The 72,089-nt window shown below is 44.3% G+C and overlaps 1 protein-coding gene across 1 annotated transcript; it reads right to left on the bottom strand.

The window, feature by feature from the left end:
• Positions 1-27,553: 27,553 nt before the first annotated feature.
• On the bottom strand, positions 27,554-67,199 carry ST14 (ST14 transmembrane serine protease matriptase). The gene is made up of 19 exons (XM_048513347.1): positions 66,614-67,199; positions 50,652-50,811; positions 49,380-49,507; positions 47,628-47,698; positions 46,623-46,783; positions 44,118-44,153; positions 43,440-43,677; positions 41,527-41,666; positions 40,954-41,051; positions 39,844-39,953; positions 38,616-38,746; positions 37,522-37,626; positions 36,362-36,469; positions 35,952-36,065; positions 34,973-35,095; positions 33,508-33,694; positions 32,607-32,881; positions 31,905-32,041; positions 27,554-30,643 (listed from the first exon to the last, which is right to left on the bottom strand). Exons 1-19 carry the CDS (start codon positions 66,722-66,724, stop codon positions 30,488-30,490), a joined length of 2,589 nt encoding a protein of 862 aa, XP_048369304.1. The 5' UTR covers positions 66,725-67,199; the 3' UTR covers positions 27,554-30,487.
• Between the last annotated feature and the right edge of the window lie 4,890 nt (positions 67,200-72,089).

Here is a 72,089-nt window from a genome sequence, read left to right as displayed (position 1 = left end):
TGTGGAGTTTAATGTAGAAAAAGAATCAGGGTCCTTGTGGAAGAACAAGATGCCAATTTGCCAAGCGCACTGTGTTTTAAAAGGGGTGCCATGGTGTTTGAGTGAAGCAGAGGCCTCGCAAAATGGGACTTGGGATCCTCCTGGAAGTACAGATGCAGACCACAGAGATCCGATGCTCTGAAGGGAACACCAGCTTTGGAGGATGGACTCTGTGGAAGTCCTGGAGTGGCACCGCTTTTGAGTTCCCTCCACTATAGAAACTCTGAACCTCCTGAGGCATCGCCTCCAAATCTCCAGAATGTTCCGAACTGGCATTGACAGCCCTAGTCAAACATGGCGCTTGGCTTAAGCTCGTAAGTCATTCTGTCACTCGAAAGGAGATGGAGGTGCCAAGTCTCTAGATTAATGGTTCAGTTGAAAAACCTATGCTTTACGTCCTGAAAGTCCCAGATAGACCCCATGACATAAGGCAGTGATGGCGAACCTATGGCACGGGTGCCAGAGGTGGCACTCAGAGCCCTTTCTGTGGGCACGCGTGCACAGAGATCATCATGTGGAGGTGGGATGGAAAATCACCCCCCCACACACACACACACACACACATCTAGGCTAGCCTGGGCACGATCCTTTACCTGGGAGTAAGCCCGGTTGATGGTAATGGGGCTTGCTTCTGAGTAAACCCTCCTAGGGTCGTGATTCACCCATTCAAAGCGTTGCATGGTTGCTTGCTTCACCAAGCTTACTCCCGAGTAATGTGCGCCTTGGAGCCAACCGTTTTTTCTAAACTAAAACCTCAGTATTTAGATTAAATTGCAGTGTTGGCACTTTGCGATAAATAAGTGGGTTTTGGGTTGCAATTTGGGCACTCGGTCTCAAAAAGGTTCGCCATCACTGACATAAGGGAACTCAGGTAGAAGGAGGTGGAAGAAACTCATAAAGCTTCTGAACAGTCCCAGGTCTTATCTCGATGGTTTGGTGGACTCTGAATAAGGCAGTTGTATATACAACATGCTTCTCCCAACAATCCTTGTACCAGTAGATCAACTGCAGTGAATGCCAAGAGATTCTTTATCTATGTGAGCTGGTCTTCACTCATTTTATTATCATAAACCGGAGCAATTATCTTAATAAAATCCACGATTACAGCATTAAAGCTTTACTGAGGCTTAACAGCTGCGTTGGATCTGCTGGATTATACATCGGCTATTTCTCAGTGAACGGTCTTTATTTCATCAGCTGATATTTATTTAACATATAATATGTGTGTTAGTGAATCTATTAAATGCATATGTGGAGGCTTTAATTTGAAGCACTGCAAAAATACAATGAGAAAAAGGGGGAGATCCTTTTCAGTTCAGGCAATCCTCTTTAAACACTGCCGGGCGCCAAGTTGCTCAGCTGCCAAAGCAAACTGTCATGTCATGTGCCAGATGTCCCACACGGGCTCTAGTAACACTCCAAAGAAAATAAAGGCCTGAAGAAAACAGTGGAACTGCTCGGTCCCCACAGGCCAACCTGCGTATGAGAGCTTTGGTGTCATGGAGTAACGTAGCCCACTTACCCCTCAAGCACTTCTTCCCATCCGTCAGGTTTCCTGGTGAATGGAAAGCAGATCTTCCAGAAGAGCTTCAGGAAACAATAGTCTCAGAGTTCCCCTGTGAAGAGAGATCTTTCATCACTAGAATGCCGTCCAATGACTGCATCTAACAGTGGCCTGAATGAGCTGAGTCGAATGCATGGATGAATTAGAAGGGAAGAAGAGTTTGGATGTATACCCCCCCTTTCTCTCCTGTAAGGAGACTCAAAGGGGCTGACAATCTCCTTTCCCTCCCCCCCCCCCCCGCACACACAACAAACATCCTGTGAGGTGGGTGGGGCTGAGAGAACTCTGAAGAACTGTGACTAAGGTCACCCAGCTGGAGTACACAAGCTAATCTGGCTCACCAGATAAGCCTCCACAGCTCAAGTAACAGAGGGGGGAATCAAACCTCTGCATCCTCCAGATTAGAGTGCACCTGCTCTTAACCACTACACCATGCTGGCTCTGAGATTAGGTCAGTAATCTCAGTAGAACATTAGGAAGGGAGCTACTCCGTCACTGGCATTGTGTGGATGTCACTGAAAATGGCACTCAGGAGTTATCCTATTGGATGATTCAGTGGCCAACCACTGCCTGGTTTCTGAGATCTAATGAGATTGGATTAGCCTAGGCTATTCAGGTCAGGAAATTGTCCTATTCTGTTGTTGTGCTCTAAGAAAACTGAAGACCTACTCCATTCCATTTCTCTTGCGTGTGCATGTAAAGTGCCATCATGTCACCACCAACCTATGGCAAGAGTTGGATAGAGGTGGTTTGCCATTGCCTTCCTCTGCATAATGACTCTGGTCGTCTCCCTTGGTGGTCTCCCATCCAAGTACTAACCATGGGTGACCCTGCTTAGCTTCTGAGATCTGAAAAGAGCAGGTTAGCCTGTGCTGTCTAGATCAGGGCATTAGAAAATTGACTTACCCTGTTGTGGTGGTTTAAGAAAATTTCAGAACTGCAAACACACTGCATTTCTAGGTTACTAAAAATTCATTTCGCTAGCCAACTTGGCTAAAGCCTTGGTTGAATATTAATTAAAAGTGCTGATTGAGGCATCCTAACTTGATGCATGACCTGACCTGGATGGCCCAAACTAGCCAGAAGCTACCAGTAAGGTAGGTCCTGGTTAGATGGGAGATCACTGAAGAAGTCCAGGGTCACTGTACTGAGGAAAGCAATGGCAAACCACCTCTGTTAGTCTTTCGCCTTGAAAACCCAATGGGATCACCATAAATCAATTGAGACATGACAACGGGGCTTTCTGCTCACCAGCAGCTTGATGTGTACAATTGTTCGCTTTTGGTTTTTAAAAAAGCCCCTTCTGAACTGCTCTACAGACAGATCTATTTTATTGACCACAGCAACAAAGTCAGGGACCAAACAGATTTAAGAGAGACATGCGTGGGTGGGAACCTTCAGTCTAGTTTTTTCAACCTGCCCCCCACTGGGCCCTCCACCGCAGGAAGGCAATCATCTAGTAAAGCAACTGGATGTTGTGCAATGAGAACTCTCTTGCCCTCAAGTGCATCTTCACAGCAGAAACTTGTTAAATTGTTTGCACATTTTAACTCTCCCCCTTCTTTCATTGAGAAAAACAGGAGCGTTCTTAAGTGTGTCCTAACATGGAACCAGTCAGGGGGAACACAAATGTTTTACTGCTCCATAGTGCCTTAAGGGTCCAGCTTAGCTGCCAACTCGCTGCACCAGCGGCAAACTCTGAAAACATAACAGTTACTGCAAGACAGTGCTGAATGGTCACACAAATAATGAAATTTGGTGCTGCAGGCCTGCTTCTCATTTGTGTGGTAAATCTGAGCGGGCGCTGTAACATTTCAGACTGCCAGTAGGGACTCTTGCGACTGGATGATTTTACAGACAAAATAGAAATAAAATATCTGCATGAAAAAACTAGCATGTCAGTGTTTCTAGCTCACCTTCATTCCTGAGAAGCTAGATTGCAATGTCAGAGCTCAGCCAAACTGTGTCTTCATTGTATTGTCGAAGGCTTTCACAGTCGAATCATTTCAGTGCTGTGAGCTTGAGCCTGGTTAAGCAGAAGTTTAGTATATTCTTCCTCGATTGTTGGCCAGAGCCTGTGGCTGGCATCTTCAGAGATCCTCTGAAGATGCCAGCCACAGATGCAGGCGAAACATCAGGAGAGAATGCTGCTAGAACACGGCCATACAGCCCGGAAACCACACAGCACCCATGTGTCTTCATTATTGACAGGTCAGAGAGACAGATGGCTGTGATCAATCTTAGCCTTTTACCTAGTTCCACTCTTAATTTACAGTTGGATTTGGCATTGCCCTCAATTGGAAATCAGGGGCTTCCTAAGAGTCCTTTATCTGCCAGCTATCTGAACTATGAAAAAACATGTGGTTGTTTGCAGATTTCTGCTCTTTCTTTCATGGCATATGCTCTCTGCTGTAATCTCAATACTGTCATTTGTGCACTTTGCCAAGTCGTCAAGGAAGACAGGGGAACCCTGGATGCTGTCCTGTACTCCTTGGAGAAAGGATAAAACCCACTAAATAAACAAGCTCACTTTAATAACACTTGCCATGACATTCCAAAAGAGAACAAGGGGAAGCAAACAGGATCAGTGATTTTCCAGCAACAGAGGACAGAAAATTGGGACTGTCCCTGGAAGAAGGGGCTGTTGTAACATCCTACCAATATGAAAGGAACAAATGCATAAAGTCCCGAACTCTTAGCAAAAGTGGAATTATCAAAACTAATAATCATCCTAGGAAATCCCTGAACAGAGAAACTTCAACTGAATCAAAGGAAAAATTCTTAATGGGAAAATAGATCAAACTGTGGCACAAATCCTTCAAGAGATGCATGGAAAAGTACACCTTCTGGCAAATCTGAATTTAACCATGGAAAAGCAGAGAGGAACGGGAACTTGGGGTGGAAGGGGATAATGGTTGAGATGAGGCAATATTACACAACCTATTTCCATGGAAATCGTCCCTGTAATCCTGGGGCTTCATTGGAATAAAGATTGTTGTTTTCCTGAGAACTCTAGAAAACGTTTTCCAGAAGACTTGAAGATGGAAGTTTGGCGTAAACTGCCTAACCAACCAGTTGTGCCAGGTAATTAGTAATACCATCAGGTATTGGCCACAGGTGGAGGGTGGGCGGGATGGTTGCCAGATCCAGGCTGGAGAATCCCTGGAGATTTGAGGATGGAATCTGGGGAAGACAGAGACCTCAGTGGGAGACAGTGCCCCACAGCCCACCCTCCAAAGCATCCATTTTCTCCAGTAGAACTGATCTCTATAGTCTGTAGACAAGCTATAATTCTGGGAGGTTCCAAGGTCCCAGATGGAGGCTGGCATCTTTATTGTCAGGCAAACCACAGAAGAAGAAGAAGAAGAAGAAGAAGAAGAAGAAGAAGAAGAAGAAGAAGAAGAAGAAGAAGAAGAAGAAGAAGAAGAAGAAGAAGAAGAAGAAGAAGAAGCAGGAGAAGAAGAAGAAGAAGAAGAAGAAGAAGAAGAAGAAGAAGAAGAAGAAGAAGAAGAAGAAGAAGAAGAAGAAGAAGAAGAAGAAGAAGAAGAAGAAGAAGAAGAAGAAGAAGAAGAAGAAGAAGAAGAGCAGGAGGAGAAGAAAGTTTTGATTTATATCCCCTTCCTGCAGGAGACTCCAAAGGCTTACAATCTCCTGTTGCCTTCCCCTCACAACAAACACCCTGTGAGGTAGGTGGGGCTGAGAGAGCTCCGAGAAGCTGTGACTAGCCCAAGGTCACCCAGCTGGCGTGTGTGGGAGTGTACAGGCTAATCTGAATTCCCCAGATAAGCCTCCACAGCTCAGGCAGCAGAGCTGGGGATCAAACCCGGTTCCTCCAGATTAGATACACGAGCTCTTAACTTCCTGCGCCACTGAGCTCCAAGATCCTTCCAGGCCCTGTTCTAACTCAAAAGCCTCTGCCCCAGTTCAACTCCCAACTTAGGGTTGCCAACTTCCAGGTGGTGGCTGCAGATCTCCTGGGAGTACAACTGATCCCCCAGGTGACAGAGATCAGTTTCCCTGGGAGAAATGACTGCTTTGGAAGTAGAATCTTATGGATCATGTTTGTGCACATTGCTTGCAGGGCGGCAGTGTGCTTTGCAGTGGGGGTTTTCGGCAATTTTCCATTTAAAAGGGGAGTCTCCTGCTGTGAAGTGTCTCCAGTGGCTGTAATTCTGGGAGCTCTCCACGCCCTCTCTGGAGGTTAGAAACCCGGAGGAATCATATTTTTGAACCTTTATTTGCATATGGATCATTCATTCATTCATTCATTCATTCATTCATTCATTCATTCATTCATTCATTCATTTATTTTTACCCTCCTCTTCCCCACCATAGCAGGCTCAGAGTGGCTTCCAACTTACAATAACATTGCAAAATTACAGATACAATATAATTACAACATACAAGTAGAAAAGGGTGTTACCATTCTTCCCCAACATGCTACCGGTAATTTGTGTTTGCTGGTGAAACATTTTCTTACCAGGGAGCCTCCAGCTACATCATTGGCCACCCGCAGGTGCATCAACAACCACCTGCAGCCTTGGATGGTGAAGAGAGCCAGCGTGATGTAGTGGTTAAGAATAGGTGGATTCTAATCCGGAGAACTGGGTTTGATTCCCCACTCCTCCACCTGAGTGGCAGAGGCTTATCTGGTGAACCAGATGTGTTTCCCCACTCCTCCATTCCTGCTGGGTCACCTGGGGCTAGTCTCAGTTCTCTCTGAACTCTCTCAGCCCCACCTACCTCAGAAGGTGTCTGTTGTGGGGAGAGGAAGGGAAAGGAGTTTGTAAGCCACCTTAAGTCTCCTTACAGGAGAGAAAGGTGGGGTATACATTCAAACTCTTCTTCTCCTTCTTCTTCTCCTTCTTCTTCTTCTTCTCCTTCTTCTCCTTCTCCTTCTCCTTCTCCTTCTCCTTCTTCTCCTTCTCCTTCTCCTTCTTCTTCTTCTTCTTCTTCTTCTTCTTCTTCTTCTTCTTCTTCTTCTTCTTCTTCAGTTCTAGAGTCTTGAATTTCACCATGTCCTCCCACTAGTCCAGAACCTTTAATAGGCATATAATCAAGAAAATGTCAAACATTTCCAGATACATTAAAAATCACTCATTGTTACAGTGTAAAACACACCTTAAAAATACAGCAACTGCTTCCAAAATTTCTACATTGGAACTGTTCAAGAGCTTAAACATTTTTCTTTTATCAGAGAATAGTGTGAATCCTGTTGGTAACAGTGCCCACAAGTCAGCTCTACAATACTTTGAACAATACAGCAAAATATGAGAAATTGAGTCCGATGTATAGGGACAGTACCGGCAGCGACGTTTGTCATATGGAATATTGAGAAAGCGCCCTTGGAGATAGACTGAGGGAAAAGAGTTGCATCTTGCTCTGGTTATGACCCATCTACTCTTGTAATCAACTAGTTGTTCCAAATATACAGCCAACCTTGTTTTCTGGGGAATAATCCCAAGGTATAGCAGGGAGCAAGAACTTTGCGCTGTGCTCAAAAGAGATTGATATTCCAGATCATATAGTCTGGTCTTTAGACGGTGAAAAAACTCTGTGGCGGTAAGCATATTCACACACTCCCATGAAAAACCCAAGGAGAAGATTTTTTTCTCAATATGCAACCACCATTTCGAAAGCTGGAGCTCCCTCATTTCTAGCAAGGTTAAATTTTCCAGATCTGAACAGAAACATAAACGCAACCAAAACTTGAATGTTGTAGCCCATGCCCTAGTTTCTAGTAAATGCTGTCCTGATTCCAAGCAAAGAACACTGTAAGGGACACAACGTGGGGTGCCAAATATCTTATACAGGAAATTTGATTGAACACGTTCCAAATTCTGGTGCCAAGCTTGGATCCAGACGGAGATACCATACAGAAGGTACTGAACCACCTTAGCATTAAATACCTTCAGTGCTGCTGGGAAGAGCCTACCACCATGGATGTTGAAAAATTTCAATACTGCAGCGGATAGGTTTTTACAGCCTTTGAGAGTGTTATTCCTATGAGTGGTCCAGCTTAGGCCCCTTCCGCACATGCAAAATAATGCGTTTTCAAACCACTTTCACAACTGTTTGCAAGTGGATTTTGCTATTCCGCACAGCTTTAAAGAGCACTGAAAGCAGTTTGAAAGTGCATTATTCTGCATGTGCAGAATGAGCCTTAGTTTAAAATGAAATGTTATTCCAAGGTATTCGAACAATTTAACTTGTTTGATGTCTGCCCCTTGGATGGACCATCTCATGGGTCTATAGGTGTTAGAGAAAACCACTATTTTGGATTTCACTGGGTTAATAGCCAATATGGGTATGGGTAGACCAGGCCTTAGTTTCAGAAGGAATTGGATTCCAGTTGTATGGATTTTCATGACCTTTGTTCTAAGAGTGTGCTTACAGGCCATGGAAACACCTGTTTAAACATCTGCTGTGGAACATCTGTTTAGGCCATTGGCTTGAACCACTGGAGAATATAATAGCTGGTCACTGAAGAGAGAACAGATCTTCTGATATCTCACACTGTCCTGATCAGGTACTGGAACAATTGCAACATGTTGTGCATATGTGAAAGAACACACAATTTTCTTTGGGTGATTATGGGGTAGGAGAGAATAATGTTTCCGACTGGGCACATGTGCTGGTTACGCATTGAGGGACGAAGCCAACACATGTAAAACAATTGCTACTTAATTTTTCTTCCTAAGTCCCAGTTTGCAAGAAGCCAAGTGAGTCAAGCTCTCAGACTTTCCTTCAGGAATGTTTGATAGCATAATTCACCCCGCTGAGATCACAGGCTTGGCAGGAGCTGCCTGCTCTTCTGGGGTCCTGTCATCTGCTAGGTTTTTTGCATCCTGATGGCGCTGAGGCATGTCTCCACGCCTGCCAACCTCCCTTCCCCAGAGAGAGAGAGAGGCACTGTGTGGTTGGAAAGAAACGTTTGTCTCGTTTACCAATGGGAAGATGTTTGGCATTTTGTCATTTTGCAAAATGTTGCTTAGCAGCTGCAAAAATTACTTTGCAGCCCCAATCACAGAAATCCCCTTTGTCAACTCTAGAGGAGGAAGGGAAGAGACTGAAACCTTATTTAAAACCATTGCTGATTCCAGAGACAGCCAAGGTATCTTTTCATACTTTGACCTACAGCCAAGTATGGTCATGACAAGGGGCAGAATAACTGAGTTAGACTCTTATTTTTCTTATGCCACAAACTGTAAATTTATTAAAGGTTTACTTTGTGCCCCACACTAGACAGGTGCCTGTTGCATCTCTGCATGAGTTCTTGCTCTGGCCTTCCAATCATCTGCTCCAGACTGATAATTCTTATACTTTTGTGCCCTGGGCACTGTGATAGGATTATTCAATCACTCCCACAGCAATGTAGCAAAATGATCTTCTTGTGAAGGATGGTGCCTATTGAATCTCTGAATGAGTCAATGTTCTAGGCTGGTCTGCTTCCAGCAAGAAAGCAAAGTCCGCTCATGGTGACCTTAGCAAGGGGTTAAGAACAAGCCAGCTGGATCAGACCAGAGTCCATCTAGTCCAGCTCTCTGCTACTTGCAGTGGCCCACCAGGTGCCTCTGGGAGCTCACATGCAGGATGTGAAAGCAATGGCCTTCTGCGGCTGTTGCTCCCAATCACCTGGTCTGTTAAGGCATTTGCAATCTCAGATCAAATAGGATCAAGATTGGTAGCCATAAATCGACTTCTCCTCCATAAATCTGTCCAAGCCCCTTTTAAAGCTATCCAGGTTAGTGGCCATCACCACCTCCTGTGGCAGCATATTCCAAACACCAATCACACGTTGCATGAAGAAGTGTTTCAAGGTAAGTTATTAAGGGTTTTCAAGGTAAGTTATTAAGCAGAGTCTTTGCAGAGTCTTCCTCTGCAGAGTCTTTGATGGAGGTCTCCCTTCCAAATACTCACCCTGTTTAACTTCTGTGACCTGATAAGATGGGACTATAGTATACCATGCTGCCTTCCTTCCCTAATTCCACTATAACTACATCACACTAGGTCACAGGTGGTCACAGGTGGAAGAATCCATTCTTTGGCTGAGTAGCTGACTCATGTGCTGGATAAGACTGGCTCCTGCTTCAATCTGTGGCATCTCCAGTTAACGGAGCTACAGGGAGCATATTTCTGGGGTCGACTTTTCTTTGCATGAGATCCTGGACAGCCACTGCTGGCCACAGCTGAAACAGTGAGTTAGCTGGACCAAGGGTCTGATTCAGTCTAAGGCCGCGCCACGTATTAGAGCAACTCCCACCCCCCAAAAAAGACACCTGACCTTTTGCACTGCTGCGGGTTTTATACGGCGATATAACCTCTCAATAGCAACAGTATAAATAGGCAGACTTCTAAATTAGACGCCTTTTGCTATTTGTGCCCTGCAGCATGTTTGATTCAGCGGCACATACCCTCTACAGGCCTTCCATAACCGACTCGCGCTCGCTTAAGCGCACACACCAGGGGCGGTCTAGTTCAAGCAAGGGGTGTGAATTCAAGTCTATTTATTCCTTCCAGGATTAGAACACAAAACTGAGATAACAACTCAGCTTTGCAGAGTTCTATTGTTCCCACCTGTCCCTATACAGTCAAAGAAGAGTCTGGCAGGCGGTAAAGAGCCAGGGAGCCATTCATGCAGGAATGCACCAGAGAAGTCTCTGCGTTTGATCTTCGCAACCTCATCTCTGGTGACCGAGGAATGCTGGGCAGCTCGGTGTTCACGATGTTTGGCAAGGAGCCAAAAGGAGGCCACTGCAGTAGATATAAAAGCCTTTCCCTACAGTGAAGCTGAAGTCATCTAAGAGACTTGCCCTATAAAGACAGGAACATGTCAGTACTGCCTCGCGGCACTACATGTATTATTCCAACTGTCTCTACTTTCTACAGACGGTCCCTATTTTTCTAGCACCTGTTCGTAGTAAAACATTCAGAAAATGAATTTAAAAGGGGGTGGGGGAGATTTTAACCCAGAGCAGACCAGGTAACCCAAAAGGTTGAATCGAAAACAGGAAGAAAACCCCCAGACCATACAAATTGATTATCCCCGTCAATTAAAAGAAACCATAATTATATTCTGAATACTTTAATCTAATTATAAATATTAAAACCGTGCATCAAAATACACCAGTCTTTGGCTATATATGTAGGAAACCTCCCATAGTGTAAAAAACCTTAGTAGTAAAATTACACTTGTCCATATGGGGATGTCACAAGACGTAAAAATGTTTTGCAAACTTTTTCAAAAACCCTTGTTTGTCTGCACTTACCCCCTTTCAGGGCCCCATTTTGTGACCATTCCGTTTTTTAAAATGTCTTCTTAGGTTAGTAGCTACGAAGCATCCAACCTTGTGCTGGTATTCTCTAGGGGTCGTGTCTACATAGACCCCCCCATTTTTTAAAAAAAAACCTGATAGAAATACAGTGTGAGATGGCCAGCACAAGCTCAGAAAAGTCCTGGGACTGCAGAGAGACATGGGAAACATTTAAAGAGATCGCACAGCAAGTGAAATAATTTTCAAAACATTTTCAAAAAAGAATTGCTAGGGAACAGCATGCAAATAAAACATTTTCAGGCAGGAAATAGTTTTGCACTGAAAACCTTGCGGAACTCCATGGAGGAAACGTTTTATTTCCTCCCTGAAAACGTTTTACTTGTGTTGTGCGGAAAGGGCTCCTTACAAGCATTTTTCCTACGACTAGATACAATGATAAATAATTTAAAATACATGGAAACCAAACCTAGGTTCAATTTAGCTTTATTCTAAATTGACAGTGACACTTCCACATGTAAACCTAGTCAAATACTAACTGTGTTGGATTGCTAATGTTACCTATTCCCCTCTTGTCTGAGCAGTGAGACACTTTTCAGTGCTTGCCTGGGTAGGTTCTCTGTGGAGGAGCAAGCACCAGAGGCTTCTGGGCTGTGTGTAATGTTTACTTCATGAGCAGAGCTACAAAGATCCTTCACCTGCAGGGTGAGTTTTTATACCTTACTTTTCTCTACCCTTAAGGGGTCTCACAGTGGCTTACGATCATCTTTCTTTCTACTCCCCACAACAGACACCTCAGGTGGTAGGTGGGCTGAGAGAGTCCTGAGAAAACTGTGACTAGCCCAGGGTCACCCAGCAGGCTTCATATGGAGGAGCAGGGAGACAAATTTAGCAAGAGTCCGCCACTCATGTACAGGAGTGGGGAATCAAACCCAGCTCTCCAGATCAGAGTCCTTCACTCTTAATGGTCATCGTATTCACAGCAGATGCTGATTCACACATTACATAGCACACAGATCAGATCGGAGGTCTCCACCCTGCATAACATTCAGATATGAGCTGCAGAATCTCATAAATTCCTATTGGTCTGCCCAGTTTGGACCAGAAGCATAGCATATGAGGAAAAGAGGTTTCAGACTTCCCCAGGAAGGAGTGATATTTGGCTGACTGAGAAAACCCAGGTGGTCACTGGGATACAGGTGGGTTTTCCCAATGAATAAATGGTGGGGAGGCTATGTACAACATGGTCCCAATCCGAATTGGGAACCTCTTTACCAGAATTGAGGGACACTAACAACTCATGTCTGTTGTCAAGGGTAGGAACCCCAGTCCCAACCTGCGTACCTTAAAAGATCCTGCAACCTCTCTACACTCCGGCTGTTCCACAGTGGCAGCCAAGTCAGTGCAAAGGTTAAGGACAGAGATGTTGAATTGGTAGATCTGAAACAGAATAAAATCAGCACAACCCAAATGCAGCTGCGGGGGTGAAGAGGCACAGAGATGGGGCGGGTGGAGAGGTTTGTCTGCAGAGGTAGGCAGAACATTAGACTTGTCTCCTGTACAAAAAATTTAAGGGATGCCCCCCACTGTTTTTTATTGCATCGGTTGCTGCAGAAACGGTGAGAAAAGTAAAGAGATCTGGGATGCGAAAGCAATCCTCTGCTTGACCTCTGACCCCCTCCACCCCCACCCTAAGACTGCCCACATAAACAGTGAGGTTAAAAGTGGAAAGTTGACACTATTTCAAAGGGCTGAGAATGAAGCATGAAAAGAAGAATTGCAGAGGGGCTTGCTGAGGAATAGACTCATCCGTCTGGCTCCAGTGAAGAGCCACCACATTATCTAGCAGTACCAAACTCAGCTTTGCTGAGTGTACCTGTACAATAAGCGTATTTCCAGACACTTATTTTTGTTATTCGTGCATGTCATGTTTCAAGGTATGCCCTGAGTAGGGAGGCCCTAAGGATCCAGCAGAAAGGAACCTTCACGGCTGGAATTGCCAGTTTCCGGGTGGCATCAGGACATCTTGCACAATTAGAATTGATCTCCAGGTGACAGAGTTCTCCTGGAAGAAATGGCTGCTTTGGAAGATCCACTCTACAGTGTTATAACCTACTGAGGTCCTTCCGCTTCCCAAATCCCGCCTCCCCCAAGCTCCAGCCCCAAAATCCCAACCCAGAGCTGGCAACCTTATTCAAGGCTGTGATTTAGGGATCCTTTCCAATTTCTGAGTGCCGTTTTTAACCCCACAACTGCCCCTTCTGAGAATCAAACTCATGATATTTTGTTTGCACAGGGTTATTTCCTCACATCGATCCCCCCCCCCAATGAAATATACACATGGGGGGGATGACTAACCTTCTGCACCTTCAAGCACACCTATGTCCACACTTATCCTCGCAGCAGCCCTGTTGGTTGCACTGAGAGGGACTGCCCCAACATCATCCAGTGTGGTTCACATCTGCGTGGGAATTTGGATCTTCCAGTGCTCTAATCACTACACCATAGGGTCGTCCCTCTTTTCCCAGCCTCTGCATAGAACAATGGACATCTCTCTCTCTCTCTCTCTCTCTCTCTCTCTCTCTCTCATACTCACACACACAAGCAATTAAAATAAATTGTTGAAGGCTTTCACAGCTGGAATCAACTGGCTGTTGTGGGTTTTCCGGGCTGTGTGGCTGTGGTCTGGTAGTTTTCACTTCTAACATTGTATCTACATCTGTGACTGGCATCTTAAGAGGCATGACCCATGACATGCCTTGGAAGATGCCTGCATAGAAGAGGGCAAAATTTTAGAAGCAAAAACTACCAGACCACAACCACACAGCCCAGAAAACCCACAACAGCCAATTAAAATAAAGTGTGTGCTTGATGAATTCTGTGCTATGGCTCTTGTCAGCAATTGGAAAATAAGCACCAGTGTGTATTTTATTTCATTATTTCAAATAAACTCTCCGTTTGGAAATAATTGACACCAAACAACAATTTTTCTTTTGCAAAATTTCATAATTCACAGTACTGAATTCCAGAATGCTTGGTCAGAGTTATGTTTTTTGGTGCGAGGGGTCCAGGCATGGACCGTATCCATCTTGACCCCACAGCAACCTCAAACAGATTGCGAGAGATGGCAACGCGTACACACACACTAAGGCCCCTGGAGAAATGACACATGATGAATCAAACGGAGGAAAGAACCCCACATATGTTCAAACATTTGGAAGTAATTTCCCCAGCACTGGGAGGCAAAGATGGATACCAGCTGAGAGAGGCCGGCATTTGAGTCCCTGGAATCAGAGACTTTTCCTTTCCTGGCTAAACTGAGGAATAAGTTCCCTGGAAACCCGCCCACTACTTCAGCAAAATACGGTACGCTCATCCAACCAAGTCGATAGCTGCCTACAAAAGCCATTGAAATAATAAATGTATTAGTCTTTACTAATAAATAAATAACTACAGGGCTATTTTGGCACAAGGCCGAACTTCTGCAGGTACAAACCCCCACATTCGCTGCCCTCTCCCCAGTCTGTGGCCTGCATTTACTTTTATGATTTATTTATTTACTTACTTCATTAATTACTCAGCTTTTCTCTCCAATAGGGGAGCCAAGGTGGCTTGCATAATTCCTGTATCCTTCATCTTATTCTCACAACAACCCTGTGAGGTGGGTTAGGCTGAGGGTGTGTGAGTGACCCAAGATGTTCTTGTCCAAATTATCCAGCAGACCTGAAGCCCTTTATAGTTTATCCAAGGGAGACATCTAGTGGAAGGTGTGGAAGGAATCAGCCATGGCAAGTACACAGCAGTTTAGCAAAACTGAGTGAGACTGCCAACTATGATTGTGGATGGTCTTTTTTTTCTTGATTAAATTTGAGTCTCAAATAATTATAGCTCACTCTTTAAACATACAGTTGACAACATGGAGTTGTGTGATGGGCAAGAAAGAGGAAGTTCAGGGGTAGAGGGATAGGTACTAGTGTGGATGGGTGGTGTTTTATGAATAAACCCAGAAACCGTTTGTAGAGTAATAACAGAAGAGGGCTGAGGTTAGGTCCCCAGAGGACAGAGGAACAACATTCTCCTGTGGAAACACTGAATTAAGTGGAATGGAAAGATACCTGGTTGAGGACACAGAAACTTACAGTGTGAAGAGAATCAAACATAAGAACATAAGAAAATAGCCAGCTGGATCAGACCAGAGTCCATCTAGTCCTAGCAAACTCTTCTTTTTCATTCCTGACAGTTCCATTTTCCCCTTCCAAGTCCAAAATCGGCACTGCGGGGGACTCACTTATCTGAACTCTTACTTCTAACTCCTGGAGTCAGAGAAACCCATCCTCAAATGGCGGAAATGCCACAGAGCAGCATCCCCACACTCATCCTGTCGCTGCTGTGACGTAATCGCAGTCCATCTAGTCCAGCAACCCTTCTTTCATTCCTGACAGTTCCATTTTCCCTTCCAAGTCCAAAATCGCACTGCGGGGGACTCACTTATCTGAACTCTTACTTCTAACCTGGAGTCAGAGAAACGATCCCTAAATGGCGTGAAATGAACTCCACAGAGCAGCATCCTCAGCCACTCATCCTGCCAAGGCCAAGCAGGACGATCACAGTCCATCTAGTCCAGCTCTCTGCTACTCGCAGTGGCCCACCAGGTGCCTTTGGGAGCTCACATGCAGGAGGTGAAAGCAATGGCCTTCTGTGGCTGCTTTTTCGCCTCCCGACACCTGGACTGTTATTAAGGCATTTGCAATCTCAGGTGATCAAGAGGATTCAAGGATTGGTAGCCATAAACCCACTTCCTCCCTCCATAAATCTGTCCAAGCCCCTTTTAAAGCTTTATCCAGGGTTAGTGGGCCATCACCACCTCCTGTGGCAGGCAGCATATTCCAAACACCAATCACACGCTGCGTGAAGAAGTGTTTCCTTTTATTAGTCCTAATTCTTCCCCCCAGCATTTTCAATGTATGCCCCCTGGTTCTAGTATTGTGAGAAAGAGAGAAAAAATTCTCTCTGTCAACATTTTCTACCCCATGCATAATTTTATAGACTTCAATCATATCCCCCCTCAGACGTCTCCTCTCCAAACTAAAGAGTCCCAAACGCTGCAGCCTCTCCTCATAAGGAAGGTGCTCCAGTCCCTCCTTTTCCACCAGGAGGGGAAAAGCAGAAAGAATGGAGATAGATACTTTTTGGGAGCAAAGAGATCTTCTCCTGCTATTACAGTTGATCTTCAGGCAACCAAGACCAATTGCCCTGGAGAAAATGGCTTCTTTGCAGGGTGGACTCCATGGCATTATACCCTGCTGAGATTCCTTCCCTCCCCTAACTCCACCCGCCTCAGGTTTCACCCTCAAAATCTCTGGGTATTTCCCAACCTAGAGCTGGCAAAGTAATTTTGCAGAGGGCTGCAGAGGGCAGTTTCAGGGGCATAACAGTCCAGATTATCCTGTTCTCATCAGAGCTTGGAAGCCAAGCAAGGTCAGCCACAGTTAGTACGTGGATGGCAGACCCCCAAGGGAGTCCAGGGTTGCCATACAGAGGAAGACACTGGCTATTTCCGCACAATTGGGCAGTAGACTTGTCTTTCATGGTCCCAACGCTTTTTCAACGGGAGTCCTCCAAGCAGCTCTTATGTGGGTCTAGATATCTTTGAACATCTTTGCATATCTTTGCATACCAAAAAATAATAATAATTGAAAACTATATATTACCAGAATCGGCAGGACCATCTGATTACAACTGTGCATTTTTTGGGAAACCTGCACACCTACACACAAAATGTTGGGCGCAAGCTGAGCCTCACTATATTTCAACCTCCTTCTCTCATCTGGCCTCTTCCCATCACTGGGATCCCCAACTCCATACTGGCCCCTAAAGATGGAATAGTAACTATGCAAATACTGAAGGAGAAACCATGATGGCCAGTGAGAGAGGACATCTCCCAGCAAAAATAGGTCACTTACCTGGAACTCTTGCTCTTTAAGTGGTCCTCTGCACACTTATGCTGATGGACTTTGTACCTGCACAGAGCAATGATGTGAAAACTGCTGCTCCACAGGGCTGTTCTGGGACCCAAAAATAATGGAAGAGGAAAACTGAAGCCCTTTCTCATCATGCTGTCAGTGTGGTCATGATCAGGATTGAACCCACAAGCATCTTGGAGGCACAGAACTCCTCTTGTGTGTCTGACATAAAGTTCTTGTGCCAGACAAATTGTGGCAGATCAGAGATTTGAAACAGGTTGCCAACATTCGGGTTGGGCCGGGAGTTACAACTGATCTCCACACTACAGAGACCAGTTCCGTTTGAGAGATGACCACATTGAAGGATGGACTCTTATCGCGTCACATCTCTGACCCCTTCCACACATGCACTTTCAATGCACTTTGCAGCTGGATTTTACTGTGCGGAATAGCAAAATCCACTTTCAAACAGTTGTGTAAGTGGATTGAAAGTGCATTTTGCATTCTGCATAATGGAAGGGGCCTCTGCATTCCCTCCCCTCCCCAAACTCCACCTCCAAATCTCAAGAACTTTCCCAACCTGGAATTGGCAACTCTAATTTGAAAATAGGTCTTCCAGGCCTGGTCTGATATTCTTATCTTCTATACCATTCAGATTCTTTGATCATGGAAGGTGCCTGCTTTCTGGTAGCATCATGGCAGAAAACAGGAGAAGGGAAAAATGTGTGTGGGGGGGGGGAATGGAAATGAGTTTGAGGGGGGTTCAAGTTAGTATTACATTGCCATAAATTAAGTGGGGAACAAAACGAAAAATGGCCATAAAACAGGGGTATACAAAGAAAGAGCATTAAGTGATTTCCTGACATGCACATCCATCTGCCTTTTCTAGGGTTATCCAGAGAGAGTAGAAATAGATGCAGCTACCATACTTGGAAATGATTTGCAATATTAGCAGCAGCTTCTGATAATACACAGACCTTGCTTGTTTGACACACATACCAGCACAGACCACCACCTGTAATCTCCTGGCTCCCCAGAGCTAGGACTAATCTTCAGATTTAATGTTTGTCTGTTGCTGGAATCCCACTCTTGGCACCATAACCCCCCATTCCCCCACGCCACCCCACCCAACAGCAAGCTAAAACAGGCTACCATCCACAAGAAGCTCAGGGAAGGGGTGAAAATTCTTTGCTCTTCTAGAAGGCTGCAAGATTTGAAATAAACAGCAACTCTCAGACCTGGTTTGTACTAGCTCTGTTGTTAAAGAACCTGACCATAACAGCTCCTCAGTCTAGACTTCCAGATTCCGAGTTTTGTGCCCTCGGGTCTCCCATATTTCCTTGCCTCTCGAAGAACCTCTGTGCTCTCCCGTAGGGTTTCCTGCACAGAATTCTCCCTTACCTCGGCCCCTTTCACACATGCAGAATAATGCACTTTCAATTCACTTTCACAGATCCTCTGAAGATGCCAGCCACAGATGCAGGCGAAACATCAGGAGAAAATGCTACTAGAACACGGCCATACAGCCCAGAAACCACACAGCACCCCAGTGATTCTGACTGTGAAAGCCTTTGACAATACTTTCACAATTGTTTGAAAGTGGATTTTGCTATTCCACACAGTAAAATTCAGTTGCAAAGTGCATTGAAAATGCATTATTCTGCATGTGCGGAAGGTACCCTAGGGTTGACAATAGAGATGTCCTGCCTGGGGATCTCCTGCTTGTACAGATGACAGACGCCAGCTCCCCTGGAGAAAAGTTCTGTGTTGGAGAGTGGACTCTAGGGCATTGTACCATCCCAAGGTGTCTCCCCTCCCCAAGACGTGCCCTCTTCAAGCTCCAACCTCCACATCTCTGGGTACTTCCTAACCCAGAGCTGGCAAACCTACCCCACCCCCACCCCAAACTGTGACCAAATTTGTTTTGTTTTCTGAAGCCAAAGTGGACTCTTGGGGAGAAGGTTCTGCATACATGCAAATGAAACATAACACAGGCACTACCAAAGGGTTTGTTTTTTTCCCCTGCAACTTTCCCACCACCACTGTAGTCAAGCTGGAGAGGGAGTTAGGCCCTAACTGGTTTGCTTGCACTTTAACTTGAACCAGAGTGACCCAGCATGGTGTCGTCGTGGTTAAGAGCAGGTGCACTCCAATCTGGAGAACTGGGTTGGATTCCCTGCTCTACCACTTGACCTGTGGAGGCTTATCGGGTGAACCAGATCAGCTTGTGCACTCCCACAGATGCCAGCTGGGTGACTAGTCACAGGGGTAGTCAAGGGCTAGTCAAAGCTTTTTGGGGCTCTCTCAGCCCCACCCACCTCACAGGGTGTTTGTTGTGGGGTGAGGAAAAGGAGAGAAAGGGGGGGTATAAATCCAAACTCTTCTTCTCTTCTTCTTCTCATTGTAAGCCCCTTTGAGTCTCCTTACAGGAGAGAAAGGGGGGATATAAATCCAAAATCTTCTTCTCCTGCCAAGCAGAGGCAGGCAATGACAGTTCACCTCTGCTCATCTCTTCCCTTAAAAACCCTGGGTGAGGGTCACAGTTAAGTTGGTTGCAACTTGATGGCACACTCTACCTCTAACCACACTGTGCACCCAATGGAGCCGTCCCATGTTTACAGAGCTTGAGTTTCTTCCAGGCAAGAGGTCAAACCCTGTGCATACGGCCTTCACAAGATCATTCCTTTAGAAGTGCTACCTCTGACGTGCATCATAAGATAAGAATGGGATCCCACTTGGATCATGCGCATGTCAGAAGTAGCAGGGAAATCATTTTCACAAAGAGGTACATGAATTCCATCTCTGTGCCAAAAAGGCTTTTAACAATTCTCCCACCTCAAAGGAACGTGGAATTGATGAAATCTGATGAGGGTTAGGGATGGTTTTAGGTGATAGATTGATCTTGTCCTCTTCCCTTTGGTTGTGAAAAATTCCTCAGTCAAGAGCAACTGAACTAGTACACAGCTGCCATAGACAACCCCAGTTTGGGGGCGCGGGGGCTTTTCTGCATTCCCAGATTTTAGAATTGCAGCCGATTTGGTTTTTCCAACCAAAATAAAGAGGAAACCACTGGGAATCAAATGTGCTCCACCCCAGACGCCCTTGAAAAATATTCTTCATCTGCACCTCCTGGCTATCCCAAGAGCTGCTATAGGTTCTTCCTCTCTCTGACCTAGAGGGCATCCCTCATAGCTGCTCCTAACATGCCACCAGACACAATTCCACGTCTCAGACTACTTGTCACAGTAGCCACATCACACCGTCCTCTGGACTGCCACGCAGGGCTCAGCAGGGCCAGTAATCCTCGCCTACAGTGTCAGGCCCGCCGTTACTCCAAGCCAATTAAAGAGGGCCAGATTGTAATTGGATTTGTCTACACTTAATTGCTGCAGTATCAAATTGGGGACTTAACTTTATCTAGGATTAGTACAGTTCCCCTGTGCCAATCATAAGATCTGCCATTTACCTTCAGGGGACTGAGAAGAAAGTACCAAAGCAGGGGAAAGCTCCAAAGTGTGTGTGCATTGTGTGTGTATGTGTGACAGAGAGAGTGACAGCCCAGTTCCCTTGGGTTCATTCCAAGAAACCTAAAGACTGAGACATCAGGACTAAAAAGAAATCGGTGCTGTTTCAGTAACACCAGCAGCTAAAACGGGCAAGAATTTTAAAAGCTCCATAGAATCCTGATTTATTATAGTAGGGGAGGAACCTTTGACTTCCAGGATAAGCAGTGAACTGTTGGCTTCCCATCAGCCCCTGCCAGCATGGCCAATTGGTATATTGTTATAATGCTGGCAGGGGCTGATGGGAATTGTAGTCCATAACATCTGGAGTGCCAAAGGTTTGCCACCACGGATCTACTACCACTATTGGTATTAGAAGAAGAAGAAGAAGAAGAAGAAGAAGAAGAAGAAGAAGAAGAAGAAGAAGAAGAAGAAGAAGAAGAAGAAGAAGAAGAAGAAGAAGAAGAAGAAGAAGAGTTTGATTTATATCCCCCCCTTTCTCTCCTCCTCGGTAGGAGAGACTCAAAGGGGCTGATAATCTCCTTTGCCCTTCCCCCCTCCACAACAAACACCCTGTAAGGTAGGTGGGGCTGAGAGAGCTCCGAGAAGCTGTGACTAGCCCAAGGTCACCCAGCTGGCGTGTGTGGGAGTGCACAGGCTAATCTGAATTCCCCAGATAAGCCTCCACAGCTCAGGCGGCAGAGCCGGGAATCAAACCCGGTTCCTCCAGATTAGATACACGAGCTCTTAACCTCCTACGCCACTGCTGCCTCCTACACAGTAGTAGGCACAGAGGACCCTATTTTCTGCATCTGTCCTGTTAACTGGCTGCTGTTTGTTTTCCGGGCTGTGTGGCCATGGTCTGGTGGTGTTTGCACCTTACAGTGCCACAGAGAAATACATCTCACCATGACATGCCTCTGAAGATGCCAACCGTAGATGTGGGTGAACTGTTAGGGGCAAAAACTTCCAGACCACGGCCACACACTCCAGACAAACCCACCATGGTTGATACTGGCCATGAAAGCCTTCGACCATACATTGTCCTGGTTATTTTTTCACAATCTCTGATTTGTCTTTAATATGCCTTTTGAGGGATGTCTTTTAAAAGCATCCATGACTTTCAACTCCTTCCTGTGCATTTTGGAAAGTTAAATCTGGGGTTGTGTGTTTCCATGCATGAATCTCCACACTAAAGCATCAGGAAATCCACAGCCTGCTGCCTCATGAGCTGCGTTGGGCCCCTGAGTTGTAACCCTTGAGTAGATCACGAGGCCTTACAAAGCACCGTTGCCAGTTTCCAGGTGGGTCCTGGAGATCTCCTAGAATTATCATTAACAGAACTTTTCAATGCCACCATACTTTCTCCCCAACCAAGTAATCTACAGCTCACTGCAACCCATTAATTCCTGGATGAAGACACATCCCATGCAGAGATTTTGCAATGCATGAAGTAGACCCAATTCTTTAAATACCTTTAAACACTTTAAAAATCTGAATGATTGATTTGGCCCTCATTCATAGTGAGAAATAAGCTCTGATGGAGACCCATTCCTTTCCGAGCCTGGAGGGGGGAGGGGCAGTATGAAAACCAAATAAAATAAAATAAAACAAATAAGACTGGAGAGGTAGCTGCATGTGAATTTGAGTCTCGTTCCGTGCTCTGGCATGCATGGAACATGTCTGGAAACTAGTACCAAGCCAGAGCAAAGCCCCAGTGCGTTGTTACACTTATTACTGCGGCGTGCAAGTTGACACCACAGAAGAGCTTCGTTGTGGTCAGAAACCACATTACTGATTTATGGTCCAACCACTTGGGGAGCCTGATAAGCCATTTGCAGGGATTTGCTTTTAACTTGCAGAGAATTTCATTAAAAGCAGGAGTATAAAATGTGTTGGTTGGCCCTGCTGTCATTTTTTTTTAACATGGGTGAAGACACCAACATGGCTACCTACAATCTTCAGGATTTCATAAGAAATGTATAATAGCAGCATGGTGTAATGGTTAGAGAATCATACAAGGATCCGGGAGGCAAATCCCGCTCTATTGTGGAACCTCTTTGGATGACCAGTCCCACTCCGCCTCAGCTACCCTACAAGGTTATCGAGGTGAGCCACTTGGGTCCTCAATGGAAAAAAAAGCAGCATATAACTAACCAAATAAACAACAGATCATGTACAGACTGACATTCCTGCCCCTTTCAGTGAGAAGGATGATGCCAGCTGACCTTAAGCAGTCTAGCTGCCTCTGGGTTCAAGACACGGTATCTACAATACTATTTTTCCCTTGTTTCACAACCACTGTTAGGAACCCCTCCCTTCTGATCCACCGAAACGCAGCCCCTTGTTTACGAGGGAGTTCTCCAGGGTGGCTTCAGCCGCCCCACGCTTGGCTTTGAGCAGTGGCGTGACATATTCCAGGCCCAAAGATTTCTGTGACAGACTCAGAGTGACTCCCGTAATCCACCGCTTGGAGGCTTAATGGCAGCTTAATCGGCTAAGAGGCTCAAGCCGACAGGTGGTGTCAGTGAATGGGCAGCAAGCAGAACTGCTGAGCCCAGACTGGAAAGCGAGACTACTCCTAGCCAGGAACTTCGAAAGAAAACATTTCTGCTTTTTTCCAAGCAGTGAAACTTTCCAGATGAATCTCGGACGCTGAGAAGCGTTTGTTGACAAAAGGCAAGAGGGCGCTTCGTTGGTTTAATCATCATTCCTTTTATTTTTATTCCCGCTGTAAAGTCAAAGCTGGTTTATGATAATCCCAAAGGGTTTTTCAAAGGCACAGACAATCAGAGGTGGTTTGCTATTGTGCGTCTTCCATGGACTTCCTCAGTAGTCTTCCATCCAAGTCCTAACTAGGGCTGACACTGCCAGAATTCACTCCTGTGCAGCGCCATAATTACACCATTATGAGACACTGGCCCGGCAAGATTGCACTAAGAACAGCCCAGGAACCAACAAAGGAACGTGCCAGAGGACATCTTGCATGCTTGCTCACAAGTAGACCTTTTGGTGGCAGATCCGTTCCATCTATGCATGCATTGTAATGCCAATCAGAGCAACTTTTACTGAAAGATTTGGTGCTGCATCAACCACACAGAAAAGGAGACTCCTGGGGTTTTTTTTATTGCATTATAAAAATCCACACCCTCTGTGCATACCTGTTCACTATGCAATCCAATATACACAGAACATAACAAAACTCAGCTGCAGAAAAAAAGAGAGAGTTTAATAAACTACATTTATCTGGAGTTGAGCTTAGAGAACCTATCAGGTATTTACATCCAGAAAAAGAATTTTCCTAGTAAGTCTGAAAGTGGGTGCTATGAAGGCAGCACAAGTAGAATTAATACTGAAACAAATCAAAAGTGCTGAGTATTGGGAATGTTCAAGCTTTCTCAACTGAGCCTTGTTTCCAAATAAATACATAAATAAAAATAAAACATCGGGAATGTGGGGAAAAGAAGGTAATTACATCTCAACATGCACTCATCTGTAGCACCATCTTGTATTTGGCAGTGGAATTTCTTCATTGGATGGCATTTGCAAATAATTGTATTATAGTCGCATGACTTGGGACCCACCATAGCTGAAGAATCAGCTCCTCAATATGACCCATGTGCCAGCTTAGATAATCACTATAGTTTCTTTAAGCAGTGCCTTCCATCCATCAGGCCCGACTTCATCAGCAAGGTCTTGCTTTGCAGCTTCAAACATATGGAACGGGCAAACAGGCCCAAAATAGGGTTGCCATCTCCAGGTTGGGAAATATTTGTGGAGATTTGGGGGCTGGCATTTGAACAGAGTAGAGTTTGGGGAGGGAAAGGACTTCCATAGGGTCTAATATCATACAGACCACCTTCCAAAGCGGCCATTTTCTCCAGGTGAACCGATCTCTGTCACCTGGAGATTAGTTGTAATAGTGGGAGATCACCAGGCACCACTTGGAGGTTGGCAGTCCTTGTCCACAAAGAAATGCAGGTGGCATAGTGGTTATACTATTGGATTATAATCTGGGCAACCTGGGTTTGAATCTCCACTTTGCCTTGGAAGCCAAGACCGTCAAAGGTCTTGAGGACGTCATAAAAGCGTTTCGGGGAAGATAATCGAACAGCTCTCTTCCAAAACTTGCTAGTGTCATTTTATTTTCTCTCAGCCCATGTTTTCAAAAATGGCTAATACACATAATAAGCACTTATACACATAATAAGCACTCTCTGATTCACCTAATACTATCAGATACCCAGAGTAATTCATGGTTCTCACTGATAGAGAGGAAGATCGAATCAATTGGTATACCCCTTGACTCCCTTCTACCTTTAACTTGTTCAGAATCGTATAAATTATTAAAACAAAAAATTGTTGGTGAGAGAATGGAACTATTTAACTCTGGCAGCAAGGAAAACTTGTTCACTTTTACATCTATCAATCCTCTTTACAACATATAACAGAATGGCCTCTCTATTCTGTATCACTCCGACCAATCCCTAGGATCTTTGAGAAGAGTTTTTTCACTTGCTTGCTTCAATGTTTTCCCTTTTGCCATACTACGAGGTAGATATAACAATCTAGAAATGTGCAAAAGGGTGTGTTCATGTGGTGCAAATCAATTAGAAACATTAACTCACCAATTATTCCGTTGTCCTAAATCGGCAAGTATTAAGAGTCAAATACTCTAGGTTGCTTTCTATGATACCTAGGGAGCTGGATGAACTAAGCAGACTATTGTTCTTATTAAATAATTCTGATGTTGCATTCTGTAAAATGGCTGTGAACTTTCTGCTGGAAATATCCCATAAGCAACAGTATGCATGAATCAACTTCATTTGTTATATGTTGCAAGTTTGTATTTTGATGAGATTTAGATGTGATTTTATACTGTTTATGCCAAATAAAGGCTAAATGATGAATAAACCAGCCATCTTTTTTCCTGAAAACGGGTTGAAGACGTCTCACGCTCGCCTGCGAACAAAAGCAGGCAGGAGCCACTTCATTTCTCCCGCCTCCTCTCCCCAGCTTCTACTTTCATTTTCGCCACAGTTGTGCCCACTATTTTCTGCTGTCTTCAGGAGCCTCCATGCCTCTGCCATTTGGTGAAGGTTTCCCACAGAGGTTTCCTCTGCTTGCAGCATATCCAACGGCCAAAGTAGACGATTGGGGTTTGTTTTGCCTAGTGATCCTGCACTTGTGTTGTTTTTCCTTTGTTTTGAGGGAGCTGTCTACGAATATGTCTTGAATATGGGCATATTGTAGATTCTCGTGTTGTGTCATTGTAGCTTTGCAGACAGCTCCCTCAAAACATAACAAAAAAGGGAAAAGGACACATGTGTGGGATTGCCAAGTGAGACAAACTGTATTCATTTACTTTTTTACAGTGCAATGGCCATCAGATGAGTTGCAAGTAGAGGAGACCTCCATGAGAAACCATCAAATGGTGGAGGCAAAATAGCAGGTGCAACTATCAAACTGACAAGAGTCCATCAGGCAGCAGGCAGGGAAAAAAGATTGCAAATGCCTTAACAGACCAGGTGCTCGGGAACAGCAGCAGCAGAAGGCCATTGCTTTCACCTCCTGCATGTGAGCTCCCAAAGGCACCTGGTGGGCCACTGCGAGTAGCAGAGTGCTGGACTAGATGAACTCTGGTCTGATCCAGCTGGAGAAAAATCAAAACCATTTAGGCTGGCAACAATTTTTTTTGTCTACGTTGTGAGAAAAAACCCCAGCCAAAATGGATCTTTTTAAAATGTCTGCAGAACATTTTATTTCCGCTGTGTGGAAAACACCACTGACTGACTTTGGACCAGTCACTCTTCTTCATCCTAACCCACCTCATGGCAATGTTGCCGAGTGTACAATAAAGGCAGTGGTGGGATTCAGCAGGTTCACATCAATTCGGCAGAACCGGTTGTTAAAATAGTGCTTGTAAACAACCAGTTGTTAAATTATTTGAATCCCACCACCAGAACCGGTTGTTAAATTTTTTGAATTCCACCACTGAATAAAGGGGAGAATATTGTTATAAATTGCTTCACTGGTGCTTCTTGCATGGACAATGCTTTTTTGTATGTTGTTTGTTAGCCTGCAAACGTTTAAAATTTGTTGTGCAGGCTCTGAAATCTGTCTTGAATTAAGAATAAGGCAGAACAGGTTTTTTTCTTCAAATAATACAAACAAAAGTCACAGCAGAAGCTCAGGTTTGTTAAAAGCCCAACTGAATGGATGCAGGAAGCACAGAAATACTCAGCAATGTGAGCCAGTTGTAGCAAGCTTCAGCTATGTTCTAGCTTGGAGTACTAGAACGCCATCTTCTGGAAAAACAGTAGAATATGCTCTTACTTTCTTAATAAATACAACTCCAGACCATTGGGTCGAACGAGTAGTTTCATTTAAGTACACTTTCTTATTAAACATTCATATAAAATGTTAAAGAACTTAAACGAGCATTTGTATGTGCAGGTCAGAGAAGGGTTCTCTCTAGTGCAGGGGTAGGGAACCTGCGGCTCGAGAGCCGCATGCGGCTCTTCTGCCCTTGCATTGCGGCTCCACGAGCCGAACCGCCAGCTTCATCCTTGCCCGCCCTGCAGGCACCCCGTTGGAGCGGGGTGGCCGCTTTCCTGGCTGCTGGCGAGGCCGAGCTGCCAGCTTCATCCTTGCCCACCCTGCAGGCAGCAGTGCAGGCGCACCAATTGCCCGCGGCCGGCTGGGCAGCGCCGCGGGTTTCCCCTCTCGCCCACCTTGTTCGAGCGGGGTGGGCGCTTTCCCGGCGGCCAGCGAGGCCGAGCCAACGGCTTCATCCTTGCCCACCCTGCAGGCAGCAGGGCGGGTGCATCCATGCGCTTCTCAGAATGAGTGGAGTAAAAGGAAAAAAACCAATATATACAGTGTTATCTTTATTTTAAATGTCAAAAATTATTTGCGGCTCCAAGTGTTTTCTTTTCCCATGGAAAACGGGTCCAAATGGCTCTTTGAGTGTCAAAGGTTCCCTACCCCTGCTCTAGTGGAATGCCATGTCATTGTGAAGGGACCATCTTGCAAGCCCCTCCCTGTTCCTTCTGATTTGATCCCCAGAAGGTCAGATAAATCCCTGAAGCGCCGGTTACAAACAGGGGTATCTACATGTGACTGTTTCACCACCAAGCTTTAAAGCCAAGATACTGCCGCCCCCCCGCCCCTCCGTTTTCCATTAAATGCTTTGATTAAATACTACAAACATTCAGTACAAAAATCCAGGTTTAATACCATTCTTTTTTAAAAAAAAATCACAGACATCATTCAAAGTCTCAACAAAAATGGGAAATCACAGTGGATTAAATTGCATTCACTCCAGCATATTTACAGAGGGTTTTTTTAAATAAAAAAGTTATAGTATATACATATGCACACATACACCAGGAAACAAGATGGGAGGCAACTAATTCAAAACAATTCTTCAAAATTTCTTTAAAAACAAAATTATTGGGGGGAGCAGAGGAAATCACTAAATCTATTTGCCCTTGTCAATAGTTAATTTTTGCAAAGAAAATGTACACTGATGCACTCCTTAAACTATTTATGCAACCATCTCTTAAAACAAACAAGTAATTCCCAGCTTTGGAAACTATTCCTTCTTATCTCTGCATCTGTTCTCAAACCCACAATTTCATTGCATGGATAGGAAAAATACAAATGATGGAAGTGGAGCTTCAATGGCACAGATCTGCGCAAGTCACCTCTCCCCTCTACGGAAAAAGTCACCATCACAGAGACCACTGTTACCATTACTCAAAGCAAACACCAGGTAAAGTAGCCCAGAGAAGGAGTTTAATTCATGCATAACATCTCCACACGCCTGTTCCCAACCACCTATATTTGGGAGTCCTTTTAGTGAAGTATTTTCATCAATGCTCTTTGTTCCATCATAACGCGTCTGTACTGGAACTCCAAAATGTTTTTAAAATATTTCAGATCTGCAAACAGTAAACCCAGTGGAAAACCTTGCCGTCCTCCCACACCGGTCTCAAATCCGAAATGAAAGCTACACCACTAAAAGCATCTCTTGGAAGAAGAAACGAACTTTTTAAAAGCAGGAAGGCATAGCAGAAAAAAAGATGCCAAAGAATGGCCCACATTTAACAAGGCTTTATATTAAGGCACATTGTGGCAATGCCAACCTGGCCCCCAATAGGGCAGGACATTCATTCATTTCCAACATTTATGTTCTACTCCCCCTCCTAGATCTACTTAACTATCCCCCTACATATAAAAGATCTACCTGCATTACCCTTATATAAAAATAGGGAGATTGGGAAAGAGAAAGATTTAAAAGTGCAAACATTGTCTTAGGTGTGTGGTCCATGAAGTCCAGTCTTGTGATGCTTACATAATTCTCCACACGGAGCTAAAGTGTCTACATGTATTCTACTGACTGGAATTATGGGAGGAACACTAATCCTTAGAGTTATACATGCTAGCATGCTGTTCATCAGATACAGTAGCATGGTACATTCAATGGGCCAAACCCTGGCAGGCACCGGTGGAATTTGTTTTCATGCTATGATATTTGTGCTGGAGAGCCATCAAGCTTCTACAGCAAGGGTTGTTTGAATAACCTCTTTGCTCAAGAGACTGACAGAACTGAAAGATTCCAGCCTTAGGTATAAGATCACAGCTTTGCAAAGGGCAACCAAACCCTTATAACTAAGATATGTTTTCAGTCACAACAGCACCCCTACAACATCAGCGAAAGCCACTTGGACCTAATGCTCAAAAGAGAGCACCTCCAGCAATTCTGTATGACAGAGATTTTAAGAACAATTCTCCATCTTCACGAGGGACAATAGCGCAGGTAGCTAGATATGCAAAATTTTTGGAAATTTCAATGGGACTTACATGACAGGATCACCACAGTCACATCTTTGGTTCTAAACAGGTAAAGGTCACAAAGGCTTCCTTGGAAGTTTACCAAGTTGAAAACCCCACAGGGTCTGCAGCATGGCCTTAATTTTCCCTTAAAGCCACAGTGATCTTGACTAGAAATTTTGAAAACTGCCAGCACAAGAGAAGGAAGGCACCAACTGTGCAGCTTATTGATCCCTGCGGTTTAGCATATGCAAGTCAGGAATGGAAGGGAACTAAATCCAAGGCCGACAGAATTTAATGGTGGATGCTAAAGATTCTCTTTAAAGGGGGGTTTATGGGGAAGGAACATCTAGGTTGAAAAAAAATTTCTGGACAGAATGTTAAAAACTGGAAGTGGGTGATAAGGTACCAACCAAGATTCTAAAATCCCTGTTGACTGCAGTGTGGTTTATCTGCAGAGATAAAACAACACCACATAATGAGAATTCGTCCTACTTGAAAGACTGTTTTAGCAAAACTAGATGTATCCATCTATTCATCCTTGGGAAACAGAGTGAGCAAAAGGCTCATTCGACAGAGGAAAAAAGACGGACCATTTCCTTGTAATATTCCACACCTGGACACTTGCAGGTTGGGAAAAGCAAACAGCACAAGGACAGTCCCTTCCATTTGACCAGCAATTCTTGGGGGTGGGGGAATACAACATAGATAACAATCATATTCACAGGGTGGACCTCTCTGGGTGTGGAGAGGAAATAAAACAGAACAGGTTGCAGGTGCTGGCTATACAAGGTGAGTCAGAAAACCACAGGAGCATTAACATTCCATTCTGTCCCCAGAAACACATACGAGTTGGTTTTCACTAGACGAGTGCCACCTCTTCCGTCACACTCTGACTGAGCATTGCAGTCCCCTCTTGAAAGCAGAAAACCGCCCTCCCCTCCCCACCCCACCCCAGTCTGGCTTTTTATGACCTGGGCAGAGGTGGGATTGCCTTGTGGAGTGCCAGCCCCACCCCTGTAGATTCAAACCCAGCAGGAAACAAGATTGACCCAAACAGTCCTTGGAGACCAAAGGTGTGGAAAGCACAGTCAAGAGTGGGGAAGGGTCCTCAAACTGGTGTCTCAGCCATCTGAGGGATAAATCTGGACTCATCATTTCTTCCTCCCCAAAAATAGGTCAAGGAGGGTGCAAACAAGATCCGCAGAGTTCTCTTCACATCACATGGGAATGTCTATAGTCACCAGCTTGACAGACCCAAATACAGGAAACCAAGATGCGTGGGAATAGCCCCATTGCTATCATTGCCTACACGGCTGTCTTCTCTCGGATCCATTCCCGAAAGCGAGGGACTCGGGTGTAGGCTCCAGGCTTGTTCCGCCGGGCACACCCATCCCCCCAGCTCACCACACCGGCCAGAAACATCTTGGACTCGATGCTGGTAAGTGGCCCGCCAGAGTCTCCCTGTGGGGAAAAAAGCACAGATTGAAGGGTCTTCCATATGCATTCCTTTGTCCTTACATAGGTCCCTATTTTTTGGTTCCAGCCCCAAGTAAAACACTGCCTGTGTTTCAACCCTATGTCACCCTTTGGCTCTAGGGCATGCTGTGGAAAAGGTGATCCATCTTACAAGGAAGCGGGAAGTCTAATTTCTTTAAAGTTTCAGTTGGCAAGTAAACTGCGTTTTCCATTGTTTCAGCTTGTTAAAACGTTCCCATGACCTTATTTATCTACATAAAATCACACTTTTGATATAACTGATGCTCCTGATTTTGAGTGATTTTCTTAGTTAACTTTCCCATAAGCTGGCTGCTTTGAACATAACTCAAAAAGACCGGAGGAACCCTTCCTTATCTCACTCCCAAGTGAAGAATGTTGAGCAAGCGATTCGTAAATTAAAAGGCCTCTTGATGGGGGTAGGGACTACTTAGGAATCTCTTTTGTGCCTAAGAGAACTATTGGTTTGTTGGTTACTCTGCCCTTTCCCAATGAGCTCAGGGCCGCTAGAACACATTAACAGTGGATTCAGAAGAACATCGGAGGATCTTAATGGATAATCTGATCTCAAAGGGGTTAGAAGCAGATGTGGAGAGAGAGCAGGAATCAGAAAGGGCGGTGCAACTGATGAAGTATAAATTCTCACAAAGGGGCATTTCTTTAACCAAGAGAGGAATAAGTGCAGTGTTGTGTAAGAATGGCAAGGAAAGAGCACAGTTCAGGAGGGAAACTGTGTTTGCAGCAGAAGAACAGGACTGGAGTTCAACAGCACTTTAAGGTCCAATGAAACCTTTCAGCATATAAGCTTTTGCAAGTCAAAGCGCTCAACACCAAATACAGGAAAAAGAGCAAGACTTTGATTGCTCAGAACTCAGTTTTGGCAACAGAGTTTGTTTGCATGTGTGAATGAATGCTGTTCTGAGGAGCTGGAGAACATGTCAGGATCCGGGCCCAAGGCTTCAACTGGAGTGGGCGATGAAAACAAGAGAAATGACAGCCATGGGCAGGAGGCAGAGGCTGCTTTTATTGTACAAACTCTGCTGACAGGAAGGGAAAGTTTACATAAAGACAAGAGGGTGGTAACATGTCACTGTGGGAAACGGGGGGGGGGGGAGATAAAGAATAGTTAACCCCAAGGAGGCCACAGACAGAACCAGCAAAGAAGAGAAACCTTGTTCTGGTCTGAAATGCACACAGCTGAGCCCTTCTTGCCACCCAAGACACCTACCTGGCAGGCATCGGTTCCTCCCTCCAGGATCCCAACACACATCATACGTGACGTCAGCTGCCCGGGCATCAGCGACTCACACGTGGTCTGGTTGATGACCCGGATTTCCGCCTTCTGCAATATGATGGTGGCAGCACCTGCCGAAAACCACACAGAATGCCTGAGACTTGGGCAGTCGAGAATTCCCTGAACCATCTTTGTTGGGCAAACACCATTTATCAGGAGTTTTCCCAGAAAATCCACTGGGTTTTCAACCCTTTTAAAAAAAACCTCAGAAACAGCAGACATTAGGAAGAACTTATGCCTGCCCTGTTTGTTGGCTCTGCAGGATAACCGGTTAGCCACTTTGTGAAACGGGATGCTGGAATGGATGGCCCTCTGGCCTGATCCGGCGAGCCACCTTATGTTCTCAGACAAACAAAAAACATCACAATAAACTCTTCACAACTCCCTTCCTCGGAAAATAAAAATGTCATTGCTCTTGACACACTGATGCAAACCTCCATGGGATTTCTCCAGCCATAAATCCCATAGACTGGTATATACGACCATGCCCAGGTTTTAAAAATTCTCAACAAAACCAGCAAAATGTGGCCTTATATTATAGATAATTCTATCCCCTCCCGCATCCCATAATGCAGGGAAGGCTCTCTTTCTCCAGCCTCTATGATTCAGCTTCTCTAGTCAAGCTGCTGAATTTACCTTCCTCTTTTGTGGCTCCCCATCCAGTCACATGGAGGACCCTACCAGCCGGGAATTCATGCGAGGCATCAGGCAGACATATGGGCTGGATCTCTTTGGTGAAGGTGACTGGGCTATCCAGTTCCAGTACGGCGATGTCATAATCATATGTAAAGTCGTTGAAGCTTGGGTGAGCGATGATGCGTTTGATCCCCCGGCGTTGAACGCTGGCATTGCTTCTGTTCCGCTGGTCGAGAAGGCCCAAGAATGCTGTCCACGATTTGGGATCGGAATATCTGCAGAGAGATTACATGGTACTCAAACACCACAGACCACAGCCACTCTTGGGCATGAGCAGAATATTTTAGTCACAGGACCTTGATGATGATGAAGATGAAGAAGAGGAGGAGGAGGAGTAGTTTGGATTTATATCCCCCTTTCTCTCCTGTAAGGTGACTCAAAGGGGCTTACAATCTCCTTTCCCTTTCCCCCCACAACAAACACCCTATGAGGTGGGTGGGGCTGAGAGTTCCGAAGAACTGTGACTAGCCTTCCCCTTTTGAGTCTCCTTACAGGAGAGAAAGGGGGGTATAAATCCAAGCTCCTCCTCTTCTTCTTAACAAGATAACCTCAAGAGAATAGGGAAAATCAAGATCTAATTTCATAAAGTCAAACCCACAGCCAGTATTCTTCTGCCCTTCTGCACTTATTATTTATTATTATTTTATTATACTTTTATACCGCCCCATCCCCGAAGGGCTCTGAGCGGTGACACATGATGATAGTCTTAAGTGCTAAATATGCCAGCTCATTGCACCAGCTTGCATGAACACGACATACAACAGAGATATAAAATCACACAGAAATAAGCCAACTATCACTGTAGCCTGTAAAATATAAGAGACAGTTTGCATCTGCCCACCTGTGAAAGTTTGCATCACGGAAGCAGTGTGCCGCTGACACCAGCCATTTCTGAGATATCACAGAGGCTCCGCAGGTGTGACCCTCGTTTCCCACATGCAAGCTGACCTGCCACGGCCACTCGCCTGTCTCAGCATCGAGGCCACCAACGATCCGGGATTTCTTTGAGAAGCTGCGTGTGCCACAGTCTAGAAAAGATCAGGTTCAGAGTCCCCGAGAGAACAGAGCATGAATAAATCAGATACTGAAAAAGCAGAGATGTGCAGAGTTATAGGGAATCTACTGCTAGCCAAAGTCAGTTGTGCACACAACGGATGTGGAGAGAACACTTACATAGTGCAAAACCTTTGTGTTTCAAACACACTTTCTAGAGCTATATGTTTTGAAGCCAGTCTGACTGAATGAGACTAGTTTTAGTGCACTCTTGTTTGTATTTCGGAAGCCATTTTGTATTTTTTGTATTTCTGAAGCATTAGGTTACTAAGAACAATCATAAGTCCTTTGCCATCTAATCTGTATATTGTTTATGTTGTAGAAACCTTCATTCATGGCAATAATAAGATGATATAAGGATTGTTATGTACAGAATCACCTGTTGAGGGTTCCTTATCAAGTGCATGAACACATCCCTTGAAGACGACAGACAAAAACGCAATAATCAGCGCGAAGCGTTTGGGAAGTACAACGGAGTGGATTGAAATATATACAACTGAAAATTATGAGAAATTTGACTGCCCTTGAATTGGGACAGTCTTTATAAGTAATTCAAGCCACCAATTCAGGATTTTCATTAATTGTCATGAACTTGTATTACAGTCACAACGGGTGACATTGATGTAATAATATTTACAAGATTATGGACATTGTTGGTTTAACAAATACATGATTATGGACTTGAGAGAAGGTTGTCTTGTAATAAATTGTTGCATGAATTGGATTTAAAGTGGAGATATATATGTGTTATGGAGATATAATAGTTTGATAAGTCTAATAGCCAACAATTTGGCATACTTTACAAGAAACTAACAAGTAATACAAATTGCTTGAGCCAGCACCTATGTGCCACGCGTGTTTGTGAATCTTATTTTGATTTTAATTAACCTTAATTCCCCTTTTAGCTTCTCAGCAAAGCAGGAACTTACTAAAGTTTTCCAAAACAGGAAAGGGTACTTTACATGTGATTAATTAGACAGCAGGCACAAACTATATCAACTAACAAGCATTCAGTCAAATGACGGACCTTGTATTTTTGATGTTAGTTGAAAAATGTCTTAAGCGAATCCTCCAACTACTTTTTTTAAAGGATACAAGTGGTTTATTTTAGATTCCCTGGCACTTTCTCACGGAGATCTTAGGCAGCAGACCCACATTTTCCAAAATGGATATAAAGCCACTTTCCTGACACAGCTGGACATCTACATGTCCCCTCCCTCCATGCAAATACAACGCCTAGCACTTTAACTCACTGCAGTTGTCTTCATCTGAGTTATCAGCACAGTCCTTCACTCCATCGCATTCGGGGTTCTTCTTGCTCACACACAGATTATTCCGGCATTTGTAAGTGTATTCTCTGCAGGGGACGGTGACGACTGTAAGTCAACCAGAGAGGAAGAGCTCAGCATTAGAAGAGGAGTGCATTAGGGTAACATCATGGCATGAGTGTTCAGGGAGGACACTATGGGGCAGGGAGGCAAATTCAGGAGGTGGCTGTGGCTCAGGGGTAGCACTCCTGCTTTGTACACAGAAGGTCCCAGGGTTCAGTTCCTAGCATATCCAGTTGAATAGATCAGGTGGCAAATAGTGTAATAGACCTCTGACGAACCACTGCCAGTCAGAGTAGACAATGCTGACCTTGATCAACTAATAAGGCAATGTCCTGTTTTAGGGGAGGTAACAGAGTGCCCGCATTACATGCAGATACACTCTGGTTCAACCTTTAGCAAGAAGAGTTAGGTAGAAGGTGATATTGAAGGCATCTAACCAACTTCATGGAAAGCCAATCAGAAAAGGAAATACCACAAAATGCAAGACTCAGTATCATGCCCTGTCTCCTTTCAATTTCCTGTCTCCTTTCAAACTAAAAAAAAAAGTAACTTCTAGACTGATGAAGAGTTCTGATGAGCTTGAAAGCTTACGTATGCTGTTTTGTTGCTCCTAAAAAAAAAGTATTTTGCAGACTGCATTTTGTGTTTTGGGGGTACAGGTGGGATTTTACTTTGGGACTGACATGGCTGCTTACAGCTCCTCAGTCCACGTGACCAGCTGGAATGTAGTGGGGTTTTCCAAAAAATAGAAGATGAAAAGCAACAGGGTCTCTACTACTTTTAACCATCTAAAAAGGTATGCAGGGAAAGTGGCATTTCTGCACTTCACATCTGGGTCAAACAACAGTCAACCTGGGCAGGTGAACGAGAACTTGCTCCTCCCTTCATTTGCCCCACTTACCTGTGCTGCATTCCCCTTCGTCACTGCCGTCCCCGCACTCATCTTTGCCGTTGCATTTCTGGGACTCCAAAATGCATTTGCCGTTGTTGCATTTGAAGTTATTAGCCGGGCACTCTGACAAATGAAAAAAAAGAAGAAATTGCGTGTCAGATGTGATAAAGATGACTTTTATATTGGTCCTTGGAATGGACAAAGATGGAACTTGAATCAAGGTTGCCTGCTCTGGAAGGCCCTGATTGCTTCCTATCACAGTTTCAGGTGTGACTTTTGATACGAAATTGACTAGCATTTATCTGACTATACCACTGAGATTGACTTCATAGGTGCACTTCACTTTTTGTCGTTGGATCTTTGGTCTCCTGAGTCTTCCCTTACTCTATTTTGTACCCCATCACCGGCAGATTACTCACGGCACTGCTGTTCGTCGCTGTTGTCCCCGCAGTCATTCACGCCGTCACAGACCCAGTATTTCGGCTTGCACCAGCCATTATTGCATCGGAACTGCTTCTCGGTGCAGGCTGCAGAAAAAAGTGGACGACTGATTAGGGAATCAGTCGTTCTTTGGGAGTCGTTAACCCGCAAGCAATACTGCAAACAGAGTCTTGAGAAGAGTGACAAGAAAGCCCAGGAAGGCTAAAGATAATCTACTGTGCAAGCACCAGGTCATTACTGACCCATGGGGTGACATACATATTTATTTGTTAAATTTAGATCACGCCCTCCCCGACCAAAGTCGGGCTGATATCACAACATTTACTAGGCAAGCTATGGTTGTGGGGTGGTTTGCCACTGTCTCCCCCAGTTGTCTACACTTTACCCCCAGTAAGCTGGGCGCTCATTCTGTCGACCTCGGAAGGATGGAAGGCTGAGTCAACCTTCAGCCGGATGCCTGAAATCGACTTCCGTCAGGATCGAACTCAGGTCATGAGCAGAGGCTTGATTGCAGCTCTGCAGCTTACCACTCGGAGCCACGGGCCCTTTGGAAAGCTCAGTCACCCCACAGAAACAGTCGTGCAGGATGGTAAAGGTGGGAGGGCCAAGAAAACAAACTTGGCCTCACTTTTAATCAGCAGACAATTCTGAAATGTAAGGGGTGGGTCTCTCCTTGTTGCACATAAATGGGCCTAGCCTCTGGTTTTCTAAAGATTGCAGTGAGAAGAAATTAAAAGGTCTGGAAGCTCTTCCATGGGGTCTTTACCAAACGCCACAGAGTTTGGCCAGTGGTGGCAAAATTCAGCATCCCAATAAAGTTTTAATTTTTTAAACTTGAGTTTCCAGCCCTCGTAAGAACAGCACTGCATTTTCAAGAGGTGCAAACAATCCCATTTTTAGAGTTTGGAGTGTAAAAACCCATCTTCAGCAGATGAATGAGAACAGGATGCAAATTAAAAATATGCAATCATATTTGGGTCAAAATTGGGTAGCGAACGGGTTGCAGAACCTAGACTGCTGTAGTGCAGAATTTGTGGGGGGGTTTAAAAGCTCCTCCCCCCTTGCATGACATCCAAGTTCTTGCTTCTCCCCTCACATGGCCATCAGTGGAAAAGGAGAGCGAAGGAAGAGGACTTACTGCAGTTCTCTTCGTCGCTGCCATCTGAGCAATCGTTCCAGCCGTCGCAGCGTTTCTTGTGCTCAATACAACGGCCAGTCTGGCAGGTGAACTGTCCTGGGCAAGCTACACATCAGCAATTCCAGGGGAAAAGAGGAAACGGAGAGAAATTCTGTCATTCTGTGGTTTTTAAGGCATTGGTTTTAATTTTACTGGGTTTAAGCAAATGAAAATCTTGTTGTTAATCAGTGTTATTGTAAACCACTGCAAGAAGAAGAGAGTAGAAGAAGAGTTTTGGATTTATACTCCACCTTTCTCTCCTGTAAGGAGAGTCAAAGGGGCTTACAAGCTCCTTTCCCTTCCTCTCCCCACAACAGACACCTTGTGAGGTAGGTGGGGCTGAGAGAGTTCAGAAGAACTGTGACTAGCCCAAGGTCACTCAGCAGGAATGTAGGAGTTCGAAAACACATCTGGTTCACCAGATAAGCCTCTGCCACTCATGTGGAGGAGTGGGGAATCAAACACGGTTCTCCAGATTAGAATCCACCCGCTCTTAACCACTACACCACGCTGGCTCAAGTGAGTTTCCAATATCTCTGGATATATCAAAAAAGGGGAAGGCAAAAAAAAGAAAGAATGTTCCTTCCCCAATTCAGGTATAATGTCACAAACCATTACTATATTCCCCTGTGTGTATTTTTTTTTAATATTTTTATTGGAGATTTAAAAGGAGTGTTATACAGAGTTCTAGCAAACAACATAGAATGCCATGTACACAATATTTTCTATATTAGTCCGAGGTCTGAAGGCCCTGTTGTTTGGGAAAAGGAAGTTAAGGAAGGGGGAAGAAAGGGATAAGAGTGAGAGAATTTGCATAAATATGATTTTATGCAAATTCCCCTGTGTGTATTAAGTGCCATCAAGTTGCTTCCCTTTTGTAAATGTGCTACCGTTAACAGCCTTGCTCATGTCTTGCAGACTGAGGATTGTGGCTTCTTTTATAAAGTCACAGTTTATATTTCCCTCAGTCTAAAAATGCCAAATGCTTTTTAGTCTTTCCCTGCTTGGAAAGGAGTCGCTCCCCATTTCACTTTACGCATAACGCGCCTACTTACGGTCACCGGAATCATAGGCCAGGTACTCTGCAGAGAAGCCGTTGTCTACAAACGAAAGGTCGGAGTGGAAATGGACCGTAATCTTGTTGGTTTTACTTGATACCACAAATATCTTTTTTAACCCACAGACCCTGCTGAGACCGGAAAAATAAAGGGTTCAGAAGGCAGGAAAGCAGCTCAGAGTACTGGGGGATGGGGGAGACTAAGAAGTTTTGAAACTGTTGTTTTGAAACTGTAAAAAATGGTTTTTTTCATTTTTTTCCCAGAAAAAAAAATGAAATATACCCAGTACTTACTATCCTACACTTAACAACCTATTACACGCAACACAAAACGCATCATTTGTAACTCAGAATAACGTTGTATTGTGGCATATTTATGGAATTTAACAGCATAAACGCCCAATTTTTCCACAAACGAAACATATAATACACTGAGTTCTGATAGCTGTTTAAGAATATTTTACTAATGGTCAAATTGATAGATTTTTTTCCATTTTGCAATTTTTGCATTGAAAAAAAAATTGTATTGGAAAAATCATCAGGAAAAAAAAACAGGGATAGGCCTCCCCCACGTTTCTCTAAGCCATCACCTCTCCAGGGAAAATACCAGTGGAAGTTAATAGCAACACATATGTGGTCTAATCAAGAAGAAGAAGAAGAGTTTGGATTTATATCCCCCCTTTCTCTCCTGCAGGAGACTCAAAGGGGCTGACAATCTCCTTGCCCTTCCCCCCTCACAACAAACACCCTGTGAGGTGGGTGGGGCTGAGAGAGCTCCAAAGAGCTGTGACTAATCCAAGGTCACCCAGCTGGCGTGTGTGGGAGTGCCCAGGCTAATCTGAATTCCCCAGATCAGCCTCCACAGCTCAGGCGGCAGAGCGGGGAATCAAACCCGGTTCCTCCAGATTAGATACACGAGCTCTTAACCTCCTGCGCCACTGCTGCTCAAGCATCTTGCTGGTGCTATGAGTGTGGAAACACCAAGGGAGACTTGGTCCAGACGGTGCGGCAACTCTTAACCCCCGCCTCACTTTCGAGACATTACATTCAATACCATGATAGAGGTCTACGGACAAGCCAACATTTGTCTTATCAAAAAAATTCTTTGAAACCCTGACCTACTGGCTTATTTGCATTTAAGATATTTAAAACAGCAACTGAAAATCGCTGTTTCATAATCTCAACACCTCAGACAGATCACTGGAAGCTTCCAAAATGTGTCTTACTTGTAACCGTAGACTTGCATATAGTCTTTGGTGCAGGAACCAACTGAGACTCCAGGCTCTGAAATGAAGAAATGGTGGAAACGCACCTTCACATTCCTGCTAGGGGGTACCTGAGGACAGTGTTCCAGGGTGGGGGTGAAGAGAGAAGGAAAGAGAGACCAGCGTCATCACAAATGGACGTTTTCTGCATCACAAATGGACATTTTCTGCCATCACTGTCCCCGGCAGCAAAAGTAACCAGCTTTCTAAAACAACTTGCAATGTTCATGCATACAGAGATGTTGCAAACATTTTATTCTTTGATTTATAGTCAGCCTTTCTCAAGGAGACTCGAGGCTGATGTGCAAAAGCAGAAGGACCCTTTTTTAAAGGTAAGGATTTTCAAGGGGGAGGGAAAGATATGGCTAGAAAGGTCGAGTGGTGGGGGAGAGAAGGCATGAAACAAGGGCAGAGCCGTAATGAGGGGGGAACTGTGTGCCCTGCGCCCCTGCCATACCCCGGAATGCCTCTGCACCAGCATGCGCCTGGGGCAAGACGCCCCACCCCTCTCCCTGGCAGCTAAGCATCTGACAAGGAGGATTAGGGAAGGGGCTAAGCAAGAGAGGAAGCAGCCAGCGAGGTATATGGGATTTTCTTTCCCCCACAACTTATGGAAGTTGACAACTTCCTTCCCTGCAGCTCCCAAATGCAATCGATTGGAGCCGTCATACAGAGGGAAGGTGCCAGAAACGCATCCCAGAATTTGGGCTAAATCCCGCTCAGCTAAGAATCCTTTCCACTAGGACATTTTGTACTGGATTTTTTCTTCCCTATTTTTGATTCCTGCTAGCCTCTTTGGGAAGAGCATGACAAAAATAACTAAATTAGCACCTTGAGGACTAGAAACATTTTTAAAAAACCCCAAAAGCTGGAGTTCACAAACTCAGACTTTCTGTGTTCACTCAAATGCAACTGCCTTGCATACCTTTGACGTAAGTTACCGGCACTTCCAGCATTAACACATCTTTCCATCATCAGTGCCGGCAACATGGCATACAAATTAGACCCAATCTGTAATCTTGCATGAAAAGTTCAAGGATAAACCAAGAAGGGTCCTTCTGGACTGCTTACCTCGATGTTCCAGGTGCAATTCATCCTAGGGGGATAATGACCTGGGAAATAGGGAGTGCTGAAATTTCCAGATATCCCTCTCAAGGTCCCACCACAGGCTAGAATAGGAGGGAGAGAAAAATCAAGTTCATTCTCTTTCAGAGCTTTCAGGAAAGAAAAGACAACTGCAGAGGCAGCCTTTAATGAAGTTAAGCTGGCCTCTGGAGGGATCAGAGTTGCTTCAAGACACAGAGTGAAACCCACGAGACTAATTAAATTTCATCTGCTCTCCTCGGTCTTCCGGCTCAACCCAAGGTAATGCCTGCCCATCTCTCATTAGCAGGCATCTCTAGAGCACCTGAGAGATGCTGTTTATTACTGGGTTGGGCGGGGGGGCAGGGAGTAAGGTTAAAAAATAAACGTCTGCCCCAAGATTCTTGCAATGTAAGTACATATTTATCGTCAAGATGTCTTCAAACAGAAGCTGTTCAGATGGTGTCCCCTACCCACCATATGCACAGATTCTTGCCCTCTCTCTCCATCACTGGTCCTTCACTACACAAAGAAAGAACGGCTGCTGAATCCTCTCCTTACTTGTCATCTTTGGCATCTGGAAGAACTCTGCCTTGAAGCCGGGGTTTCGCCCCTCACTGTTCGTGATCAGCATGACCAACATCACGTTTTGCGAGGAGACGAAGGTCAGGTTGTAGGATAGACTGTAGCTGCCACACAGCCTAGGGAAGAGAGAAGGGCAGAAGAAAATGAATGCCTGAAGCATTTGGAGGGAGCTTCTCTTCCACAGATGCTAGAAGGGTGAGGAGCCCATCCACTAGGAAGACGAATCGTAGTTGGCAGCAGCTATACCACTGAGCATGAAAGGGCATGAAAACCAACTCTTTTTCCATTTGCCTTTCACTCACGGTTCAAGATCACAGATGCCCAGAAATCCATCCAGTGCTCTCCTCCTATTGAATTTCCAGAGTCGGATGGGTTGGGTGAGAGACAGTAGTCTTGCATCTCCCCAGTTAGCCGCAAATGTTCCTGGATGTGCATTTGAAGGGCAGTGGGGTACAGATTGTCCCCAAAACCATGGTGGCTCCAAACACATCCTTGTTCATACCCTTTGAGGCATCTGGCTTGGCTTAAGAATTATTATCCCTATGGTATCTGGCTGACCTATAGCCTTAAAATCCAGTATCAATTGTGGCTTTATTTCAAAAGAGCTCAACACCATTGCCTTCCAAACATTAGACAAAATTAAAAAATCAGAACAGGATCAAGCACTCAGGAAATGCCCTTTTCGCATCCATCTGCAAATTAAGTTCATGCCATTCACCTTTTTGTTCTGGCTTTTGCATTCTCCACTTTACCAAGGTGTTGCTGAACCAAGTAAAAATGGAAAAGGGCATGTTTTTATTCTGCTGCTTTTTTGTTTTGAGATCTAGTAGAGAAAGTTGGGATGACTTCCTCCTTGAGTGCCACATTGTTGTCAAGGGAGCTAGAGGACAGGTCAGTGGGTAAGAACATCACTTCTTCTAAGAGAGGGAAATTGCCTGGACAGGCTATTGGTGGGTTGTTGTTTGAAAACAGTATCTTTGGTGCAATAGAATTCATGGCGTAAAACCTAAACCTCAATTTAGCCATGAACTTACTGGATAGCCGCAGGTAAGCTACAATCTCTCACCGTCAGCTCTCACCTGCAGTGCTGAAGATGAAATGGCCTTGCTAATGTGAGGAGAAACATGATGCTGCTGGAAATCCCAACAATCAAATTCAGAGCACGCCAACAAAACTTGGAATTTCAGCATCAACGAAAGGGAGTGTGGGAGGGCAAAGGTCACACTTTACTATGGGTTCTGCTTCTGAGCTTTTTATAGGTGATTTATGAGTACTTTAATTTGCTGCTTTCTGTTCAAGGACAGTCAAACTCTAAGCAAACAGGGTCCTGAACATCCTCCATTTCTGGAGAACTTTCAACATTTCCTCTTCCACCACCACCACCACCCAGACATCTGGCAGAAGTACAGAACTTATAAGTGGAAGCTGGAGTTGTGTCTTCATTGATCCAAAATGTACCTGAACTCCTATGAGGCCAAGGTGGCTTACCCTGCAGGGGCGGCGGGCAGAGGGGGCGCTCACAGATTGGCTGTGCAGAATTTTTTAAAATGTTACTTTGGCGGCAGCAGCTACCAGAGCACACCAATTTTCACTGTGTGAGTGAAGGTAACCTCTGGCAGCCATTTTGAGCAGCCATTTTGTGGCTGTTCCCGCTGCATTGTGCCAGAATTCCAAAGGTACTCACAGGTACAAAAGATTTTGTACCAAAGGTACAAAAGATTAAGGTCCCCTGCCTTGTATTGGGGATGGGAGGGAAAGCAATTGTAAGCCACTTTGAGATTCCTTAAAAGTTGAAAAAAGCAGGGTATAAAACCAACTCTTTTTCCATTTGCCCCAACTTGTATAGTGGACCCAGGGAGGCATTAACTTTACCAGGGAAGCTGACTTACTTGACCATCGCGTGGGGTTCCAGGGCACTGAGTGAGTCATACACTGTGACCAAGTCGTTCCCCGGGTTGCACGGTTCCATGTCCAACGTTGTGAAGGTCAGGCTGATGACCGAGCCTACGTCTGCTCTCAGCTCCCACTGGCATCGAGCATTGGAGGGATACGGGCTGTTGGGAAATCCTGGCGAGGCGAAGCCAGTGATCAATCCTTCTTTTGCATGCAGGGCATACTTGCAGCTACCTACCCAGAAATGGAGAAGGAGGAAGAAAGAAGAGGATGCTAAGACATTTTGGACTCAGTAGTCATCCAGCAGAGGAGGAAGAGAAGTGTGATTCAAGGCAGCAATGGACTTTTGAAATTTGAGGGCCAGGATCCAATGAGATGTCAAAGCAAGAGTTTTCCCACCACTTTGCAATGTGAAGAATACAGAATGTGAAATATATACTCTGAAAACAAATTGGAGCTGCGGGGACTTTGCTTTAGGAATTCCTGTCCACAAAAAATTAGTTTTCAGTGCTAGGGGAAGTGTATTTGGTGGCTCCTCTTTAAACAAATCAACATTTCTTGCCTACAGTAGATGGGAAGAACAGACAGACTGAACACATCCCATTACTCAGAAAATGCATTCTTTATTTTGCTTGTTGCTATTGCTGTACAAAAAGCAGCTAAGTTTTACTTACTGTCTTGTGAAGCCTTAATTGTATCAGGATTGGTAGCTATGGAAGACAGAGAGAAAAAGAAACCATTAATGATGCGATGATTTCACCTACGCCATGTATGGGAATTCCACAGTTAGAATACTTGGTAAACAAAAGTAATGCCAAGAGGGATGTATAGTTGCTATTTTTTTTCTTTACAGAAGGGATGTCTGAGAACTCCCACCAACCCACTCAGCAAAAAAGCTAGTCATCATGACTTCATTGCCAAGCATTTCATTAGCATCCTCCCAAATCCATCCAACAGCTTTGTTAGCAATCAACTTTACTATTATATGCATGGATTATATTATTTTTTAAATTATTCTTAATTAGCACACATGCATATCTGCAGGACCAAAGGGAATGCTTCAGATAAATATTTACTAGAATTAGCAGAAATGGCACTTAATCATAAAAGCACCCAGTCATTCATAACTCCTATGAGTTCATTCATTCATAAGCGTCAAAAAAGATCCTGCTTCATTGTCTTCCGTTTTTAGTAGTTGCCTTTCCTTATTCATTTGAAAGATTACAGATTGGCTGGAAGCTCACGGTGTTAGGAATGCCTGGCCGATGTGGTCTCCAGCAACTAGCTTTACCAGACGAATATTTTTAACAAGGAGTGGGGTGGGCAGGTCAGGATCCTGACCAATGCTGCCCAAGCATCTGCTGCCGAGACCCTATTCCCTCTCCTCCTCAGTAGAAGGCCAAATGCTAACCTTCTGGTGCCACCTCTTGCCAATTATTATTTATTTGACTGAATTTCATGTCAGCCTTGAACATGTGTATGAGATGAGATTTCGTTCCGCTTCAATAGATAGAGCTCTAGCCCGTGAAAACATACTGTAGTGAGGCCCACCGAGGCTCCCCACAGTGCCTGATGTGCCTTCTGACCCCCTGTCTATATTTTCCCCAAGGCAAACAAACACTTCTGCCTTTCTTCTACCTCATCAGAGCAAGAGGCGCTTCATAAGACCCCAGTAATCATCTGCAGAGAGCCCCCACTTAGAAATGGCTGTCTCCATCATAGGATGATGGTCAGTTTGCAACCTACTAAACTGCCTAGGACCTTCATATCTGCAAGATGGCCTCTTCCCATATGTCCCCCAAAGAGCATTACGCTCAGTGAATTAACATCTTACTCATCACGGCATGCAGCAAAATCTTTACTATAATTATCCAGGGTGAATGAGATACACAAGAGAACTTTGCCTTCAGGGTTCTAATTACAAAACTTACACAGCTAACTAACTTTTGCTGTGGGCTTTTTGGGGGGGGGGGAGAAAGGGGAGGCTGGAGGGAAGGAGGAATGAGACAGACTCATTCCGTCTGGAGAACCAGTGTGGTCATACCATTTGGCCTGCTCAAATCACAGGATGTCTATTACGGGACAGTATCAAACACTATTTGTAAATTTCTATTTTAGGGATGAAAAACCAGCCCTGTGAAACTGTAAGAGAGTCACACCCTAATCATAACAACGTACAAGCTGGAATTGCACAACAGAAAAGAGGAAACGTCCTCTCTCCCTTTTAGATGTTTCCCCAGGCTACAACACTCATTTCATAGACATCAGCAGATGTCTCCCATACTTCTCAGGATCTATAAGATCCAGAATTTTACTCCCCACAAAACTTGTCATTAAAAACTAAGAACAGTTTATAGGTCTAATGATGGGTGGGAGGTTTGAAATCACCCAAATTAAAACTATCTAGAAGATTATATTCAGCCTCTAATCCTCTCTTAGCATCTATCACTGTGGTCCACACCATTTCTGTGGAAATCAAACGTTTTGCCCTCAGAACAAAACCGTCAGCAAAGGCCGTTTTGCACCCCTTTCCTCAACAGATATTTTGAATTTATCATCCACTCTGATCCCTGTCCGCTCATGGGTTACTGACTTGCTTCAAAAGGAAAGAAAAAACCATGTGTCTAGTTTTAACTCTCAGATCCAAGCAGAAGTTCCAGGATATAAACCAGGAAGCTTCAAGATACCAAAACCTTTCCTTTAAGGATGGGGGTCTCTCTACCCAGCTTTCCTAACCAACCAGCCCTGGTTATTATATTTGTGGGGAGCTTTACATTTGGTCTTGCATACTTATTATAACATGGTCCCTTAAGGAAAAGGACTGTGCTTTATTTTCACTTGTCAGCTGGTTCCTCATTGTGACTGATTCTGGCATAACAGGGTCCAGACTAGGCTTTGGTACCAGTTCCAATAAAATTCTGAACAGTTTTAGTACCTGGTGTTGTGGAATTATTACACTGCCCTTTTACGGAACTTAGGAACAGAAGCAGAGATGACAGTTTGCCCTCCAAATTGCAGCCAAAGCTGAATATAGGAACCCAAGCTTCAACTCACAGATTTCCCTGCAATAAATTCTCCTATTATACATATTCTCCTGGAACCAGATGCTCAGGTTCTCTGTAAGTAGGTCAAGGGGATGAGATGGTGGAGGAAAACGAATAAAGGCAAGAGAGACTCACAGAAAGCCACGATGGTATCGACTTTCAACTCAAGATTTCTTGACTTCAGGGTCACGGCTTGATTCGAAGATTGGATGTTTGCCATGGCCTTATCAAGGGCATCCACTTGGAGTTTGGGTACACTGAACTCTGACCAGTAGTAAGCAATAATACTGCCCTCACTGCATGGAAGAAAACAAAGTTGGCAGATAGGTCAGAGCCCAGACCAAACAATCAAGGTTCCAAATAAAGCTGCCAGCAAGCCTGGAGAAGTCTGCTCCAGCCCTCGAACAGAAGCTTATACTATGTAGAAATGAACAGCTGAAGCTTCTCATGGCATGGAGGTTAATAACATTCCCACTATGCCACTACTACATGAAGCCCGCTGGGTGACTTTGGGCTAGCTACAATTCTCTCAGAATTCTCTCAGCCCCTACCTACCTCGCAAGAAGAAAAAGAGTTTGGATTTATACCCTGCTTTTCTCAACCGTAAGGAGCCTCCAAAGCTTACAAACTCCTTCCCTTCCTTCCCCTGCAACAGACCCCTTGTGAGGTAAATGGGGCAGAAAGTTCAGAGAGAACTCTAACTAGCCCAAGCTCACCCAATAGGCTTCATGTGGAGGCGTGGGGAATCGAACCTGGTACTCCAGATTAGTGTACACCAATCTTAACCACTATATCATGCTCAATACGCCAAGGTATCTGTTATGGAGAGGGGAAGGGAAGGAGATTGTAAGCCACTTTGAGACTGCTTAAAAGCAAAGAAAAAGCAGGGTATGAGGTCAACTCTTCTCCTTAGTTCCATTGAGGTGATTTTGGAAACTGACTCAATTTCACTGGTTTTCACAGTACATTCTCACCATCTGATTGCAAAGGCCATCAGAAGGAAGACTATGAAGACCATGTTGACAAAGAGGTCAAGCGATCTAGTACCCAGGGCAATTGTTCCCTTGTTCCCTTCCAATTTTCCGTTTATGCCACTAATATTTTACCCACTCCAAATAGTCTCAGAGAAGTATTACTCACCTGAACGAGGTGATCACTGTCTCCTTGTGGAATGGGCCGACATCTGGATTATTTTTATAAATATCCAAAACCTAGTTTGAAAATAAAAAGAAAATGAAATTAAAAAATGGAACTCAGATCAGCGTCTAGGAAAGTCAATCGGGATCATTCTGACTGTACTGATCTTTTACATCATGCACATCGCTTGCTAGTGTGTTACAGACACCTTCTGTAATGCCATACCTGATCATCCACACATGCATACACCACTGGTATTCTACCCTTCTCTCAACTACCACAGAAAATATTGCTTTAAATATTTGTATCCAATAGGTAGCCCAGGGTAGCTAACAACCAAAATTAGTTTTTACATCCCTGCCATAGATATATATTTTTTTAAATTTTAATTCCCAACGTTTAAAAGAAAGGTGGCACAATTATGGATATCCCACTGAGCATCTTTGGGGTAGACTAACAGCTCCCCTGCACCTCTGGGAGAGATCTACTGTCCAGAAAGAACCAGAGCCAGTATCAGATTTAGTACCCAACTTGTTGGGACAAAGTATATACGATTGGGGAAGGCAGTGGCAAACCACCCAGTAAACATAGTCAGCCTAGGAAACATTGTGATATCACCCCATGGGTCAGTAATAATCCAATGCTTGATCCGGAGACAACTTTTATCAGACTCAGCTGAATCAGGCATTCAAGAAGGATATGAATCAATGGTATCAACAGTTGTTGATACCCCCTCTTTAAAAAGAACCCAAAAGAAAAGAATCGACTCTTTACATTTCCTGTTGCAAGACGTTCACTGCAGTAAACAAGGAAGCCCTCAGACTAGGTCATAAATTAGTCTGAGAAAGACCTGGAAAATGACCCAGATGATTCTGGAGCTGTGTCACCAGCGCCTGTTCCAGGAGCTTACACAAGAATGGAATACTGGAGGCCAGTGTGTAAACACAGATGCAGTGAAACCAAGAGACCTGCTTCCATGTTTGAGCAACAACCATCGGCAAACAAGGAAGACTGAGCTGAGAGTAGACTTGAAAGACTCCAAGAGGTTTGGAATTGGGAAGAACAGAAAAATGAATAACCACATCCAAAGCTGAAAATCTGTAAATCCATCAGCTAGAGGTAGCAAAGGAAGCATTCACAAGCATCTCATTAGCAAACTGGAACAGAGAGAGGGGGAACAGAACAGGTACTGTGGTCACCACCAATTATTATTTGGTGACCAAGGATGGGGGAGGGGGGAGAAGAGGTGGAGTTGGAAATTTTCATCAGCAGTTTTGACTACACATGCATCAAACCCAGCTATGTTTAATAAAGGAAGACTGCAGTAGAAAAGGTTTAAACTAATCCAGTATCTTGTTTCCCACAGTAGCCAATTAGATGCCTAGGACTGCCAGGTCTCCCACTGATGAAAAAGACAAAAACAAAAAATGCTCTTCAACATAGACTTTTCTGCAACTTCCAGAGCTACCCACTGTTACTTCTGGGTACAACCCAGAAGTGACAGTGGGTAGCTCTGGGAATTGAAGGAAACTCTATGTGACTAATAGTTTTGTTTTATTGTACAATCCAGAAGTGATGTAGTGATGTCTGCAACATCAACTAGAGTTGGCAAGAAAGTCCTCAGCAGACTGAGCAGAGAAGGCAGGTCTGTATGGGTGGTGGGGATGGCCCTGAGCACTTCAATTCTGGACAGCAACTACAGTACAAGGAGGGGATTAGTGTTGTGATTCCTGTGGCCGCGCAAGAATTCCATACCATTTCCTTTACTTTGGCGGCCAGGGTAGCAAATTCCGAGGAGTTAGAGTTCTCGTACGCGTCTATGAAGCGAGAGCCAGTGAATCTCAGGTGGCCGTTATATAGCTTCTGCACGGGAGCATTCCTGTCTGAAAGAAAGAAGCCACAAGAAAGGGAAGAAGACATGAAAATGCTGAATGAAACAGGACCCACATCAAGGGATAGAGAGGGAGCCGGCTCTCATGGCAACCTTCACAAAACAAGGAGTTGAGAACAAGGCATTCCCAACAATGATGTTCCCCATACAAATTTCATTACTTTGGGGCTAAGAAGAAGAAGAGAAGAAGAGTTTGGATTTATATCCCCCCTTTCTCTCCTGCAGGAGACTCAAAGGGGCTGACAATCTCCTTGCCCTTCCCCCCTCACAACAAACACCCTGTGAGGTGGGCGGGGCTGAGAGAGCTCCGAGAAGCTGTGACTAGCCCAAGGTCACCCAGCTGGCGTGTGTGGGAGTGTACAGGCTAATCTGAATTCCCCAGATAAGCCTCCACAGCTCAGGCGGCAGAGCTGGGAATCAAACCCGGTTCCTCCAGATTAGATACACGAGCTCTTAACCTCCTGCGCCACTGCGGCTCTAAGAGATGCATTTTTTCAAAAGACCCGACAAGCAGTAGAAACACTGAGGATTTTGGACCATGTAAATTTCCCCCACCCCATAAAGCCTACATACCTCTGAAAGGGAAATGACGGCTCTTCCCAGGTGCCCCATCATCTCCTAAAAATACCTGCTCAGAGGTTATCATAATATGTAGGGTGTTTTTGCCATCAAGTCACAGCTGACTTACGGCAACCCTGTAGGGTTTTTATGGCAAGAGGCGATTAAAGGTGGCTTGCCATTGCCTGCCTCGGTGTCATGCCCCAGATGTTCCTTGGAGGTCTCCTATCCAAATACTAGTCAGGGTCAAGGCTGAGAGTGTGTGACTGACCCAAGGTCACCCACCAAGTTTCCATGGCACGAGAGGGGATTCGAACCGGGGTTTCTTAGATACTAGCCTGACACCTGAACCACTACACCATGCTGGCTCTCTCAGCAGGTAGATATTGAGACCATAATCAGTTTGGTCAATTGCATATCCTTCAGCAATTCACAGACAAAAACACGGACATGCTTGCCAAACACCCCTGTTTGCATTGGAAGGACAACTGTATAAATCTCCCCTTCCCTATTACTCAACCAGCACCAAAGTACAGTGGATCAGGGCCAGTTTTTGGTACAGCTTCCATCTAACTTACATGTGAAGTGCCAAACAAGGAATCCCACCAGTAAGGAAACGAGCAGGAAGGCCGTAAGGACAGCAGCCACCACCATGTAGAGCTTTGGGTTGGGCTTCTCCACCACCTTGGGGTTCATTGTGGGGAGGAACTCCACTCCTTCCTCCAGACCATTCATGTCCTTAGAGTGACAGGGAGAGACAGACACAGTTTAATTTATTTATTAGGTTGTTTTGTATTCACATTTTATTAGAACTTAAAAAGGCTTATAAAAAGCAAAGAAACAGATCAAAAACGATTTTAAAAGTACACTTAACATAAGGATTCCCAGTTTTATCTAGATCAGTGGTTCCCAAACTTATTTGGCCTACCGCCCCCTTTCCAGAAAAAAATATTACTTAGCACCCCTTTGAAATTAATTTTTTTTAAAATTTTAATAGCAATTAAACAGAAAGATATATGTATTAATGTTTCTACCTGTGGCCATCACCGCCCCCCTGGATCGCTGCAGCACCCACCAGGGGGCGGTGGCGCCCACTTTGGGAATTACTGATCTAGATCGAGTGTGAACAGTAAAAATTAATGTCACCTGCTCTTTAACCAACAGACTTAAAATTCCAACTTAATTACTTCTACTGATAATTAAAATACTTTTCTGTGATAAACCTTATAATAACAATCCACTAATGTTCAAAACCACTAATCATCATTTCACTTTTTTCTGTTTTACCCAAGTAATCCATCAACGGTTTCCAATTGTCCAAAAATTTTACTGAACTCCTTTCTTTAAGCAGCAAAGTGAGTTTGGCCAACTTCAAAACCTTCACCCACCGTTCTTCTACTGCAGATATATCTGAAGATTTCCATTTTTATGCTTAAGGTACAATTGCAACTAATGTCATGTATAAAAACAAAGTTCCATGTTTTTTTCTCCACATATCTCTCCCTAAGTCCCAACAAGAAAGCTTCTGGTTTCAACTGTATATTCATTTTAAAAGTCTTTTGAATTTAATTGTTTGATCTATATACCACTCTCCCCTGACAAGGGGGACGCAGAGAGGTGGCGACATTAACTTGAGTGGATCACATTATTTCATGTATTTACATTTATAGCTTGCCTTTCTCACTGAGACTCAGGGCAAATTACACACTGTAAGTCAAACACTATCAACAAGATGGGCTATCTGATAAACAGTGTAATGTTTCAATTGCAGAAATCTGAATACAGTGCTGGAGACAAAGGTTATATGTACATTTGTGTGTGTGTGTGTGTAAATAAAGTGCCACTGAGTCACAGTCAACTCAACAGTTTTCAAGGCAAGAGACTACTAAACAGAGGTGGTTTGCGGCTGTTTGCCGCTCCATAATAATCTTGGACTTCCTTGGTGGTCTCCCATCCAAATATTTACCAGGGCTAATCCTGATTTGCTTGCAAGATCGAAGTACAGTACTATTTTCTATGTTTTTTTTAAAAAACCCACTGACTAATTTAGTTTTGAATAGTTTGCAGAAAGCCAGGAGAATGGGAACCTTCCTAATCTCCTAGGGAAGAAGAATAAGAATTTGGATTTATACCCCACCTTTCTCTCCTGTAAATAGACTCAAAGGGACTTACAAACTTCTTTCCCTTCCTCTCCCCACAACAGACACCTTGTGAGTTAGGTGGGGCTGAGAGAGGTCTGAGAGAACTGTGACTACCCCAAGGTCCCCCAGCAGGTTTCATGTGGAGGAACGGGGAAACTGGGTGTGACGGGCAGATAGGGAAGCTGGAGAACAAACCCAGAAATGTAACATAAATGTGAATATGCTTTCCTCAGTATCTCATCTATGAGAGGCTATGCTCTCTTTGACTGCAACGTGTCGGATCCTTTTCCACAGTCATCCAAACTAGCAGCCATCTCCACATGGCCACAAAGTCCATACCATGATTTGAGAGGATGCAAGGATGCATTTCCTTTAATACACAAGTGATCCCCCCCCCTTCGCCCTTTCCTAGAATTACAAGCAGAAAGAGGAAGATTTCTTGCCATCTGCTTTTCTACCAAGGAAGTAACACTTCTCTGTTAGACTGTTTTCATAACATTCACATGAAGAAATGGCGGGCCAGTTACAACCATATCTGTGATGAGGTTGTGTTGCATTTGGTCCTCACCCAGAAGGGAATTTCTGGGATGTCACCACATGGCGGAGCCACCTCACAGAATTTGCCGTGGGAAAAAAAGTATTTCTGAAAGATGGGGGTGACAGTCATTTGGATGCATGAACCAGCCCCAATGCTTCCAATGAAAAAGATGAAAAAAAAAAGACGTAAATAATAATTGCCACTGGAATATCGTTATAGCAATAGCCCTTGTTAATATTGCTCCACAATTGGTGAAAAATACTAAGCGCATTAAATGAAAAAGATTTTGAAAATAACAATTGAGGAAAAAAACCTGAGGTATTTCTGTTGGGGTTAATGGGGGAAAGTTTTCCTGATCCAATACAGAACCCTTTTTATGTACCGGTATATGACAACTGCAGCAAGGATTTTATATGCACACAAATGGAGGGACAACAATATTCCAACAAAACAAGACTGGCTCTTGAAAGTCACAACAGAGATGCAGAGATGGCAAGGCCGACGACGGTTACAAGAGACAAGAAATATAAACCATTTTCTGAAAGACTGGAAATGCTTTGCGGACTTCTTATTGAAAACATATACAAATAGAGAAACAATGGCAGGATGTGAGACTTAAATGCAAACAACATATTGGATTAAGGCAACTTTATAAGAAGGACTAATAGTGACTTGATAGGATTTTCAAGTCAAGAGATGTTCAGAGGTGGTTGGCCATCACCTGCCTCCACATCATGCTCCTATTATTCCTGGGAAGTCTCCCATCCAAATACTAGCCAAGGTCACCCAGCAAGCTTCCATGGTGAGAACAGGAATTTGAACCTAGTCCGACACCTTAAAAACTACACCCAGCTGGCTCCTGAAAGTGGATGAGAAGATTCAGATCTCCATTCTTACTCATATCTGGCAAAGGGAGATTTGATTCTCAAAATCAATTCTCTGAAAATCTTGACAGTTTCTCAGGTGCTACCAGACTCCAACCTAACTGCCACAACAAATGTAGCAAGATGATGACGGAGAAGAGTTTGGATATATACTCCGCCTTTCTCTCCTGCAAGGAGTCTCAAAGCAGCTTACACAAAGCAGTGCACAAACTCCTTTCTTCCTCTTCCCACAACAGACGTAGTGATGTAGGTGGGGATGAGAGAGTTCTGAAGAACTGTGACTAGCCCAAGGTCACCCAACAGGTTTCATGCGGAAGAGCAGAGAAACAAATCCAGTTCACCAGGTAAGAGTCTGCCGCTCGTGTGGCAGAGCGAGGAATCAAACTTGGTTTTCCAGATTAGAGTCCATGGCTCTTAACCACTACACCACGCTGGCTGAACACAGTACCCTCTTAAACCAGTTCCCAAAAAAGAAGTAGCCTTGAAAACCTTAGCAAATAGCATGAGACTGCTGCAAATCTATTTGGGGGAGGGGGGCCACGATATTAAACTAGCTGTTTAAAAAGTGATTTTCCCATCAGGAAACAGAAATGGAACACCTCTCCCCTTTTACACATTAGGATACAGAAACTCTGACAGACAAGTCAGCATCAGAATTGTACATGCTGATGCTCAGAAACCTCTGAGAAACTCAAGGCTTGCTCACACACCGAGTTTCAGAAACTCCACTTCCTGTAGAGAACAACACTCCTGCCTCCCCCAACCGGCTGGCATTCATCTCCAACCCCACCCACACACTACAGAACAGATCGCGCCACAACGGATCACACCCTGTGCAATAGATGGGTCTGGGGATCGAGTGTGCCATAGTAGCAGAGCTTGGTCTGCTAAGACAAGCAGCTGACTGCTATGAAGTTTTCAGAAAGGAAAAGCTATGCCCACTTCCTTTGACTTGTGGCAGACACATTATGCAGCTGTGAGACTCCAGCAACAGAAAACAGACATCTAATAGTGGAACAGCAGTGGCGTAGTGGTGAAGAGCAGGTGTACTTTAATCTGGAGGAACCGAGTTTGATTCCTCACTATTTCGCTTGAGCTATGGAGGCTTATCTGGGGAATTCAGATTAGCTTGTGCACTCCAACAGACGCCAGCTGGGTGACCTTAGGCTAGTCACGGCTCTATGGAGCTATCTCAGACCCACCTACCTCACAGGGTGTTTGTTGTGAGGGAGGAAGGGAAAGGAAATTGTAAGCCCCTTTGAGTCTCCTTACAGGAGAGAAAGGGGGGATATAAATCCAATTTTCTTCTTAATAAAAAAAGAGGGCAGCTCTTGCTTTCTGTACTATACTCTGTTTCACACAAAAATATGTTAGTTTGGTCAGTTGAGGTGCCGCAGTTGAGAAAATTGTATGCTTCTGCATTAGAAATTAGAAAATTGTATGCTTCTGCTTCTGAACGAATATGAGAATTATCATTCATTTTTATACACTGCCTTTTAGTCAGAGCCATTATTTTGTGCATTATTGAACACGGTACTTTGGTACAAGAGCATTTATGCCAAAGTGTATTTTTACTGTCAAATGGCTGGGGGGAGCAGGGCTAGGTAGGTACTAGGCCCCTGGGTTGCTGGAAAATGTGACCTCTGCTAAACCTCCCTCTCTTTGCCTATTTTAATACTCACAAGACTCCCCATCGTAACCAAGTTTAATTACTAACTTGCTCACAGCCTTGCCTTGCTCCTCTTATAAATCCTTCCCATCACCTTTCCTACTCTTGACTCAGATTATAAACTCATGGGGGAGGAGCAGAGATCCAACCGTGCTTTGTTTTGAACCTCCGCAAAAGAATCGCGCTCACAGACACTGTTATTTACGCAGAAATCTCTTACTCAAGGGTTTTATTTTTAGCTGCAGTGCTTACAGTCTGGGACGACATGCTGAACCTGGAGCCAAACCGTGATTTACCCACTAAAACAAGCATTGCTACACAAGATGGCAGGTGCAGGTTGGGCTCCAATGATGCGGAGGCTGAGGCTGCTGAGAAACTACTATCAAAATAATGCTTCGTGGCAACCTGTCTGCGTTTAAGCAGCTTTGTATCACTTGGGTCGCAGCAGGGTTGCCAACTCTAGGTTGGGAGCTTCCAGGAGATTTGGGGGGGACAGCCTGGGAAGGACAAGGTTTGGAGAGGGGAGGGGCCTCTGCAGTGGATAAACGCCATATAGTCCACCCTCCAAAGCAGCCATTTTGTCCAGGGGAACCGATCCCTGTCTGATGCTTGGTTGTAATTGTGTGCGAACGTCAGCTCTCACCTGGAGAATGGGCACCCTAAGCAGAGACCTGCACAGAGTTTTCAGTGTTTAAATTGTTTTACAGACCCAACAAGAAAGCTAGGCTAAGACACAAGCTAAAAGGTGGCTTATTTTTGATAGCACCAGCTGATATTCCTACTAGGGATCTTTCGTAGTGTGGTAACAAATAGTTCCTGATTACAGATTCGAAGGCCTCGTATCGATACAGAAGTAGAAGGAGCCAGAGTTGGACAGCACTGATGCCCGATGGCAAGATTGGGCCTCCATTGATATGAACATATAGTTTATGATGTTTTAAGACATTGTATTTAATCATACAAGTTATATTAGAGTAATTCACTGGGTACCAAGCACTTCAAAAACTTACTTTCGTTGGAAGAAATAAAACTCATAGAGCAGCCTGACACTGAGCTTTGATATGGGAAAACAGGGCCCTACCAAGGAGATAAGGAATTAGCAGAAGCTCACAAATACAGATTAAGGTAAAATAGAAACCAGTAGTTGTTATATAAAAAATACATAAGGTATTTTTGACTTAAGTTTCACCAAATATGGGAATGGGCAAGGTGTGGCAAAAGGTGGGATGAGATGACCAGGTCTGTACGTCTTCTTGACTCAAACCAATGGTCAGAAGACAAGGAGGGATGTTTGTAAGAGGGTATAAATTATGTTACACAAGCAACAGCCCCTTTGAACCTCCTCCCTGTTGCTGACAGAGGAGAGTTCCCTCTTCTGCGCAGAAGTGAAAACAATAAATTTCTGAACACTGAAGAAGCTTTTGGATGGTTATTTTTGTAACCGGTCAGAGCCTTTGCTCTGTGGACAGGGATTTGCCCTGTGCCTATCACCATCATCACAACAACTGAGAACTTCTAGAGGACTTGAGTATTTGGGGGACAGTGTGCCCCACTATTTGCACAAAGGCAGCTGCAGAACCTCCTTGCCACCAAATTCAAAAGACATTCTCATAAAGACCCCCACCCTACCAGTCCAGCCACACGTGCAATTAATATACGGTCAGCAGTGTGGTGTACTGGTTAGAGTGGTGTACTGGTTAGAGTGCTGGAGTAAGACGACATAGGTTCGCATTCTTTGCTGGGTGACCCTGGAGGCCAGACATTCTTTAGAAATAAAACTTTAATAAAGAATTGATGTTTAAACATGTAATGGTACTGATCTCACTACAGTAAATCTGTGTTAACAGAAGGGATTCCTCTCAGCAGAATGGAGTTTTCTTCTCGTCTGGCGTTGTAGCTCAAAATGATCACTGAAATGTTGCTCCTAGGAGAGGCCCCTTCCGCACATGCAAAATAATGCGTTTTCAAACCACTTTCACAACTGTTTGCAAGTGGATTTTGCCATTCCGCACAGCTTCAAAGAGCACTGAAAGCAGTTTGAAAGTGCATTATTCTGCATGTGCGGAATGAGCCAGAGAGACACATACTCCCAAGCAGAAAGAGGGAAGAGATGGCAAAGACCCTCTCCCTCTAACAGTGGCAATTTTCCATGCAATCCAACCTAATCAATTCCATAATAAATTCGATCTCTGTCAACAAGTTAGCTAGCTCTCCAAAATAACCCCGTGAAGTATTTCCTTTGTCTACACCACACCTTTCGCTCGAGTGCGGGCCCAAAGCGGCTTACAACATTCTTTTCCCCGCCACCTTATCTTCACAATAACCCTGTGAAGTAGACTTGTCTGAGAGTGTGTTAGTAAAAAAAGGAAAGGGGGAAAAAGCATATGGAAAGCTGGACCAATTGCATTCTTCAACCTTCTAAAGGAGCTCCCGAATGAGTAGGCAACTGACCAAAAACGCCCGGGAAGTTTTGTGGGGGCTTAAAGCCACAACTTCCCTCCTCCAAGCCCTCAGCCTCTGATCTTCCATCTCACTCCCTTCCACCTCCAGAACAGAGTGCCTCTGCGTGGTTGTGTAATCGGCAATCTGGTTTCATCTGACCTGCCTTACAACTGACTCTCCCTGTGGTGACTCACCGTGCAAGCGATGCACAGTGAAAATGAATGTCCAAGTTAAGGCATATGCGGATTTTTTGGTCAGTAAAAGCAACTCCTGCCAACCAAGGGCTTGAGCTAGAAGAGTCAGGCTGTCCTCTGGTTCCTCCGCACACTCCTGCCTGCCTCTGCCGAGACAACAAGCAAGGCTCAAGGCTATCTGGCACACGAGGCCTCCCACGAGGCTTAAAGTCAGGAGTCAAAAGGGGCTGCTTTTCTGTCCAGAATGAGCAATTAGTTCAAGCTTTTACATTTTATATAATATCTTAATTAATTTTCTCATGTATAATTGACAAACACAAAAAGAAATATAGAAAAGGAAAGAAAAAAGAAGAAAAATACAGCTACCCATAAACTGCACATGTATTGACTGTAATGCATTGGATCTCCAGGTTACAAAACTAATCTCATCCAGAGAGAACATTACAAAGTTTTAAATGTTGTTATCTAGTTCTATAACAGCAATAATAAGCAGTTTCTTGTATCTTAATCATTAACCAATTAGTATTCTTACTGTAATTATTCTTACATAATTGATTCAGCCTCAAATAAGAAATACAGGTCTCGTTTCTCACCAAACCCTTGTTTTGACAATCTGCTTACAAGGTTTGTTAGGCTGATTCCGCATGGGCCAAAAACAGTGGTGTGAAAACAGTATAAACCCTTTTACACCCTTTTAAACCCTTTAACGCCATTTTCACACCGTTTTCACACTGCTGTTTTTGGGCCCATGCGGAATCAGCCTTAGTTTAGCGGTTGTAACATTTTCACAAACTTTGTCTTCCCAGAGTTGTGTGTTAAGATCTCTTTCAGTGTTCCAGAGTATGTATATTTTGATGCTGAATTGCAGAATTTTAAACACCCATCATCATCCTCGTCTTTACTCAACTTTGTTTAAAACACTCTTCCATCTTTCCCCAGTGGTGAGGGTGGGGGATGAGGAGGGGCCTCACAAGTGGAATAATAGGGCCTCCATTCATCTAAATCCAGCAATGAGCTGGATGCTGCCAGCTTTACAAAATCAGAAACCCCTCCTATGCACGCATTTTCGTCCCTTGGCAATGCCATCAAGTGATGGCTGTATGTGTAAATGATACAAGTCATCAAGATAAGTGGAACCTTTGTTATTTATTGTTGTCAAGTCACACCTGACTTACGGTGACCCCCGGGGGGGGGGGGGCGGGTTTCAAGGCAAGAGGTGGTTTGCCATTCCCTCCCTCTGTGGGCCAGCCTAAGAAATTAAATCAGAATTTTGGGGGAGTTTTGCGGAAGCCGCAGACGACCCATGAAGGCCAGGAAATGACACAGAAAAAGTTTAGCAACTCAGAAATGCATACAACATATGTATAGTATTGTGTAATATCAACATATTTTACTTTTTAATACCATAAATATAGACAATAAATATACACAATTTTTTTTCGTCTTGGGTATGAAGGGAGGCCCCAAAAATTTTTTATGTGGATTCCCTGCAGTGATTCCAGATTCACTCTCATGGCATCTTGCTTTATAAGGACAGAAAAACAGCTTGGCAAACTCCAAAGAACAACTTACAACAGATCTTGGGCAACGTGATTATTGTATAGAGAGACCTACTATTTACACTATGCCCAATGGCTTAAAACAGAAACATTTCCACAGAGAAGAAAGGTTCAAGTGCTCTATTAATGTGCAATAAAGTGTCTAAAACATACGAACATTTACATGTATACTAATTCCTATATTGTATTACTTTTTTCCTAATACAGGTACAAATTTCACTTCCAAAAAAACCTTTTTTAAGAACATTTAAATTCTTTTAAATCAGCAAAGACCATAAAAAGAATGTGGATTTTCCATATGCGTTATTCTGCATGTGCGGAATGAGCCTAAATCATAGACGTATGATTTCTCATAATACTTGCTCATTTATAGAATATCATATCATTCAAATCAATTTTATGTTTACTTACATTTATCTTGGTATTATGCCCGCTGTATCCCTTTACTGACAGTATTAACTGGTCATAGTGCAAATAGTAGGTCTCTCTATACAAACTCCGAAGAACCGCCAGAGATTTAGGAGATCCCAAGAAAGGGTGAAAAGGAGGTCAGGAGAATTGCTCTGCCTCAAGCAGCAAGCTTTGAATTGCAAAGACACTCTCATGAGAGCAGAGGAGAAGGCTGAGGGGAAGTGTCTGATGCAGGAGGGGGAAAAACCTACACTGTAGGAGGGGAAACCAGCCCAAGTCTGACAGGCACTTCCGGTACCTCACAAACCTGGTGAACCTTTGAGAAATCATTGATGAGAAATGCCCAATCAGGGTGTCAAGCTGTCAACCCATTTCACTGAAGCAGAAAGCAAAGAATGTGGAAAGCAGACCAGAAAAAAGAGCATTGCTTGAGGAATATGGAATGTGTGTAGAGGGTGGAAGTTCAATTCTTACTTTGGAAGTGAACTTCTTTGACAGACCCAGCTCAGAGATACTGCAGTGTGGTGTTGGAATAAGATCTCTGCCATGAAACTTGCTGGGAGACCCTGAGCCACTCTTGCTCCGTCTAACCCCTCGTGAAGAGAAAGTAGGGAAAGGAGAAAAATCATGTGCGCATTCCTTAGATACTTGGAAGGGAAGATGTGTTATGTATGCAAAACCAGTGATGTAGGGTGGAAATTTCTCCACAAAAGAAGTCTTCCTTGGAAAACTTGCTGCCCCATATATGAAAACACAGTTTGTATATTTAAAATTGTCATAGCTGTATGATAGAGGAGCTGAATGTGGTATATGAAGCACAGGCAGACCCCAGCACTTATATGCGTGTTTGTTTGTTTGTTGCTAACATCACATATTTAAATTATTAATTTAAATTTGAATCAGAATATTTTCCTCTTCAGAAAACCACCCGTGATGCCTAAAATGTAAATTGGCATTCTGAGTTTCTTAAAAACATACATAATTGTGTGGGGTGTTGATTCGGATTAGGGAAACATAAGGGCAAGGGGGTCAATCTTCCATCTAATTCTGTCCATCTTGTTTACTTCTAAGACTACTATCAGCAGGCGGGGGGGGGGGAGGTTCTACATGTAAGTGAATGAACACTAGATGGATTGATTTTATAAAGGAATTCACAGTCCTCAGTTTGCAAGACCTGAGCAAGGGCGTAGATGCATAGGGTTGCCAGGAGTCAGAAACGACTTGATGACTCTTAACACACAAACAAATGGGTGAAGCAATTAAATTTGCTTCCTACACTTTCCATGCTGTTATCTGAACCACAGATCATTTGAAAAACAATGGCCTGATTCAAAGATGGAGCTAACCAGCAACCTATCTAGTTAAATCCTCAGACCCGACCCACATTCTAACCTGCCACAAGGCAGATCAATATCATTCATTTCAACCTCTTAACAGAGTTGCTTTGAGAATTAGAGAGAGAGAACACTTTGAGTGATGAAGAGATGCACCAAGCCCCGAATCCAAATGTTACATCCGCTAAAGCCATGCATTATAAAGAAAGTTTGCAATTGGCATGGGGGATAGTCTACATAATACATTTGTTTTAACTGATGGAAAGATCATGTACATGAAAAAACAGTTAGCAAAGTTCTGTACTGTTGCTATTCAAAGGATGCTGCTACACTTGGTCTCAGATAAAGATTTTAGTACAGTCAGTTGAGCTGCAGCAGTGGAGAAAATCATATACTACTGCATTAGAATATAGCCCCAAGCAAATATGAGAATTGTCATTCATTTTCACGTGTTGCCTTTGTCAAAACCATTCTTTTGTGCATTATTGAACATGGTACAAGATGCAAGAGAATGTATAGTTCATTGACTATCATCAAGTTTTCAAACAGATGGGGGGAGAAGGGCTAGGTGGGCTCTAGGACTCAGGTGGAGCATTCTACAACAAAAAAGGTCCAGACCGTTGAGTTATGTAGCGGAGAAATATACAATCTTACTATCACCTTTTAATGAAACAGACTACAGTGCCTAGTAACTGGAACCATTTCTCCCCAGTACTTTGCTCTATGTGGCCAATTGCCCATGCTGGCAGGGGCTGATGGGAATTGTAGTCCATAACATCTGGAGTGCCAAAGGTTCGCCACCACGGGATAGGCCCCCGCCCCAAGTTCTTTCTGCAGGAGTAACTCCCAAGTCAGGATGTGAAACTTACAAGCCGCCCCCAAACAAGAATTCCATTTGCAGGATCCTGAGCTGCTTGGAAACACCCAACCAAACCACAATAAGACTTGCTTCTTAATAATAAATATTCCTGCAGTGTATATTGTTATTAGGCATTGTGGTATTATTGTTGTAATTTTTGTATAGCTCTATTTTAAATGTTTTTTATGGATTGTATTTATTTATTGTTGTGACCTTCCCTGACCCTGCCGGGATAGGGCAGGATATAAATTTGAAATAAATAAAAATTAAATAAATAAAATAAGATTCAAGAATCCTTTTTTCTTCACCAAGACTCACACTACCACATGCAACCAAGTTCAAGTAACAAGAAAGGAGGCAATCACGGAGAACCCTCCTCCCACACCACTGCATGATTCAGACCAGCACAGTTTCTGTATTATCTCATGTCTCTACTATTCTGAGTCATCTTAATTTCAAAGGGTTTCTATCTCAAGCACCTAGAATACCAACAGCACAAATCCTGTGTTACAGAGACTGGGACTTCCCCAGCTCTGTGAATTCTGATTGCACTCATAACCTAGTTCTCTTTCTTTATGTAACTTAAGAAGGCATATATGAGGTTCCTTGGAAGTTTCCCATCTTGGCACTGAGCACTGAGATTCTGCAGTATCGATGGCCAGCAAGCATGCCTCTCAATCACCCCCAGGCACCACTGAAGAAGAAGAAGAGATGGGGTTTAGGATGTGGTGGGTTTAGCTGGAAAAAAGATTCCATCTAAACATTAGGAGGAACTTTCTGACTGTCAGGGCTGTTCAGCAGTGGAATGAACTACCTCGTAGAGTGGTGGCGTCTCCTTCTTTGGAAGAGAGACTTCTTTTAAAGAGAGCCTTGACGACCATCTGTCAGAAGTGCTTTGATTGTGTGGTCCTGCATGGCAGGGGGTTGGATTTGATGGCCCTTGTGGTCTCTTCCAACTCTATGGCCCCTTCCACACACGCAAAATAATGCATTTTCAAACCACTTTCACAACTGTTTGCAAGTGGATTTTGCTATTCCGCACAGCTTCAAAGAGCACTGAAAGCAGTTTGAAAGTGCATTATTCTGCATGTGCGGAATGAGCCTATGATTCTAAGACCATACCTTCGAACCATTAAAAAAGAGCATGCCTTCAAGTTGCAACTGACTCTTGGTGACCCCATCCGTGAGATGTTCTGAACAAGAAACAAGCAGAGGTGATTTTGCCACTGCCCTCCTCTGCACAGCAACCCTTTGTCTTCCTTGATGGCATCCTATCCAAGTTCCAACTGTGGATGACCCTACTTGGCATCCAAGTTCTGAAGAGTTCAGGCTAAGCTGGGCTACCTGCACCTCCACATGCAGAGCAGAAGTTGAGTCTGGAGCCGTCATGCTCTTCAAAACCAGATTTCCCAAAAAGCATCATCCATCCCTACTATGTAGAAGAACTCTGCACCCAAGGCTATTGGTGACAAATCCAGCCTCCTCAGGGTTAATCCCTGGACACTTCCCTCCAGTTGCCAACCTACAGAGGACCTACAGAGGTGAAAGGCTGCAGCAGATGGGACTTCAGGACTTGATGGTAAACCATCTGGAGAGAAGCAGGTACTTCTCAAAGCATCTCTTGAATGGATCAGCAGCCTCCCTAAATGTTCTTGGTATCACAGAGTTGATGGAAAGGTTACTGAGAATAGGATGTAATGGGTTTTCCAGGATGCATGGCCGTGTTCAAGTAGTATTTTCTCCTGACGTTTCATCTGCATCTGTGCCCACTACATCCTAGTGATTCCTGCCACGAAAGCTTTTGACATTACTGAGAATATCCAGCTTTTCTTAGAGAAAGATGATACTGAAGCCAAAATGAGTAAAACAGCAAAAATGAATTTATATGAAAACCAGGTAGACATCTATCTCAACGAAGAAGGGTTTCAAATCCTCACTTTTCTTTGCGCTTAATGAGGGCTCGTAAAACAAACCCTATATTTGCACAATGGGTGTGCATGCTATGAGGAGGTGCTAAACACAGGCTGGACTCATTTCATGGGGGGTGGGGTGTAAGAGAAGGCCAGAACTGCAATAAGGTTCGTACTGTATCCATTATCTACATAGGAGCTTAGCATACAAAAATCAGACTCAGTTATCCTTTCCACATTACAGGGGTTATGGGCACAGAACCCCCGATCCTGTGATCTAGAAATCCACATAAAAATGTTTGGCCCTCCCTTTTTACCAGAAAAGAAGTCTAATTTTGGGTCTAAAAGTGTTGCATAAGACTTTATATGTTATCACATTGTGATGTTCACAGATGTATGTAAGCCTATTTAGGGCCTTTTATTATGATATATTTGATTTTAATTTGAATGAACACATTTGAATTTTTGCTACATAGCAGTTTCTATTATAAAAGGCCCAATTTGAGGTTAAGTTTTTGATCCTTTTTCTGCTGCCAGCAAAATAATGTTCAAATGGTTTTGTGTTAAAAAAGGAGCTTTGATAAGAAATTCTGCACACGAGTAGAAGTTTTAGAATATTTAGAACATGTATGTCTTTAACAATAAAGAGGTGAAAGCCCTTTCTGGCACCGGAAGAACTGCCTCTCATTTACTCTGCAACTCAGATCAAAAGAGAGAGACCTTTGTGGTGCGCTTTTAAGAATGTGGCAGGTGTAATCCCAGAGGTTTTAATTTAAAATTAAACTTTTAAAAACACATTTGTTTTGATTAAAGCAAACCTACACTCTACCCCATAATGATAAAGCTGTCTGTGACCTCACCCACAGAGTGGCAAACACCCAGCTTCTGACCATGGACTTATGTTTACCCGCTCAACTGGAAAGTCTACTTCCCAGGAACGAGGAGGCCCTTGAAGTTAACAAGAGGAAGGCAGGTTAACCCTTACACACACACAACAAAAAGCACACTGCAGGAGGAACAATTCCCATCCAGAAGATTAGCTTTGAATCTCAAGGAACTGCAGTTTCAGGCACCATAAAAAGGGATTGAGCCCAAAGGTCAGCGGGTTGTTAAAAACACACACACACACACACTACAAAAACCAACACCATTCTCAGAGGCTGAAAAGTATCAATAGCTGTTGAAGATGTACTTCAAAAACCAGCAGCAGCTGCCACTAAATCTGTTTGCAATTAGGGGCACCCAGCTTATTTGTCACAGATGCCAGGCCGTGCACCCCCAGAACTGTTTGCACCCCCCAAACCACTTCCTGTGTTGCACAAAATGCTGGGCAGCAGAGCACGATCTAGAGGTGAAACCAGAGATCCCTTCACAATGAGATTTTTCCTTAAATAGCAGGCCAGGCAAGCTTGCTTGATAGATTCGTTTTGCTACTGTATCCCACAGCTACAAAAAGCCAGGTTGCCTGAAGACGCTGCACCTTCCCCTGCTTCCGGGAGAAGATGCACAGGTTCAGACTTTGGCGAGCCTCAGGGAAAGGATTCTAAAGTGGAAAGGCAGCCGCTGGCCACAGGCTCTCTAAAGCCACTATTGACATGATGGGGCTCGGGTGGGGTTATTGAGGCTAGCTTCCCATGGATGGAGTAGCTGAGCATTAGTGATCCTCTTTATGGCACACCTGGGAGCTTTAGGTCATTATGGATCAACACAACCTCGGATAATCTTGCATGGGTTATCACAGAACTCCTAGAATGTGCTGGCAGTTACAAGGTATTGTTGCCAACTCCAGTGGGCAAATTTGGGGGTGAAGCCTTGGGAATGAGTAGTTAGGGGTGAAGAGGAATCTCAGTTAGGTGTTCCTCCATATTTTCTACAGTTTCCACCCTCAAAGAACAGCCATTTTCTGCAGGGTGCCACACCTGTATGTTCTGAGATCAACTGGATTTCTGAGACAATTTCTGGCTCCACCTCCAGGATCGGAAACCTAACACAGGGGGGCATCACATGTTCTTATGTTGCACCCCAGTTTCCTACAAAGCATACAGGGATCCCTGAGACACTTGGTACATTCATGCCTCTAAAAAATACCTCCACCTGGCCTATTTTTACACTCAAGACAACAAAGCTGGACAGCCTAACTCTCTCCTCTCAACACTCCCACCAACACAGAGAGCCACAATCCAAGCATGCTTACTTGGGAGTAAAAGCCACAACATTTTATGTGCCTCCTTTCTGAGCCGACCCCATATAGGACAGGGCAGCGGAAAGGCAGCCGAAGAGTCCAGAACTCTTACCAGATGCGCGTATTAGGCTGAAAAGTTTTTAGTAAACTCTTATATTCCTGGCTAAACTTTGGCTAAAGTTCGCTTCTGTGCGCACAGCCCTTTCCAGCTGAATTTCCTCCCTGCATCAATATTTTCCTGCCTTCGCAGTTGTGGAACCCGCAAGCACAGAGAGGAAGGAAGGAAAGGAGATCTGGGACGACGGCGCTTTGCAATCTCCTCGCTGGGAACAAAGTTGGGTTCCTTTGGAAAGGACTACTCGGGTGATAAAAAAAAGTTCAGCCCTACAACCCAATCGAGTGGGCAGAAGCGCTTACCTCTTTGTTGCTGCTATATTTCAGGCCCGACGCCATCGCCATCGCCTGCGCCCCCGCGGGGGGCTTGTAGTAGCTCATGTTCCCGTAGTGAGGAAGTTGGTAATCCTTCATCTCTGCGTCTGCCTCCCCTTTGGGGAGGGGGTGGAAAGAGAGAGGGGAAAAGTTCTGGAGGATTTATTTTCCCCCCCGCGGCTACTGCTACAAAAGCCGCTTCCTGGTTTCTGGAGGGCCCAGCGAATCCTTTAGCCCCGCATGGCCGGCGCGGCCCCTCCCGGCACGAGAGATCCCCCGAGCAGTTTGGGCAGCAACAGAAATGGAGCCGGGATCCTTGGCGGCTCTCCCCCCTCCGCAGCCGGTCCCTGAACGCGGCTCCTCCAAGTTCCGTTTGGCTCTTTCTCCTTCTCCTCGCTTCCCTTTTTGAGCCTCTTTTCACGCAGGGAGCGAGTTTCAAGGTGGGGCGGCCGCGGCAAGTCTCGGTGCGCTCAGACGAGCTCACCTGGGCCCCGCCCTCCAGGTGCCCTTCCCCCAAGCAGGTGGAAGGAGCAGGAAACGGCTGCCAAGGAAAGGAGCCCTGGCCGGCACAGCTGACTTTCACGCGCGTAAAAAGGAAATTGGGTGGCCCCGCGTAACAGACACTTCCCCCAGAAGACACACACACACACACACACACAGAGAGAGACCCACGCATAGATGGTAGATAGATGTCTGTCTGTCGGCCAAGTCACAGATGACTCATAGCAACCCCCAAGAGTTTTCTAGGCACTGAGATGTTGGGAAGTTGTTTGCTATTACCTGGCATTCCTTGGAGGTCTAGGAACCATGAAAGGTTGAGAAGTCTGTTAACTATTAATATATATTAAATATAGATTTTTTTTCCCATTGAGCTATAGTCTTAACAATCAAACACCATGCATGAAAATCTCGATAGAAAATATGTATCCGAATCTAAAAACAGGTAAAATGTCACAATATCACTAAATGTATCGCAAAGCCTGATTTGTAAAGATCAAATACACAACATCTCAGAAGGTAACACAAAAAAGGCCTGGCACGCTACGATCCTACCAGACCTCCTTCAGAGGCCAATAAATAATCCACGCATACATAGAACTACTATCAATCCATGCAGTCTTATTTACAGCCCAGTCTGTTTTTTATAGGTCAAAAAACAACAAATGGTTTCCCCATAGGTATCTATGGTTTATATTGTGAATCTTATAGGTTTCTATTCACCAGATAATTTTTCCACAGAACAGCACTTGGCTGACCTGGCCTGGCCTGTAATGAAATCAACTGTGTGTGGTCAAAAATATATCAAAGAGGCAACATTCTACCTCTTTGTATACTGAAGTATAAAACTCAGTATATAAAGGTATACTAGTATCATACTGAGGTATTATACAGAGATATAATAGACTTTTCAACCTTTTTTGTTCCTGGTTTGTTTTTCAGACTGGGTTTGGGTTTTTTCCCTTTCTTTGGCTGCTTATATTCCTTGGAGGTCTCTCATCCAAATACTAGCCAAAGTCCAGGCTAAGTGTGTGTGTTTGGCCCAAAATCACCTAGTGTGGAGATTCAAACCTGGGTTTCCCAGATCCCACTCCAGTACCTTAACCAGTACACTACACTGACTCTCCCAGGGTTGATTGAGTGTGTGTGCTGTCATGTTACCTTACAATTGCCTCCTGTGGAAAATAGGACTGAAGGAGTATGTCTGGCCCGAGCCTTCGTATGTACCTTACGACCCTGAGTCTTCGCATAGGAATCCTGGAGCACAGCAAGAGTCCACCTCATCCATCCCATGCTGTGCTTCTTGTTCCCAGAAATGTGGCATGAACGAAGCCAACAGTTATGTTGCTTGGTTCAAGATACGTCATCTCCAAACATGGAGGTTCTATTCAGCTATCATGGCTAGTGGCCATTGAGAGATCTGTCCTGCATGAATTTACACAATTAAAGTCATCTACGGCAGGAGAAATCGGTACATCTCGTGTACATGACTAATGGGGCCAGAAGTTTCACTGAACATCATCATTTTTATGTGGTGAAACATTTTGAGGAAGGGCTTGAAAGGAGGGTGGGGGGAGAACCTACAAAACATTTTTACCCTGTTTTTCTTTTTGTCTAATAGAGCCACAAACACAACTTATTATTGCTAATAGTGAGAATGATAACAATGTTTATACCCTGCCCTTCCCCAGTGATAGCAGGGCTCAGGGCAGTTTACATCATGAGATTAAAAACATCAATCCATTGACACACACAGAACAGTAGTAAATCCAGTCAGTAAATGACAAATTTAAAACATTGTTTTCCTCGCCTGTATTTTAACCTCACAACAACCCTGTGCTGTGGGTTAGGCTAAGAGGGGCAGGCCTAAGTTCACAGAGATTCCACGGTGGAGAGGAAATTTGACCCTGGGCCTCTGAGATCTTAGTCTGACACTAACTACACCGCACTGAGTGGAAACTCTCATTCTTTGAAACTGCACATTAGATCATTGCGCTAATATAATTGTGCACTGATTTTGCATTACAAACTGATTCTTCAGGTCGGGGGGCTAATTCTCTCTCCCCTTCATGGGAAAGTGTTTATAAGCAAAACACTTAGCAGGTGAATGTGAAAAGGGCCTGGCTGGATCAGACCAAATAATTCATTTAATCCATTAAACCCATTGAAGCCTTTTTCTGCTGATGTGCCCCCATTATTGGCATTCAGAGGTATACTGCCCCTGCAAATGGAGGTTCTGTGTAGTCACCATTGGTGAATAGTTGTTCATAACCATATCCTCCATGCATTTGTCTATTCTCTTTTTACGACTATCCAAGCTGGCAGGAAGGGCTGTGGCTCACAGGAAAAGCATTTGTTTTGCATGGAGACCGTCTCAGGTTTAATCCTTGGCAACTCCAGATGAAGCAATAGATGACAGGAAAATCTCCCTGGAACACAATGGGAAGATGAGAGGAATGTAGACAAGGATTGTGCTTGGCCAGGCATACTGGGGGCACCTGAGCTTGGGCCTTGGGGGCTCACCTTAGTCCTTGGTATGGGGAATGGGCCCTACATGAGCCAACATGGCACTGTGGTTAAGAGCGGTGGATTCTAATCTGGAGAACCAAGTTTGATTCGCCACTCCTCCATATGGGCAGCAGACTCTTATCTGGTGAACTGGATTTGTTTCCCCTTCTCCTACACATGAAGCCTGCTAGGTGACCTTGGAGCAGTCACAGTTCTCTCAGACCTCTCTCAGCCCCACCTACCTCACAAAATATCTGTTGTTGGGAGAGGAAGGGAAGGAGCTTATCAGCTGTTTAGAGACTCTTTATGGTTGAGAAAAGTGAGATGTAAATCCCAACTCCTCTTCTTCTACAGGGCAAATGAAATGGTCTGTCAGCACCTGTAACACTTGTAGAGTTAGCCTTGCGATGTTTATATTAAAACAGAATCTGGAGAGAGAGTCAACACTGCTAGGCAGCTACGCTAGCTTCTGGTTCAAAGAGCAAACAAGGGAATGATTCACTGGGAGGGGCTGCACAAGAAACTGTCACCAAGATGAAAATACGCAGCAAAGAAGTATGTTTTGTAATGAGAGCATAGTCAAAAGCCAGTATTAGCAGAGCACAGTTGGTCATCTGGGAGAGGCGAATGCTATTGCAAAAGATAGATGTTACCTTAACTGGACCCAGATAGGAGGAAATGAGTATGTTATAAGGTCTCCAGCCAGGAAAAACAGGGGATTTTTTTGGCCCATCCAAGTGGAGCTTTTATTCCTGGACATTATTCCTGGCAGAAAAAGTGACGAGGCCAACCAATTCAAACTACGTGAAATATTTATTTACTAGCACTCAGATACACTGTAGGTGGGCCAAAATTACCTCTAACCAACCCCTTCTTCCCCCACTTTTAGGCAACATGAATAAACTCAGAAGGACGCTGGCAAAGATGCCCATTCTATCCTGCTTCAGCCCCAACCTGAGCCTAAGCCAGCCTCTGTGACATCTAGTCAGATAATGCCGAGACATTTATTCGTATTTGATCTAAAGGTACAAAATGCAGTTAAAGCCACCTTTTCGCTTGTGGCCCTATTGCCATTCCAAACTGCACAGCGTCATGTAGCGATCAAAGGTAGCTGCCTTAACCTGCTTGTGTTGTAATCTTGCTCCAACCCTGCAGATATAATGTGGTCGATAACGTGCGCGGATGACCGACCTGTGGTTTTAAGCAAACAGAATAAAGCTAACGGTGCAGCACAGGGAAGTTGTGAGATAATGTAAAACCCATGCACAAGATAAATTAATAAAACACATGCACAAGATAAATAAATGAGATAACTTCAAACATGCTTGATAAACTGCAACCACAGCACCGCAGAGCATTTTATAAACAGACATTAAAAGGAAGCTGGACAATTCTTAGTTCCAAGAAGAGTCACTGTTGTCTTCTTTCTCATTCAGCCTTGCAAGGAGAATTCTGGCCTGCAGTACAGGATTATGTTAAGGAATGCCGAGATACTACAAAGGGCTTTGAACACCTGAAATAGGCAAGAATCTGCCCTTGCTTGTTGAACACCATGAGGGAGAAGCCGTGGCATCTTAAAGGAAGATGTAAGCAAAATGAAACTCCAAAAATAGTTCTCTCAAATCCAGAATCACAGCAAAGATGTAGGAACCACGAAAACCTACAGAAAACAGTGATTTTTTCCCCCCAGCCCACACATTTGTTACTAATTGGATGCAATGTGGTTTGATGACATTGCATTTCTCAGCCAGTGGAATCTTTCAAAACAACAAAAAAAATTTCTGTTTCAAGTTCCACTTTTTCAGAGGCTAGATTGCCCTCCACGAGAAACAAGGCTTGCTGGATTGCACCTTTGGAAAGCCCTGCTCTGATGTCAGTTTGCCAAACGCTCCTTTTAATGGAGACAGATCATTATAGCTAGCCATGTTAGTCTGTCAGTAGCGGCAGAAAAGAAGAGCTAGCTGTATCTTAAGAAGAACCGTGGTGTGACTCACGAAAGTTCATACCCAGAGATGCAAGCGAAACGTTTGAGGCACTGCTTAATGTTGCTTTCTTGACTGGCTCTAGTGATTTTTGGTAACGCAAGCTGAGAATCTACATGCATTCAGCGAACAGATGACTTAAATCAGGGATTCTTAAAGTGGGTAGTACTGCCCCCGCCCCCCCCCCCCGGGACAGTGGATACCTCAAGGGGAATGGTGAGGAATTTGGGGGTAGTAGGGGTTGGTACAGGAATTCCTGGACAAGCTGGCAACAGGTATTGTCCTTCCATCCTAGTGACTGAGTTTTAAAGGAAAAGCAGCAGCACTCTCCTCACTGTGTAGCCCGGCTGGGTGGAATCCAAGGCAAAGAGGCCTGTTGCTGCTGCTTTGAAAAGCAAGATTTTTTTTTAAGGAAAAGTAGCAGCACTCTCTTTGCTGTGGGGTGGGGTAGGGGGCAAGGCTAAGAGGCAGCAAAG

Source organism: Sphaerodactylus townsendi, linkage group LG12 (genome assembly GCF_021028975.2).
Source record: "Sphaerodactylus townsendi isolate TG3544 linkage group LG12, MPM_Stown_v2.3, whole genome shotgun sequence".
Taxonomy (NCBI): Eukaryota; Metazoa; Chordata; class Lepidosauria; order Squamata; family Sphaerodactylidae; genus Sphaerodactylus; species Sphaerodactylus townsendi.
The sequence above is the reverse complement of the archived record's forward strand: the minus strand, read 5'-3'. Positions and strand labels throughout refer to the sequence as shown.

Excerpts from the sequence above, each read along its gene's own strand:
- ST14 (XM_048513347.1), bottom strand. The coding sequence starts at position 66,724 with ATGAAGGATTACCAACTTCCTCACTACGGGAACATGAGCTACTACAAG. Across the intron at positions 49,508-50,651 it reads CCTTGTTTGGCACTTCACAT|ACAGGAATGCTCCCGTGCAG; the intron begins GTAAGTTAGATG and ends TCTTTCTTTCAG. Across the intron at positions 32,042-32,606 it reads GGGAGCCACAAAAGAGGAAG|GTGCTGCCACCATCATATTG; the intron begins GTAAATTCAGCA and ends GGTTTTCGGCAG.